This window comes from Lithobates pipiens, unplaced genomic scaffold (assembly GCF_037356315.1).
Source record: "Lithobates pipiens isolate NorthernLeopardFrog02 unplaced genomic scaffold, aLitPip1_a1.2 Scaffold_27, whole genome shotgun sequence".
Lineage (NCBI taxonomy): Eukaryota > Metazoa > Chordata > Amphibia > Anura > Ranidae > Lithobates > Lithobates pipiens.
In genome coordinates, this window is record NW_027507788.1 from 175,631,560 (window position 1) to 175,703,648 (window position 72,089).

Here is a 72,089-nt window from a genome sequence, read left to right on the forward strand (position 1 = left end):
CAACCAATGAGCATAATCTTTTATTGTTCTAACAACTGTATTGCCCTGTACACACAATCGGATTTTCCGACAACAAATGTTGGATGTGAGCTTGTTGTTGGAAAGTCCGATCATGTGTATGCTCCATAGAACATTTGTTGTTGGAATTTCCGCCAACAAATGTTTGAGAGCAGGTTCTCAAATTTTCCGACAAAAAATGTTCTATGGAGCACACACAGGGAATTGTCGAAAATTTCCAAGCGTGTGTATATAAGTCCGACGCACAAGGTGCCACGCATGCTCAGAATCAAGCAGAAGAGCCGCACTGGCTATTGAACTTAAAGCGGGGTTCCACCCTAAAGTGGAACCTCCGCTAATTGGAACCCTCCCCCCCCTCCGGTGTCACAATTGGCACCTTACAGGGGGGAGGGGGGTGGAGATACCTGTCAAAGACAGGTATTTACACCCACTTCCGGGCATAGACTCCGATGGGACTACATTCAGGCTAGTAGCCAATAGCTTTGATGTAGGAATTTGATCTGAGCATGCGTGGCACTTGGTCCGATCAAAATTCTCTACACATGATCGGAGTATGTCCGATCGGCCCAGTTGGTCGGGAAATATTTCCAACATGTTGGAAAATTGGGTCCGACGGATATTCCGACGGAATCAGTCTGATGCATACCTCACACAGTCGGATTATCCGACAACACGGTCCGATAGGACACATTCCGACGGATTCTTCAACCGTGTGTACAAGGGCTTAGGATTTGGTTGGCAATTAGACTCGGTTAGGATGTTAAAGCCTCACTCCAGCAAAACCCTTTTTTTGTAGTTTTGGAAATGTTAAAACTTCTGTTAGTTGTTGCAGTTTGTTCCCCATTTGAGAGATTTCTCCTAACTTCCTGCCTACTCAACAGGCTTCTGATAGGATTTTTCCTCTGTTCTAGTTCTATCAAGAGGTACATAAGTTGCTATACAAGGGATTTTTTGAATAGCGCTTTCCAAGCTGAAATCCTTGCAGCTGTAACAGTCACGATGAGCTTGTGGTGGTGAAAACCAACACACCAGATCAACAGGAGTCTCCTTCCAAGCCCTTCATCATGACTATAGTTCAAAAAGTGTGACGTATTTCAAGCAACACAATCCATGTTTGTAGCTTCAGGAATTATGTCCCATACTTAGCCTTTGGAGAAGGAGGGGGACCTTCTTTTGCCACAATCCAGAAAACCTCTAGGGGAACATCTGGCAATGGCTCATCCCTCGCTCACATGTAAATAGTACCTAACTTTATAACCTATGCCCTTGTACGGTGTCTGAGGTGCTACTTTGCAAGATTCTCTTTCAGATGTTGAATTATCAGCATTTCTATTTTGTTGGCTCTACTTCAAGACACCCAAATACCAGCCAGGGCCCGTGAAGTCACCTCAGACCCCTAAAAATCACATGTCTGTGATGACACCTCAGACCCCTAAAAATCACATGTCTGTGATGAGGACCTGTCACCCCCTTTAGAGGTGGAGTAGCAGGTGTATCTGACTTTTGACTTTTGACCCAGTATGGTCAATTATCACACATCTGAACTGGTCATATCTGTCAGATCTACCAATTGCCATAGATGGCCGTGTCGGTTGCAGATCAGCATTTCTCACATCCTGCTGCTGAGAGCTTTATGAGTAACTTTTATTCGGGACAAATGAAAACCTCACTGTAGTTCTATTTAGTCTGGATTTTAATATTCACACACTCAGTAAGAAAAGTGGCTTCTTTGTTCATGCTAAGAGTCTTCTCAGAGGGTCATTTGTAATCTAATTTACCATAAAAGTCAAATATAAGTGGAGAAGAGACACTTGACTTCAATTTAGTGTGGCAAAGGCAAACATTTTATCATATTTTTCTAAAAGTTTATCACTTGAACATAATAGCGAACCTATGTCCGTGCAGATGTAGCATTAACCACTGAAGCACCGAGCCTCTTTCTGAGAATTGTTTACAAGTTAAAAACATTTTTTTTTGCTAGAAAATTACATAGAACCCCCAAATATTATAATTTTTTTTCTAACACCCTAGAGAATAAAATGGTGGTCATTGCAATACTTTCTGTCACACCTTATTTGTGCAGCGGTCTTACAAGCGCACTTTTAAAAAAAAAACTTTTTGAATTAAAAAATAAGACAACAGTAAAGTTAGCCCAATTTGTTTATATTTTGTGAAAGATAATGTTACGCCAAGTAAATTGATACCCAACACGTCACGCTTGTGGAATGGAGACAAACTTTTACCCCTAAAAATCCCCATAGGCGACGTTTAAAAAATTATACAGGTTGCATGTTTTGAGCTACAGAGGAGGTATAAGGCTAGAATTATTGCTCTTGCTCTACTGATCACGGCGATACCTCACATGTGGGGTTTGAACGCAGTTTTTTATATGTGGGCGATACTCACGTGTGCGTTCGCTTCTGCACGGAGCTTGTTAGGACGGGGCGCATTTCAAGCATTTTTTTTTATTATTTATTTTACCTTTTATTTTTTATTTTTACACTGTTCTTTAAAAAAAAATGGTGTCACTTTTATTCCTATTACAAGGAATGTAACATCCCTTGTAATAGAAAAAAAAGCATGACAGGACCTCTTCAATATGAGATCTGGGGTCAAAAAGACCTCCGATCTCATATTTACACTAAAATGCAATAAAAATGAATACATAAATAAAAATGTTGACATTTAAAAAAAAAAAATGGCCCTTTAAGAGTTATGGGTGGAAGTGACGATTTGACGTCGCCTCCGCCCTGCAATGATATGGAGATGGATGGGGGCCATCTTCCCCTCACTCGTCTCCATGTCACACAAGAGAGAAAGATCAGATCGCGGCGGAGGGCACCAGGGTGTGGAGGAGGGGATGGGCCCTGTCCCACCACCGATAAAACTGATCTTGCAGTGAATCCACCGCAGAGACCACTTTTATTTTGAAGCGGACCGCCCGCTGAAGAAGAGGATACTGGGGTTATGGTAGCTAGCTGCTGCCATAAGAACGATATTCCTCTTCAATGTACCGACGTATAACGATGGTGGGCGGTCCAGAAGTGGTTAAAATAAAATGTTTTATATTGATGCTGCAATTCGCATTCCTTTAGCAATCTGGTCATATATACATATCTTTGAAAATTAACTTGGCACAGAAGAAAACTAGAGACTTATGATTATCTTTATGTAGCAAAGTCCCTGGACTATTTAGGCCTAATAGTGACCTCCAAAGTTAAGAGGGAGAGCTGCCATCCTTCTGTGTAGAGTGGGTTACAAGGCATGGTGGGTGTAATGCAAGATGAACAGACACTTTTTGAATGCAAAGATATTTATTGTCTCTTAAACAGAACTGAGGGAGAGAGGGTTAGGGCCAGGACGCCCTTAGGTAGATGCAATGATAATTAGCAGACTCAGAGACTTCTATAGGTAGACAGATATACAGATATACAAGTGAAGACATCCAGCCAGACACTGATTCTATATAGGTAGGACCACTGCCTCGTATGGCAACAATCTGGCAGCTATTACTAATGGTAATTGTATTCAACTATTTGCAACACTGTGAGTCTTCTGGGGATGGTGGAGGGGGTGGAGCTGCTGACCAAGATGGCCGCACATTGAGTGGCTTTGCCACAGGAGTATGCAGTTGGACCGCTGAACATCTGAAACAGATGAGCTACAGGCATCTGCCCATGCTCTGATTGTCTCTGGATCACATATCATTATTATAACTGGTTCACTCAGGTAGACAGGTTTGGTTTGTGCTTCTTCCAAAGGGACAGTCGGTTCTTCGTTTCTTCACGACAGCCGTGAGATTGACAATTGATGTTACTTTTCTACTGTAAATAAAATGCTGATTAATTCCCAAGCAGATCGTCAATGGACAACTTACTTACAAATACGAATGAATGCCCCTGCCTTAGTGCCCCTACTATATATAGTCCTTTGTGGGACAGTCACATAGACACTTGACAAATGTAGCCTCTTGTCTGTATGTGAATACTTAACACATAACTTGTCACAACATCTTTCCAGTGAAAGCACGGACGGCAACAAAAACCAGACAGAAGTTTGCACCTATCCCCAGTCTACTTTAAAAAAATGTTTTATTACTGTCTGTTCCCCAGTTGCAGAGGTTTAGCTCAATTCCTGTCAAGGTAACCACATAGAATGTAAGGGAAGTTACAGATATAGCAACAAAATATGTCTAAACTTCTAAACCTTCTCAATTCTGTTTAAAATTTAAAAAGAGTCAGGGTTGGAGTTGGGATTTAAATGTCCTCTTCACCATATCTGGCGCATGGGGTCATCAAGCGAGATTTAGGGCTTCCCGATGTAGCATTGACCCCCGATGGAGCTGCTGGTTTTATTTGGACTTAACGTTACCTCACCTGCTCACTTCTCCGTCTCAGGGGTCCCGTTGGAAAATAGCCCAAAGAATGTTAAATCCGACACTTAGTCCTTTTTCACAGATTTATTTGGGATAAGCACAAAGTCCTTCAATAGAGGGTCAAAGGGTTAAGGGGAGTTCAGGCACCTGATAATTGCGGGTTAGCGGTATTGATCAGATCCAGAGGACAAACAGCTCCACAGACTGGATCCAGCAACCACCGGATACGCCATGCTCACTTGACCTAGCAGCCGGTGGGGTGCTCAAACAAAATCTCTGCCACAAACGTGTACATTGAACTAAAATATTCTTGAAAGATTCTGAACAAATTTAAAGAACTGCCATACAGTATTTCCTTATACTGTATGGGTATTGATCCGGGTTGCTTCATCCAACTGAGTTTCCAGGCTCCTCCAGAGATACCAGCCTTGTGCTCGGTCCTCTCCTAGAAAAGTCCTCCCCTGGGTCCTCCAGTTTTCTTGGCCTCTCCTCGCAGGTGAGACAGCACAGGACCACCCCTGGATCAGTAGGCCCCAAGACTCCTGGGCCTACTCTCTCAGTTGCAAAGCCTCGGGGCAGCCGGCCCCGAGGCGCAGGATCATGCGACACACACCCCAGGCCAGGAGGGCCATGAGGTCAGGATGGTGAACCCCGGAAAGAGATTCCACAAAATGGCGACAGTATCTTAAATACCCTCTCCCAGAATGCACAGCAGAGAAACCACTCCCACTGAGCTATTTCCGAGCAAGAGGTGGTATTCAATACATCCAGCTTGTTGCATTTCTACACCTACCGGCGTTGACAGCGACACCCACGGTCAAGTGAAAATTAGTACAACCCAGCTGAACTGATACAGAAACTAGAACTTTTTGGAATAATTGGTCTGAGCCCAACTACATCTTCAGACAAATTATATTTGAAAAACAATAGCGTCTGCTCATTAGGAGCAGGGCGCTACACCTATAAATGTCCTTGTTTACATATAGTAGTATTGGAAATACATACTGTACCTCCAAACTTTCTGAGATGGGAAAGACGGACAACCTTTAGCATAAGGTATGTATGCGAAGGACACAATTCCGACACTCCCTCGGTTATGCAGATCATAAAAAATGAATATGCAGAAAATAATTGGGTAAACTCAAGTTCTTTTTAATTCTCCTTCATACTGGCTGGTCAAAACTACAAATGTAAGAATTCAGAGGATGGATGAAAGGTTTAGCATTGTATAACTATAACGGTATAATAGTTCTGGTACTTACATTAAACATTATTCAATGGGATCTTTACCTCTAGACCATAAAATAACAATTGAGGAGGAGAGAGGGACAATCCCTCGAATTGAGGAACAGTTGGAAGCTATAGGAAATGCAAAAGGCTGATCTCCATGTTTCCTATTTTCAGTTTGAGGGACAGGGTCTAATTACTATGATTATTAATAGTCAAATACAATTTTCATGGCAAGGAAATGAGAGCCGGAGGAATTAGTTGAACTCCCAAAGCAAATTTTCTAATTTACACATTTAAGCTTCTGTCGTGAGTAACTTCAGACTAATTGACATGAAATAATCCTCTCCTAATATTGCCTATTTCTGATTGGGATACAAATAAAGACTTAATAATACCAAAATGAGTTTTAGGAAATGCATAAATTCTAACACAAGCATTAAGCTAATCATAATCAATTTAATCAAATATTTGATCACTAATATCAAAGAGGTACATGACCGGCATACAAGGATCTACAAAACAAACAAGAAGGTGCTGGTTCATATTCATGAACAATTTGCATGATATTTTTCTTCCTAAAGGTTTATTGTGAGAGCTTTTTGGTAGCTGGTTGTATTTGAGATAGAAAATCAACTATTATACAATTCACACAGATTTCTTTAAAGCTCTAGGTAGATGTAAATAACACTGATATTTATTTATGTATTTATTATGAAAGCATTAATGTCTTTTAAATGTAGTAAGTGTAAATTCCAAATTTTGACCTGATTTCAGCCTCTTCTTATCCTGTACAGCATCACTTAAAATGGGAGAAGGTGGGGAAGCACCAGGGGCCAATCAGGAGTCCTTCACATGTTGTATTGAAAAGGAACATACTGATAGGTGGAAAGATGAATATGATGACCTCATTAGTCTGCTGCTGCTCCCTCACTGCCCAATCCAAGGCTGGGGGCGGAGAGGTGACCAGGTTGAGTTGTTTAACTACAGTAGGAAATTTCAGGTCAGCAAGGTGGTTGTGCTGTCTTTTAGGGCTGTGCAAATCTCAGGATTGGTTGGCCAAGAATACAAATCATTTGGCAAGTAAAACAGCTCCCTTATTAGTATTTAATCTGTATATTTAACTGTTCGCCCAGAATTCAGCTTTAAAGAGTAAGGCCTCTTTCACACTGACGTCCCGTTCAGGCCCGCCTGTCAGTTTTTCAGGCGGACCTGAACGGGTGCTCCATAGAGCTCTATGGAGCGTCGGATGTCAGCAGTGACATGTCCGCTGACATCCGACCCGCTCCGATCCGTGTAAAAGTGTAACGGAGGAAAAAGCTATTTTTTCATCCGTCTGCGGATCGGATCGGGTGACGACGGGCACTGCGGTCCGTCGTCATCCGATCTCCCATAGGGGAGAGCGGCGCTGTGACAGGTCCGTCCCTGCGCAGTTTGCAGAGACGGAGCTGTCATCTCCCTGCTCAGCGGGGATCGGCGGAGTGATCCCCGCTGAGCAAACGGACATCCACGGGGCGGATCAGAACTGATCCGCCCCGTGTGAAAGGACCCTTATACATTAGTAGAATTACAAACAGATTTACAAACAAAAATGAATACAAAAATTCTTACTACAGTCCTTCTGAAAATGCTCAGTACATTTCAAATGTTGTTCAAAAGTCCACAAATTCATTCTTAACTAATGCATTTTTTTCACACTAGCCGAAAACTTTTTTTTTTTACAGTACTCTGTGCATATATATATATATATATATATATATATATATATATATATATATATATATATATATATATATATATATATATATATATTAAATTCTACCTATATTTTAATTTTCAAATAAGGATTTAGGTGAGTTTTTGTCACAAATTGATTCTAACAAATTAACCATTTTGGAGAAATGCATTTTAGTTGATTAAGAAGGCAAAATTAAGGTAATTTTGGTGGTTTTTAGATTTTAAGGCTTTAAATGGCTTCTGAAGTTATAGAAGCGGCCTGAACCTATTCTTCATCCAAAATAAAATGGCCCATAATAAGCCTCAATACCTTATTTTTTTACACAGAAGGCAAAAAAACTGTCAGAAAAATAAAAATAATAATTAAAGAAACAATACAAAAATAACAATAATAACAATAAAATACACCAAAAAACGAATGAAAGAATGCTAAATTAAATACTAAACTGCCATAAATTCTCCACTCAGAAAACACACATACTCTAAATATATAAAAAAGATGATCACCATTTTTTCAATCAAATTAGTGCTTCATTATTGAATTTGAGAGCTTCTGCTTTGGCAAGAGTTTGCTGACAGCGAAATTAATAATTTTGCCTGAAGATCAATTTTTCCTAAATCAATCTGCTCATCCCCATATGAAAATAGGCAGTTTTGTACCCAGACACAGGTATGATCAGATCAGATTATCATTTGACTTTTCTTTTTATCCATATACACAGGTATAGAGACTTTCATCAAAAATATAAAAAGTGCTCACTTAAACTTAAGCGGTGGCTATTGCACTGATATGAGTTTTCCTCTCATTTCTACCCTTAACATGAACGTTCATGCAATTAGCGGATCTCCAGCTGTTGCAAAACTACAAGTCCCATCATGCTTCTGCCTCTGGGTGTCATGCTTGTGGCTGTCAGAGTCTTGCTATGCCTCATGGGAGTTGTAGTTCTGCAACAGCTAGAGGTCCGCTAATTGCATATCCCTGACATAAACCATTCCCTGCACTAGGCTGGAAGAACAAAAGAAATACAATTATGGTCCAGTCCCCCTGATAACTCTGAGCTGATATTTGCACAGATATACAAAGTTAAGGAGTCACCCAAAATAATCATAACAGTCCATATTGAATGAATTTTCATACTTGCATATAGGGTCCATTGTTCAAAAGACATCAACACAAGAATCACACCACGTGATTGGTTGTCATCTCACAGAATAACATTCAAATAATCCTGGAAAGTTGGAAATTAATTCCGTCACCTCCTCATTTTCCTTACGGATCTCTTGGCCACCACTCAACACAAGCAAGACTGCAACGCTCTAATTTATTTCACCTCTGGAAAGCTAGAGACCCATAATAATAGACTTTGTTTCTGAAAATGTGAAATTGGCAAAGAAAAACTAGACTAATCTGGCGAGGGTAGTGGCAGGTCCCAAGTCAGCTTTTAGTCCTGGGCAATGATTGAGGGGATGTTGGCATTGCCAGTTCTCTGAGCTTATGCTTGCCGTACTATTTTTAAGGTCTCCAAGTCATGCCGGATGTGACTTGCATTTTACAAAGTGATTTGTGCTTTAATTAGCATGGTAATGGGGTGGAAATTATATGCTGGATTCTAGAGGACACGGCTGGGCATATTTACAGGGGGGCCACATGTGACAGAGTGAGTGTCATGTTGTATACAATCAGGAGGAAAGGAAAAGTATCTAAGCCGCAGATGAGAACCAGATTCAAGCTGGTATTTTCCAGTTCCGGATGAAAAGGTTTGTGATTTGTTGCTGCAGGTAACATGGACATTCTTTCTGTCATCTCTAGATTGTATGATATGACCCACTAATTCTTATTCAGTAAAGCTGGCCATACACTAGTAGAATTTCATTCATACAGAGTTTAGAAAAATAGTTTTTCAGAGCATTCTATTTTACCACCATTAAGTCAATACATTTAGCTTGAAAGCCCTTAAAATGTCATCAAGATCTGCTTCTTTAATGGACTCCCTCTACATATTATACAGGTTTCTTTAAAAGTATGAAAAAAAACCCAACTTTATCAGTTCCTAAAAATGTTCCATACCCCCTTCTACCTATCCTACCTAACCTGCATAAAAAAAAAGATCTATATCCATACCTACACTATATTACCAAAAGTATTGGGACACCTGCCTTTACACGCACAATAACTTTAACCACTTCAATACCGGGCACTTATACACCTTCCTGTCCAGACCAATTTTGAGCTTTCAGCGCTGTCGCACTTTGAATGACAATTGCGCGGTCATGCTACACTGTACCCAAATGAAATTTTTATAATTTTGTTCCCACAAATAGAGCTTTCTTTTGGTGGTATTTGATCGCCTCTGGGATTTTTATTTTCTGCTGAACAAATAAAAAAAGACCGAAAATCTTGAATAAAAATTTTTTTTTTTGTTTCAGTTACAAAACTTTGTAAATAAGTAAGTTTTCTCCTTCACTGATGGGCACTGACGGGGCTGTAGTGACAGGCACTGATGGGCACCGATGAGGTGGCACCAATGAAGTGGCACTGATAGGCGGCACTGATAGGTGGCACTAATATGCGACACAGATAGACACTGATAGGTGGCACAAATAGGCACTGATAGGTGGCATGGATAGGTGGCATGGATTGGCATGGATGGGGGGCATGGATAGGTGGCACCAATGGGCATGGATAGGTGGCACAGATGGGCATGGATAGGTGGCACAGATGGGCATGGATGGGCGGCATGGATGGGCATGGATAGGCGGCATGGATGGGCACTGATAGGCGGCTAGGATGGGCACTGATAGGCGGCATTGTAATTTAAAGTATTGTGGGGATGGATGCCAGTCAGTGCCAAACAATAATGCATGCCAATCAGTGATGCCCATTGTGGGCACTGATTGGCATTCATTATAGGCACTGGCTGGCATCCCTGGTGGTCTAGGGGGTATACCTGGTTCTGGGCATTCCCTGGTGGTCCAGTGTAGGCATCCTCGGGGGGGGGGGGCTGTGCTGATAATTGAGCAGCCGATCGGCTCTCCTCTACTCGTGTCTGACAGACGCAAGTGAGGAAAAGTCGATCACCGGCTCTTCCTATTTACACTGTGATCAGCCGTGATTGGACACGGCTGATCACGTGGTAAAGAGTCTCTGTCAGAGACTCTTTACCGAGATCGTAGTTGGCGGGTGTCAGACTGACACCCCGCAACAACGATCGGCGCGATGCGCGCCCCCGGGGCACCGCAGCGGCTTAATATCCTAATCACGTCATATGACGTCCGGTCAGGATATTAAAACCACTATGCCACCGTGCTTTTGTTATAGGGCGGGCGGCAAGTGGTTAATGGCATCCGCAGGGTTCAATATTGAGTTGGCCCACCCTTTGCAGCTATAACAGCTTCACCTCTTCTGGGAAGGCTGTCCACAAGGTTTAGGAGTGTGTATATGGGAATGTTGGACCATTCAGTAGATCTGGAGATACACTATATTGTCAAAAGTATTGGGATGGCGGCCTTTACCCGCACATGAACTTTAATGGCATCCAATCTTAATCCGTAGGGTTCAATATTGAGTTGGCCCACCCTTTACCGCTATAACAGCTTCAACTCTTCTGGGAAGGTTGTCCACAAGGTTTAGGAGTGTGTCTATTCGAATGTTTGACCATTCTTCCAGAAGCGCATTTGTGAGGTCAGGCACTGATGTCCATGAGAAGGCCTGGCTTGTAGTCTCCACTCTAATTCATCGCAAAGGTGTTCTATCGGGTTGAGGTCAGGACTCTGTGCAGACCAGTCAAGTTCTTCCACCCCAAACTCACTCATCCATGTCTTTATGGTCCTTGCTTTGTGCACGACTGGACTGGAATAAAAATAGGTAAGTATGCAGATCTTTTTATATAGGTTAGGCAGGATAGGAAGGAGGAGGTTGGAAATTTTTTTTTTAAGAACAGACATAGCTAGGCTTTTCTTTCACTTTAAGCCTAGAACATGTGCATTACAATATGTAGGATTTTCCTGAACAAAAATGTTCTGATCTACTCCTTTTTCCATCACTACACTCGATTTGGTTTCACGAACCATTAAACGATCACCAAATATTCATAAGATGAAATTGTTTAAACTAAATTCTACTAGTGTATGGCCAACTTAAAGTAAAGTAAAGTCTTGCTTATTTGTTATCAGAAGGGCACCACAAGACATGTGCGTTCTCCAAGGCCTAGGATCATAGCCAGCCGTTTGCATGTTTAAGAAAGCATGCCTGCTCATTTCTAGCATCGGTACCAGTAGGCCTGTTTAAGGGGCAGAGCTGAAGAAGAATTTGCTGAATGATCTTTAGCTATTACCCTGTGTCCCAAACCTGATCCTGTTCCATGGCTACCAATCGTTGACCTGGCTTGCCTTTGGACCTGCTACTTTTCTGTTTACTCATTGCTGTCCCGGCTTAACTTTGGACCTGCTTTTACTCTACCTATTTGTTGCTGACCCAGCCTTTGGACCTGCCTGTACTTGTCTACCTGTTGCTGACCCAGCTAGCAAGGCTCTACCTTACCTTTTTTGTAGCTGTCTTAGCTAGTTCCTGACTATGCCTTGCCTTCTCTAACTTTACAGTGTAACCTCAGCCTTTCTCCTGACCACCACTTTGCCTGTATTGCTAATACAAACCGCAGGATGAATATAAGGGCCGCTTGCTCCATCCATAAAGTGCTTTTTATTGCAGGAAGTGATAGTACAGCTTTTATGAATAGGTGAGGCGGATGGAAGGGAAGAGTAAAATTGTCACTTTTGACAAGTGCCTGAAACAGGTCCAGTGGCTAATATTAACCCAATAGCACTGAAAGATTGCAGCTGGCAGAGTATTGAGGGGGACAGAAGAATGACGATTTCACTGACGAGAGCAGCCACCAGCACAAGTGACAGTTTTAATGCAATATAAGTGCTGTCCCTTGTGCTGATTTAAAAAAAAAAATAACTACACCTAAGCTTTAATGGTAGCATACACACTTCGATTTATTTATCTAATCCATCTGAGAGTCAATCAAAATGATTGAATCTCCAAAAAATCTAATAGCCATAACTTCCCTTCCAATTGATTTAGACTCAACTGTTATGTTCAAAAGGGTATGTGTAAAAAGAACAGAATTCTCAAGGAGCTATAATGATAACAAAATGTTATAAAAATACCCACATTTTATTATAGTATTATAGTATTAAAAACAACAATTTCGTTAAAACCACCACAGAATATCCATGCAGCCACAATACATGTGCAGTAACTTCAGCTCGACATGTTTCGGCAGTCACTCGCTTCCTCAGGAGACTTTTAGAGTACTGCATAAAATGCTACCAGGGTGCTCAGGAATATTTGATAGGTAACACACAAAAGAGAAAAATAGATCATGCACTAATAGGATCAGTAAGTCATAGGAAGAATATAGCCCAAGCAAGCATCAGCTACTTATATCAAGATGATAAAGGGGACAAATATGAAAAGTTCACCAGAACCTAAAGTGATTGTAAAGTCTTGTTTTTTTTTCAATTAAAATAACAAACATGTTATACTTACCTCCTCTGTGCAGTGGATTTTCACAGAGCAACCCAGATCCTCCTCTTCTCGGGTCCCTCTTCTGTGCTCCTGGCCCCTCCCTCCTGGTGAGTGCCCCCACAGCAAGCAGCTTGCTATGGAGGGCACCCAAGCAGAGCTGCAGCTCCCTGTGTCCATTCAGACACAGAGCTGTGGTTCTGCCCCACCCCCTCTCTTTTTTGATTGGCTGACTGATTTAGATTGACTGTAGCTAATGGAGCCGTTGCTGCATCTTAGCCAATCAGGAGAGAGAGAGTCCCAGATGGCTGAGGCACTTGTTGACATCGCTGGACAGACAGGGGGATGCAGGTAAGTATTAGGGGGGCTGGGGGGAGGCTGCTGCGCACAGAAGGTTTTTTATTTAATGCATAGAATGCATTAAGATAAAAAAAACTTCTGACATTGCAACCCCTTTAATTTCCAAGCCTTTCTGCCCATATTAAATGGGTTGTAAAGGTTTGTTTTAAAAAAAATAACAAACATGTCATACTTACCTCCTCTGTGCAAAACTCTTGGCCCCGATCTTCCTCTTCTGCCACCCCCCCCCCCCCCCCCCACCCACCCCGTGGCTCTCCTGGCTCCCCCTCTACTTAAGTGCCCCCATGGAGACCCGCATTCCCATGGGTGCACTCGTGCTGCCCTGGCTCCTGTGTCACTGGTTTTTATTGACAGCTGCGGGAGCCATTGCTCCCACTGCTATCAACCCAGCTATTGAGAACCAGAGCTGCTCTGCTCGTCCCCGTCGCTGGAACGATCGCTTTCAGGTAAGAATGCATTAAGGTGAAAAATCTTGAGGGTTTACAAACCCTTTAAGGATGAGGCACGACTTCCAGGTTCATGAAGCATATGTTTTTCCAAGAGGAAGAACAACCAACTTAAAGTGATGCTAAAGTCTCAGTTTTTTTGCTTAAAAATAACAAACATGTTATACTTATCTGCCCTGTGCAGTTGGTTTTGCACAGAGCACCCCCGATTCTCCTCTTTTAGGGTCCCTTGCCGGCGCTCCTGGCCCCTCCCTCCTGCTGAGTGCCCCTACAGCAAGCAGCTTTCTATAGGGGCACCTGAACTGAGCTGCAGCTCCTTGTGTCCATTTAGACACAGAGCCTTGGTTCGGCCCTGCCCCCACTCTCCTTATTGGCTCGCAGACTTTGATTGACAGCAGCAGGAGCTAATGGTGTCACAGTACCATTTTAGCCAATGAGAAGGGAGACTACTGGGGCAACATCGCTGGATAGAGATGTGCTCAGGTAAGTATTAGCGGGACTGCTGCACACAGAAGATTTTTTTTATCTTAATGCATACAATGTATTAAAGCGATTGTATACCGCTGGACGTTTTTTTTTTTTTCCCCCTGCAAGGTAAAGTGAAACTTACCGCAAAACTAAGCTGTTCCAGCACCACAATGTCAGCGCTGCAGGGGCTCCCATCTTCACCCATCTTGGTTCTGGGTTCATGGGCTCTGGCTCTGTGACTGCCAGAGCCGCAATTACATCACTCCCACGCATGCGCGTGGGAGCCATCGTGCACGGTACAGGGCTCAAAGGGAACGGCACAGGTGACCGTTCCTTCAGAGTGCATGCGCCAGCGATGTCACTGGCTGCATGTGATGTAAATATCTCTGGTGCATGTTTAGAAGATATTTACACTACCTATAGGTAAGCCTTATTATAGGCTTACCTATAGGTAAGTGCCAGTAAAGGAAGTTTACTTCCTCTTTAAGGTAAAAAACCTTTATGACTTTACAACCACTTTAACCGCTTGCCGACCAGTGCAAGACAATATACATCGGCACAATGGCATGCTGTGCAAATGGGCATACAGGTACGTCCCCTTTAGGACACTGCATTGTGGGCATGCATGGACTCAATGCCCGCTGGTGTACCGCGATCATGTCATGGAGCATCAGCAGGGGAGGACTGACTACTCATGGGGCCCCGAGCAATAGGAGATTATGGGGCCCCCAGGCAATCCAAGATTATGGGGCCACACAGTATACACACACACAGTATACAATCACACAGTACACATACATGTACACACAGTATACACAGAGATGTTTCTATTGGCTGAGAAGGTACTGGAGAGGTGGGGCAGCTATAATCTTGGGATTTTTAGACCAAAAGGATGTCGGTAAGGGACATTTCAGAGACAGATGTAAAAAAAACACAGATTTTTACATACTGTCCCTGGTTTTACTGAGGCTGGCAACCCTGATGGGGCCCCCTAGTGGCTCAGGGCCCTCGGGCAGTGCCCGAGTGGCCAATGGTCAGTCCGCCCCTAAGCATCAGAACGGGGAGATGCAATGTAAACAAAGCATTTCCCTGTTTTGCCTAGTGACAGGACAGAGATCTACAGCTCCCTGTCATGGGAGCAGTGATCGTTGTAGCCCCCCCCCACAGTTAGAATCACTCCTTAGGACACACTTAACCCCTTGATCGCCCCCTAGTGTTTAACCCCTTCACTGCCAGTGTCATTCACACAGTAATCAGTGCATTTTTATAGTACTGATAAATGACAGTGGTCCCAAAATAGTGTCAAAAGTGTCCGATGTGTCTGCCATAATGTCGCAGTCATGATAAAAATCGAACATCACCACCATTACTAATAAAAAAAAAATTTATAATAAAAATGCCATAAATCTTTCCCCTATTTTGTAGATGCTATAACCTTTGCGCAAACCAATCAATATACGATTATTGCATTTTTTTTTTACCAAAAATATTTAGAAGAATGCGTATCGGCCTCAACTGAGGAAAAAAAAAGTTTTTTATATATTTTTTGGGGAAATTTTATTATAGCAAAAAGTAAAAAAATACTGCTTTTTTTCAAAATTGTTGGTCTTTTTTTGTTTATAGCGCAAAAAATAAAAACTGCAGAGGTGATCAAATACCATCAAAATAAAGCTCTATTTGTGGGAAAAGAAGGACGTAAATTTTGTTTGGGTGCAATTGTCAGTTAAAGTGAAGCAGTGGCGAAACGCAAAAAGTGCTCTGGTCAGGAAGGGGGTAAATTCTTCCAGGGCTAAAGTGGTTAAGTAGGAAAAAATACATCAATAAGTAAAGGATGTGGGTTGCTTACACAGCGTCGCTTGCCCAGGGCAGAAAATGTTCAATCATTTTGCATCGATCTGCAGCACTGAGATACTTTGTTAAACAGAATTGTATTTTGATTGATCAGATTATTAGGCTACATGGTAGAGATAGAGATATGATCGATAGCTTACGATCGGAAGTTATGATCTTAACTTAACTTTTGATTACAATTTACTTCCCTTGTGTGGCATATCGATTGAATAGGTTGTTTACTATAGATTGATTATTCTAATCACAGGAGGTCGATCGGAAAATAAATTGATCATTTATTAAAGCGTGCATGGCCATCGTTAGAGTGATTAAGATGAAAGGATACATTTAATGCTAGGTCCACTTTAAAATCAACTCCGGTATAAAACCCCAAAAATTCTCATTGTTCTAGAGGGAATGATTTTCTAAAAACCATCTCTGATTTATTTGAGTTATTAAATGATCATCTAGAAATAAAAATCACAGCATTCCAAATCCTAATGATTTATAGGTTTTATTAAATGGAAAACATTACAGACACAGCAAAACATTTTTAAATGCAACGTTCAGTGCATGTTCAATATATACAAATAAAAAAATAAAAAAACACAGTAAAGGGCATAGTGATGTTTCAGTTTTGTGTGGTTATGAGGAAATTGAATTAGTATAAAAAAAATGGTGTGTCATTGCCCTAGTGCCCACCGCCCAGCCCAGCAACTGGCATCCTCTGAAGACTACTTTGCAAGGATGGCCTCTACGTTTCTCCTGGTACAGGTCTTGTTTTATGACTCTGGATGGAAGAATGTTGCATTTATTATGGGATTGTTAGCGGCACAAACTACTTCCAGGAAATCTTATCATTGGAATAAAAAGCCAGACGATGACTAAACACTAGTGCCCCCCCCCCCCCCCATCAAAACTTAAATATCATATTAACATGAACATGGTCTTTTATCCTTCCATGAACCAGGGCAGTTCAAAATGGAGCATATGATGAAGAAAGGAATAAGAAGCAATTATCTTCAGTGTAAATTATATGGCAGAGTAATCAGTTGATCTGGAGATACACTATCAAAAGTATTGGGACACCGGGCCTTTACCCGCACATGAACTTTAATGGCATCCAATCTTAATCCGTAGGGTTCAATATTGAATTGGCCCACCCTTTACCGCTATAACAGCTTCAACTCTTCTGGGAAGGCTGTCCACAAGGTTTAGGAGTGTGTCTATGGGAATGTTTGACCATTCTTCCAGAAGTGGATTTGTGAGGTCAGGCACTGATGTTGAATGAGGAGGCCTGGCTCGCAGTCTCCACTCTAATTCATCCCAAAGGTATTCTATCGGGTTGAGGTCAGGACTCTGTGAAGACCAGTCAAGTGCATTCACCCCAAACTCGCTCATCTATGTCTTTATGGACCTTGCTTTGTTCACTGGTGCGCAGTAGGGAAGCCACCTCATCCCTTTAAACCCAAACACATATGAATTACACAGGTTCTGAGGCTAATTTAATGCATATAAGGCACCAAGTGAGTTTAATGACCACCTTAATCTGCCACAGAACCTGTGTAATTATTATGTGTTCGGTTTTAAAGGGATGAGGTGGCAACCCTAGTGCACAGTCATGCTGGAACAGGAAGGGGCCATCCCCAAGCTGTTCCCACAAAGTTGGGAGCATGAAATTGTCCAAAATTTCTTGGTATGCTGACGTCTTAAGAGTTCTCTTCACTGGAACTAAGGGGCCAAGCCCAAGCCCTGAAAAACCACCCTGCACCATAATCCACCCTCCACCAGCTGATTTGGACCAGTGCACAAAGCAAGGTACATAAAGATATGGGTGACGGAGTTCGGGTGGGGGAACTTGATTGGCCTGCACAGTGTCTTGACCTCAACCCGATAGAATACCTTTGGGATGAATGAGAGCAGAGACTGAGAGCCAGGCCTCCTCATCCAATATTAGTGCCTGGCCTCACAAATGCGCTTCTGGAAGAATGGTCAAACATTCCCATAGACACACTGCTAAACCTTGAGGACAGCCTTCCCAGAAGAGGTGAACCAGTTATAGCTGTAAAGGGTGGGCCAACTCATTATTGAATCCTATGGACTAAGACTGGGATGCCATTAAAGTTCATGTGTGTGTAAAGGCAGGCGTCCCAAAACTATTGGTAACATAGCGTATAGGCAGCTGAAGCTATATACAAATCATGACTTTTTCCTTCAAGTTGAGCTTGACCCACCTCTTTAATTTCCCTATTAGCCTATAAGGTTACTTTTCACTCTATAGAACCAATAGTGAGTTTCAGGAGACAGGAGGGGATGGACCAAGTTCAGCTGTTACAAAATCTGCACATAACTTCTGCTGTCTGTTTTTCTGGATAAACGAATGCCGCGTACACACAACCGGACTTTCCGGCAGACTAGGTCCGACGGAATCAGTCCGTCGGACAATCCGATCGTGTGTGGGCTAATCCAAACCTTTTTCATTTTAAAAATCCGATGGACCTAGAAATAGAACATGTTTCAAATCTGTCGTCGGAATCAATTCCTATCGGAAAAACTGTTCGTCTGTGTGCTGGTCCGACGGACCAAATACGACGCAAGGGAAGCTATTGGCTACTGGCTATTGAACTTCCTTTTTAAGTCCCTTCTTACGTCAACACATTCAGAACTAAGGGACTTAGTCCGTTCATGTGTGGCCAAGTCCGTTCGTTCGGATGTCCGTTGGAACTCCGCTGAAAAGTCCATCGGGAAGACCGTCGGACCTAGTCTGCCAGAAAGTCCGGTCGCATAATAGTTTTGACAACTGCAGATTTCACTGAAGATAACCACCATATATGTTTTTTAAAATAACCTGGGTTCTTAATAGCTTTGCTTTAAGGTTAGACTATTCATTTCTAAATGTTTGTTGGAGAAACTGATCCCCCAAAAAAGTTTGGTTATCCAACTAAATTAAGAATTAGGGACTGTGAATTGTACTTAGTATGTTAAAAATAAGGTTATATTATTCACAGACAAATGTCTATTTAATAAAATGACTAAAATGGCTAAATATATGGCATATACAATATAGTTTGAATGAAAAGTGGGACCCTAATACTGCAAATCCAGTAACTTGGATTTTAATTTATTGTTGCAATATTATTGAACATTCTAATTGGTTGTTAAATGTTCCGTACTTTGTACGCTGTCATTGCTCTTTTAACTGCTTTATTAAAGTGGTTGTAAACCGCAGCTAAAAAAAAAACAACAAATGAAAAAACACCTGTAAGGCAATTGTATAATGTTCTAGTATGCATTGCATGGAATACTTGACTAAGAACAAAACCCTCCCATGGTGCGCTGTCACCGATGAGAGAGCTGACATCTTCCCCAGTCTTTCTTCTGGGTTTGCGCACTCCAGCTGTGTGATTGGCTGGAGCCGCGATGACATCACTCTCGCGCGTGCGTGCAGGAACCCTTGGTTCCATCACAAAGCTCTGAAGTTCCGTAAAGGAAAAATATATATAAACAATAATTTTAAAACGACACTCCCCATATGCCGCTATTTACTTTCAGTTTGTTTACCCTTTCCTTTTCTTTAAAACTGAAGTACACAGAAAATACAAAACTGTAGTGCAAAACTGCAAGAATTGAATGCTCATTTTTGTTTAGAGTACCGTTTTACCTCATTTCTCGCTGCTGCAGACTTCTTCCTCTCTGTGCAACTAGTCCTCTGAAGCTGCTTCTCCACAATGTTTCATCAAGTACAGTGCAGGACCTGCAGTCCTCCATTGTAGGTGAGAACACCAAGGGCCACCAACAACCCAGAGCATTGGAGAGAAGAGGAGCGAGTGAGGGATAAGGTAAGTTAGACTGCTTTGTAATGGTAACCGAGACAAAAATTAGCATAGTTTTAAGGTTTCCTCATCCAGTTTTAATAGGCATTAGAATATACATATATATTTCCAAAATTGTCAAGCACATACCATGTGTTGATTCTTCTATGTTTATAGGCCAAGATCATAGGCTACAGTCATTCATCCTAAGCATACATGTGAATGGAGTATAAACTACCGCTAATAGATAAAGATAAATATAAAAGTCTATGACCACCTTATGCCTGAGAAAGTGTAAACAACAGAACAAATGTGTCCGGGGTGTAAATTATGGGTCAGGATGGTTAATTTTCATATTGGATGGGGTAGGGAATAATTAAAACCTCTGTGAGCTTTCTTGCCATCTGAGTCCATTAATGAGATATCCCCTCACTTCCTGTCCTGTATACACAACAAGAAGTAAAAGGAGATCCCTCCAAAGTAAGGAAAATCCCCTCTTAGCCCTTGTACACACAGTCGGATATTCCGATGGAAAATGTCCGATCAGACCGTGTTGTCGGATAATCCGACCGTGTGTGGGCTTCATCAGACTTTTTCTGTCGGAATGTTCGACCAACAAAGTTTGAGAGCTGGATATAAAAATTTTCCAACAACATGATCCGATCGGACAAAGTTTATAGAGAATTCCAATCGGACAAAGTGCCACGCATGCTCAGATCAAATTCCTAGACCAAAGCTATTGGCTACTAGCCTGAACGTAGTCCCGTCGTAACTAAATTATGTCATCACGTTACGAACGATCGGATTTTCCGACAACTTTGTCCGACCGTGTGTATGCAACACCAGTTTCGGACAAAATCCTTCAGACAAAATCCAACGGATTTTGTTGTCGGAATGTCCAACCGTGTGTACAAGGGCTTAGACAGTTGCCACTGGAAATAGTGTACCCATTGGAAGATTTTTCTGTTCTGATGAAGAATTCAAATTTTATTTTTTTATTTTGTTTTCAGTCCTATGGGAACACAGAGAAGAATAAAACCTGGTAGAGGTTCTAATCATCCAAAAAGAGTTTTGGCTTTAGATACATTTCAAATATTGATTTAGGAATGACTGACTCTAAGCATTTTAATTTTTGTGTTAATGATTGTTACAATTAACACCTATTAAGAATAAAGCACTGGGTGGATTATTGCGTTTAGTTGTAAAATGGTGGCAGCTATTACAGTGTAATTATTCATTGGATTAAAACATTTGTTAGACACAAAATTACCTTAGATTTATACAGCAAGAAAATAACAATGAAATTGAAATTGTCCTTAGGGACAATGGGAATGAATTTTAACAATTGGTGCGTAGGAAAGTGGAGATGTTGTTTGTAGCAACTAATCAGGGATCAACTGTATTCAAGCTTATAGTCCAACTCCAACCAAAGTGATATTTCAGTTTCGTATGGTTGTTTATAAGGTGATAGATGTCTGTTTACTCTATTCATATTCGTTCAGCTTCGGCTGGAACAGGGACATTGGTAGACCATGGCTATGCAATGTATGTCATCATAGTCGCTTGAAGCCTTCACTGGGAGTGCTTGTGACAGGGTGAGAATGCAGGAGAAAAATTCGGAGACAGTTGTCAGCCCATAACAAGAAGTTCCTGAACTTGGACCTTTATGGCAGTATCACCAGGTATTATTTAAACAAAAACTGCAGATGGGAATGACTTTTGAAGTTATGTCAACATGTTATAGATTATTTGAGATTTTACTGATTGGGTTTACATCTACTTTAATACTTTAATAAGAGATTCTAGTACAAATACGGTGTATCATCACCAGAATCCACAACTCCTATCTGTTATAGCTATCACAAAGCCAAAGGATAGTGTTGCATTTCTTTGTGGATTCGTTGAGGGCTTCATTATGGTCTCTTGACAAAACTATTTCTAGTAATTGTTGCCTTGAGGTCGAAAAGGAATCCAGCACTAGAAGCCTTCCCATACATGAAATGTCAGCTTGGGGCAGAGTTGGCTTTTTATGAGAACAAGCATCTGATTGGTTGCTATAGACAACACCTACATTTTCCTGTTTAGCAGGGTTTAATACACCAGTCCTTGTGAAGTTGACAGCTGGCCAGTTAGACATCATCTGGGTCCTTCAGTCCAAGAAAGAATCAGTTCCTTATTGTTATATCCTGTAGACTAATCAGGTCCATCACAACGTTCCTCAAAAATGTCTCTTTCTCGATACTCCAGAATTCTTCCCAGAGCCTTAGTCATCAGTAATGCATCACTTGATGACTTCTGATATTAACTTGTCTCTTCTTTCTTCTTTATAGGTATTTTTGTGGTTCTAGATAAAACAAGGATCACAAAACACAACTCTGGATTATGTCTCACAGTGTTTCTGTGTAGTCATATTTTATACTGTTACAGATATAGAATTCCTTGTCCAGAGCACTCAAAACCTCTGGATGAAAGTTTACATCAGTGGTTAAAGAGGAGGGATGAAGGTCCCAGAAAAAGCAGTGAAAAAATGGGAGCAGTGAATAAGAGCATGGATCTGTAGGTGTTAGAGAAGGGCACTCTAGTAGGAAAGTGTGCCACACAGTGCAATATGCTTTACATACTTTGACTCTATGACAAGGGTCCACCCTTATAGTGCATGTTCCCCTTTAAAGGGTATGTATATCCAAAACAACTTGTTTCATTTTGAATATAGTATAGGAGCATTAAATCCATCATATGGTTATTTTTTGATGTCTGTGTACCGTTGGGGATATTTTTTCTTTACTCCCAGTTCTAGAAACACAACAGAAATTTTGTGAAAATCCCCCAAAGTGAAGCAAATTTCCTCTAATGCCATGTACACACGGACAGACTTTTTGACAGCAAAGGTCCGACGGAACAAATCCATCAGACAATTCGACTGTGTGTGGGCTTCATCGGACCTTTACTGTCGAAAAATAAGACGGACTTTAGATTTACAACATGTTTCAAATCTTTCAGACGGACTCGAGTCTGGTCAGAAAATCCGTTCATCTTATGGACGAAAACCGACACTAGGGCAGCTATTGGCTACTAGCTATGAACTTCTTATTCTAGTCCGGTTGTACGTCATCACGTTCGAATCCATCGGACTTTGGTGTGATTGTGTGTGTGGCCAAGTCCGTTCGTTTGGAAAGTACGTCGGAACTCCGCTGAAAAGTCAGTCGGGAAGACCGTCGGACCTAGTCTGCCGGAAAGTCTGGTTGTGTGTACACGGCATTAGACAGTTGTCAATGGAACATTTGTCCCAATGGGAAGATTTTCACATATTTCTTGTTCCCCTCACTTTTTGTCTTGGTGACAATGGTCAGTATAAATAGAGGGGTGAATCTCCCCAACAGATACACAGAGGGCAATTAAAATATGACAGGAGGCATAACCATTCTCCACTCTATCCAAAACTTAAAACGTTTGTCTTTACATACACTTTATATGTTGCCCATAGTGAACACTGTCTCATTTCCCATTTATCTGGGTCATGGTATAGCTAGTAGTGGTTAGTCAAATCTAGCTGGGCTTGTTTTGTAATGTTGAAGATGTTTCATAGCTTCTTGAAGCAACATTTACATGGGAAGAGGGACAGAAAAACATTTGAATCTTTTTATACTGTGTCTTACATATAGGGAATGACTTGAGCATTGAGGTTTACAGAAAAACCTATCTATACAGACCAGTATCTGTTTTTGAGAGCCACCACCCACTAAAAACAAAAACTAGGTGTCTCCAGAACTCTACAAAACTGAGCTGAGGTGGTAGCAACAAACAAGTGCCTAAAAACAAAGAGCATGGACATCTCAGCGGTGCATTTGAAAGTTTGTGGATACCCAAACTGGGGCTTTGTTAAAACATCCACAAGGACAAGGAAGCTTATAGAGCCACACGGAGTGATATAGCCATGTCGTATGTAGCTAGAGTGATGGAAACACTCAGAAGGACTTTTAGCAAATATCACACCCATGTGTCCATCAGGTACATACGTTGCGACAGAAACTTATAAATCCTAAAGATCCAACACCCAATCTCTACCAAAGTAACTTGGTATATGAAATGCAGTGTAGTGGGGAATGAAAAGACAAAACAACCTCTTAACAAATGAATGGCCCAAAATTGCTGTGAAATTGCCAGGGTAGAGGTGCTAAAATGGCATATATGAAAGACAGATGGTTTCAAAAACCACCACCCCGTTCAGAGATGGTTGTTGCGCTTTGACATAGATGGCCTCTTTCACGCCTCTTGTCCTCTGTCCAAAATGTGCACCTTACTGTTTTTGAAAGAATGCCCCTTTTTCCTAAAGTGTAGGAAGACTGGTGAGTCTTGGCCAGTAGAATGTTTCCTTCTATGTCAAAGCGGAACAACCATCTCTGAACGGGGTGGTGGTTTTTGAAACCATCTATCTTTCATATATGCCATTTACCCTGGCAATTTCACAGCAATTTTCACTTTTAGCCACGTAAATTGAGGAATTAAAACCTAGTTAGGTTTCCTGACACCAAGGAAGGGATTATGTAACAAGAACAGGGTAGATCCAAGACTTTCACACCTTCCATCCTGTTCTTGGCCATTCAATATGTACACATTCCATGGTGATTGGATTGAGGAGTGCTACGTGTGTGAATATAAATCCTGACACTCATTAAAACTTAAAAAGGAACTCAACTCACCCCTATTTTTACCTCTTACCTGTATAGATGGGTTGTTTCCCAAAAGCATACTCATAAGCCTAGCAATTCAGCAATGTTCTGTCGGAATCTGCCTCTTCGCCACTGCACACCTGGTCCATGCTACCATCTTTTTCTGATAACATGCGCCATATGTCATCAGGTGGGTGATTATAAAAAAAATTGAATATACAGCTGCCCCCCTGATGATGTGAAGCATGCCCCATAGTATACCCACAGTCTCATGGGACCTGTGATGTGGGTATCCTAGGAGGCTGTGACGTGGGTATCCTAGGAATCCCCCAAAAAAGATGCTTCTGCCCCCCCACCTCCAAAAAAATTACAATTCTGTTAGAAATGGTGGGAGAAAAATGTAAAGTTGCTAGGGAGGGTAACGTTCTGGCTTAGCCACTAAACATCTTCAAAATTACAGGAAAAATCCAGCTAAATGTGACCAACTACTACTAGCTGAACACTATGCTATCTTCTAAAATGTGGGCAATGCAACAAAAAAAGGGTGCCAGATCAGCAGAAGTACAAATATATAACTTCCACAGTGCAGGGTGGGTGTGGAGAACAGGGTGAGCAGACAGCAGCCTGGATGGAATGGTAAAGCCACAAACCACGGAGCTGGGGCCCGCAGTCGAGGATGGAAGCTGGTGGCGTCTCTGGCACACACACACACGCACCTATGTCAGGACCGGGGAACAGACGGGGGAGGTCCCAACGCGTTTCTGAGGCCCCATCTCCTTCATCAGGCAAAAAAAAATTATCCAGGCTGCTGTCTGTTCTCCTTGTCCTCCACACCCACCCTGCACACTGGACACTTGAAGTTTTATATGTAAGTGATTTTGGTATAAATCCAGCTAACTTTTTACTCCTGCAGATCTGGCACCCTTCTTATCTTGTTGCATGTCCATGAGGTATCCCTAACCTATAGAGGAGCTGCTGGAGAGTGCTGTCTATATACACCAAGTGAATCCACACCACTACTGCGCAGGTCACCCCAGATAACACCGATTCATAGACTTATTCATTACTTCCAGCTAATTGCTATCTGCGCGTGAGTTGAGTGCTGAATCTCATTGGTTGAGCTCAGCCTGTGTGTTAAAATGCAGGGAAAATGGCAAAAATTTCAGTTTGAGCAATAAACAAATTCCCATGGCTCATTTCTCCCATGCTAGTACTGGTTTATATGTTTCCCTTTCCTCCCTTTTGCACTTAGTTGCACCAGCATATTAAACCAATTCTTTTACATTTATAACATTTTATTACCTTTTTATTATTTAAAAATTGCTTGTTTGACTTTAAAATGTCTCTCATGGAATATAATAACTATTATAATAGTTATTATATTCCATAAGAGAAATGTAAAAGTCAAACAAGCAATTATTAAATAATAAAAAAAAGTTAATAAAATGTTATAAATGTAAAAGCATTGGTTTAATATGCTGGTGTATTATTTGTGTTCTGCTTACCTATAGACATTTTCCCTTGTCCAATGTGAAAGAAATATGTAGGCAGCCAACCTCTCCTTCTGAAAATGATGGCTGCCTGGCTGTGAAGCTGATCCCATGGTACCGACTCGGGGGTGGTTCACACCACAAAAACACACTCCAGATCCGTCCCGGATGCGTTTCTGCATGCACGTTTTTAACACATTCTGGTGCGTTTTTGATATTCTTTCTTATTTTTTGCTCTTTTTTTCAATATACTAGGGCCCAGTGCATTTTTGATGCGTTCTAGTGCATCCCAGTGCATTTTTGATGCATTTTACTGCATTCCAGTACAGTCCAGTGCAGGAAAAATGCAGTATGTTCTAATTTGTTTCTGGAACTGGAAAGTCCTGGAGAACTGACCGCACTGGTGTGAACTATGTCATTGGAAACCATATAACCTACTTTCCATGCATTTTTTTATGCAGAAAAAAAAACACACTGGACTTCATCTGGTGTGAACTGGCCATCAGAGGGAGCATGCAAGTCAAGAGTTCTGACTTTTACTAGCTGCATGCTTGTTCTGGGTCAGTGATTGATAAAATAATGAAGGCAGGAACAACCAGGGAACTGTCATTTTTCGAAGGAGGTCATCAATGGTAGAATCCATAGTGCCCCCAGTATTGGAAGTGGAGGAGTTAACATTGTAGAGGAAGTCTTCTGGAAGGGCTGGCCCAGACCTCATACAACACCTGACCTAAGTACACATCTGATTGGACCTGGTCAACTCAAACACCACAAATGTAAGTGCAATTTAAATGTCCACTGACAATTTATTTGCAACTTTGTTTTTTTATGCACTTTTAATCTGTGGGGTAGTATTGTTATAACATGTTTGGGTGGAGGTTAAAGTAACACTCCACTTATAATATATTTTTTATATCTAGTGATTAATTTACTGATATTGAGCTCAGACTGCCTGCAGTGGTCGGTATGGTTCACTGTAATGTTAAAATATGTCAACTTCTGATAGTGGAAGATTCTCATACACAGTAGTAAATGTAACTAGCCACCCCCTCATACAATGTGCAAGGGTTGAACAGAAAGTTATAACCTAGCAATTGTAACCTCTGCCTCTTATTATTATATAGCTAATGGATAATTAAACCCAAGAACAAAATGTAATTAGATGTGGTGGCTTCCTTAGTTTTCATTTTTTGGCTAAGAACTTTTTTCAGCAAATGCCAGAAAAAAATGTTGATCCTGTCAGAAATGTGATGTCCTTGTGAGTTGGACAGCATGCAAAACAATCTTTCTTATATAAACTACTAATCTCATCATCCCTTAATGGAGTTAAACAAAGGCAGACCTGATTGAAGTCCGCCCAACCAGTTCTGGTGCACTGGAGGGCAGGTGCATTTGTTTACACTGTGTGTGTATATGTATTGGGGGGGTTCAGTGGTGTATGCATAGGGGTACATTCAATGTAAAGGCTATAGCTGGGTTTCTGTGCTCATTGCTCAAGGATGTTTTGAGATATCAGTGGACTCCAATCCTATCTTGTCAAAACAAACTTGTCTTGGAAGTAAAAGTAGGATGCCACTGCCGATGTCTCATCCTAAAAAGCCTAGCTTCCTGTTGTGGTTTTATTGTATAAAATTTTATGTATCTAGTTTGGGGTGTCATGGCCCTTTAAGCAAAGGCTCCATACTAAAGGCCCATACACACGATCAGACTTTTTTTTACAACAAACATTTGGAGCAACATCCGACCGTGTGTACGCTCCATCGGACGAACTTTTTCGGTTTTCATCTGACTTTTGTTGACTGTGCGAACGGACAAACTTTCTGGCAACAAAAGTCTGATGGAGCAAAGTCTGATCGTGTGTACAGAAAACCATAGGACTTTTGTACAAAGTACAAACAGGCATGCTCAGAACAAATGCAAAAGATCAGACAACAATACAGAAGTTCACCAAAGGTGGCGGTATAGAGCAGAGAAACCACGTGATTTGGTGAAAGTTGGCTGAAAAAGTCCTGCCGTGTGTATGCAATACAAGTTCTCAGCTGACGCCCTTTGTACAAAAATCCACGGGAAAGTTTATACAAAGTCTGATCATGTGTATGAGGCTTTAGAGAGATTTAGGGCTCAAGCACACCGCATCTCAAAGAAGCAGCTCCTACAGGCTTTTGATCTTTCTTTTTTCTTTTTCTTTTCTTTTCTTTTCTTTTCTTTTCTTTTCTTTTCTTTTCCTTTCTTTTCCTTTCTTTTCCTTTCTTTTCCTTTCTTTTCCTTTCTTTTCCTTTCTTTTCCTTTCTTTTCCTTTCTTTTCCTTTCTTTTCCTTTCTTTTCCTTTCTTTTCCTTTCTTTTCCTTTCTTTTCCTTTCTTTTCCTTTCCTTTCCTTTCCTTTCCTTTCCCCCTTCTTCTGCCTGGAATCTCCCTATGTTCTCATGTGTTTCTCTGCCTTTTAAGCTTGAAGAAGCTTGTGCTTTTTTGTTTTTATTGAGCTTTTTTGAGCATTTTTTTTCACAAACCCTCCCCTTAGCTTATTTTATCTTCTCTTTTTGTCTTCCCTTTATTTTTATTTTTTTTGTACAATTTTGAGCATATAGGAGTGGAGTTTCCAGGGGAAAAAAAGAGAGCTCAAAAAAGTGCAAAAGCCTGTAGGAGCTGCTTCTTTAAGATGCAGTGTGCATGAGCCCTAAGTGCCCAAAAAGCATGAAACAGCTCAAAGAAGCTCAAAATGCACATAAAAGGTTTTGAAAAAAAAAGAAGTTTTTTTGGGGGAAAAAAAACGCATATGCTCACAAAAGCTCAATAAAAACATGCAAAAGAGCACAAAGCTTCTTCAAGCTTTTAGGCAGCGCAATAAAAGCTCAAATGCCTGTAAAAACAGTTTCCTTTTTTTTTTTTCTTGAGCTGCAGTGTGCATGAGCCCTTAAGCTGGATTCACACTTATGCATTTTTTGTGCTTTTTGCAGATTTGCACTACAGAACGTGTTCCATGGGAAACCATGGACTGTAGTGCAAATCTGCAAAATGGACAAAAAAAATGCATAGGTGTGAATCCAGCCTTAGAACCCATCCTTGTCTGTGTCATCAATTTATTATGCTTTTAATTAAACACTGGGTAGATTTATTACATTTGGAGGGCCACTTTATACTAAATACTAATTTAGGCTTGGTTCACATTGCCGCATGGAGCGGCTCGCAACAGGGGTCCGGGGCATCCCTGTTCACCATTTCAGGCTGAATTCAGACCAGAAGACGCACAGAACTCCGATGCAATTCGCTCCGGAGATGCGCGAACCGCCTCCATAGAGAGCCGGTCAATGCCAACTGGAGGCGGAGAAAACCACATCCGATTCGCAATAGTAGGAACCCAGCCTTTTTGTTTGTGTTTCAACATATAACCATAAAACACTTTTTGCATCATGTTACACAATGTATTTCCACCCGCATTAGTAACAAAGAGTTTTTCTGCATTGATTGAAGTAATAAAAATTTGATTTGTTATTCTCTTGGTATTTATTTATAAAATAATAGAAAAGTAAAAAAGGATACACGATATTAGGGGAACAGACATAAATGAGGACACCTGGGGATGTAGCTGGTTAGGAGGGTTGGGATGGGCTGGGATTTAGACGTACTCTCTGGTAGTAGCTGAAGGCTGGGATTGTCGGTAGTATTGCTGTCCTCTGGTATCTAAGTTGGGACATGAACAGCACAGGAAGGATCCTCCAAGCATGGTGAGGCTGGAAGCTGCCCAGCCTACAAATAACGCTGATCCAAACTCATACCTAGAACACAGGAAAAGAAAATCAGTACTCAGACAGGAATATTTACTAAGACATCTTTTTTTGCCCCCCCCCCCCTTTTTTTTTTAAATTGTATAAACGTACAGTTAAAATACATGCAGAGAAACAGTGGTGATACAATGTAGCAATGAAAATATTGCACAATACCAAATACTCAAATGAAATATATACTCTTTGTGCGTGATATGTGTGTATATAATATATTATATATATATATATATATATATATATATATATATATAATAGCTTTTTTTCAGGGGGAACTTGGTGAAACTCAGTTCCACCACGTCTGGCTCAGACCCTTTGGTGCCTGCTCATCACAATCACTTGTAAACACAGAAGTCCGGTTTCTGTGTTTACAAGTGACGGCTCTGAACTCTGTATGTAATGCAATCCTGATATTTAATGCCCCTTTAAGACCCTTCTACTGTTTGTGAAATATGACCACACTCACTATTTAATGTGATTTGGAGGGTGTGTATAGGGGAGGGGTTTTGGGGGTTCGTGGTTGAGTTCCAGCACCTATTGTTTGAGAAAAAAAATCCTGTGTGTGTATATATGTGTGTGTGTATGTATGTGTGTGTATATATATATATATATATATATATATATATATATATATATATAATAATCTCACACACACAAAACAGATTTGTATTTCTTTCCATCCAGTCCTGAGCTTTGCACAGCTGTCTAAACAGGGCAGACGTGATTTTTCTCTACTGCACTTAAAGTGGAACTAAAGGCTGAAAGTTTCCTTTTCCATTTTGAATAGAGTAAGGGGAGGGGTAAAAAAAAAAAAAAAAAAAGGGGAAGATTTACCTTCACTTCCTGTGCCAAAACAGGAAGTGAGAAGAACTCCCTACAAATGAAGGGAATCAATTGCCTCCTTCCCCAACTCACCAGAACAAGTGTCCCCATTGGAAGATTTCCACTCTATTACTGTTCTGGGGACAGCCCAACACTTTTTTTCTTTTCATTTCAATTATCATTGATAATGGTAAAAGGGACAAATAGAGAGGGGCAAATCTCCCTAATGGGTGCACAGACAGTAATAAAAACCTGACAGGGGTGTTAACTCCTCTCCACTCTGTCCAAAATGAAAAATAAAATTTTATATATTGCCTTTAGTTAAACTTAAAGTAACACTTAGAGCTTGTTTATGCTTTGTGGGCTTGTACACATGTGCAGTGCCCTCTGAAGAGTGATCCACATTGGATTAATCTTCAGAGGGCATTTTGCAGGCAGTGCAGAGACGTTATGTATCCTGCCCACCCTGTAAATGGCGCACTACTGTGCCACAATCGTGTGTATTGACTTGCATTGATTGCACTCAGCAGCGGTAATGCCCACCGATTTTCAGCATGTATACAGCATTGAATGGCTGCATGCCACTGGGGGGGTAAAATGGCTTCTGGTTTGAATGCCTACTAGCCACATGTGTGAATGTAGCATTATAGTGGTAGACGCTGGAGCAACCAACACTTTCTTATATCTTTTGGTGAAGTTCCTTTTTATATTCATTCAAACAGAACTCTTCCAGGTAGACAAGTAAAGAGTGTGAGTTTATGGCAGGGAGATCTTATTGCTGGAGTATCCAAGACCTGTGAATAGGGCTGACTCTGCCAACTAGGCTCCTTCTCTATCTAAAATATTGCTTTTGGATGGACTGACCCTTTCGAAGCAATGAATACATTTTCACTTACCGGGCATTGATTGGTGTATTTGGGTTGAAAAAGTCATGAGAAACTTGCGTGGCATACCACGAAACTGCAATTAATGTGCAGAGACCTAAAGGAGAGAATAAAAGAAGGGTGCACACATGAAACCATAGCAAATCTAGATACCTATCGTAAATGATAAAACAACTGATGGTCTCCAGCCCAAGATATGGATACCGTAGGCCTCAATCAAAGATCAGATCCTCCCACCAAACTTCAAAGCGCTCTCAATAACTTCCCTTTGGGATCAATAAAGTATTCTGAATCCCAGACTGCTGAGCGTCAGGGATCTGGCACATTAGGCTGATGGTCCGGACAGGAGCACTGCTTGGTTCCTGTTCAGACCGCGGTCCACCATTTAATGCCGGCTGCCCTGCACCATCATGACCTTGATTATGGCAGTGACATGGTATTTGACAAATGGGTACTTCACACTAAAGCCTGTTGGCCAGAAGCCAGTTAACTACTAGTATTGTGGTTTTGGGAAGATGCCAAAATACAATAAGAAAATCCATCAAATAGAAGAATAGATGAACTTTATACAGATGGCTTACCTGGTAATAATTTTACACAGGACTCCATGGCCACTCCCAGGACACTGTGTACTGTATAGTGGCTGTATATATTTTTTACTGTCACATAAATCGGTCACAGTAGTATCCAGTGGCGGTCTGTCCATTAGGGGTGCACCGGCACCGTCACCCCATCCATGCGTCTAGCCCCCTAATCTACATTCAGTGCGCCAGATGCATGGATTCCATTTTTTTGGGGGGTATTTTTTTAGCACGATTAGAGCCAGAGGCTCTAAAAGGCTTAAAAAAAAAGGGTGGGCTTGGGTTGCAGAGCACTGCGCTCCAAGTCCACTTAGTTGTGTGATAATAGCGAATAAATAATAAATATCCTCCCTGTTTCCCGATTCTGGCCAAAATGACAAACGACCCTTTTGGACCACGTTGAGGAGGGAGATGACCTGGAGGCCCACCAGAGGAGACGCAGGGGACAAAGCCACTGCCCAGAGGGAAGCGCTGCCTGGGAGTAAGTGAGGGGCTCATCAACCAACCGATGGTTGTGTGTGGATCCGACCCACCCACAGGCGTGAGGGTAACCCGATCAGGGGGACAGCTGTGGGTACATTGTTTGCTATGCCCCCCCCCGCAAAATATACAACAGAAAAAGAACAGAAGGGTTGATTTAGTAAAGATAAATTAATGTCACTTTGCAAGGGAATTTATCCCAGGAGCTTGAAGTGGTTATAAACCCTTACATATACCCAGTGAAGCGAATGGCCTCAGGTGATATCCAGAGATGAAACAAATCCGCCCTCCATAAGTTCTACCCGTTTATCTGCAGCCCTCTCTTTTCTACATCCGTTCAAAGTCCAGAACTTATAAAGTTTGTCTAAGCTATCACAAAGCAGGGGACAGAGAGCTAAAGTTACACTCTGCAGAGTTCAGTGAGGACAGCTCTGAGAAATGGTCTACACAAAAGAACATAGCTGAGGCTGTCAATCACAGGCTGTGTGCTGGAGCTCCCTCACCTGTCATCTTTTTATCTCTTGGTGTCAGGGAAATTTGCCAAGTACACACTATAGAGGGATATTCTTTGTTCATATTTCATGTCAGAGGTTTACAACCACTTTAAAGAGGTCGTAAACCTCTGAAAAAAAACAAACGCTGCAAGACAAAGGCATAATGAGCTAGTATGCATCGCATACTATTACTGAGTGCCCAATTTAGTGCTAGCAGTGCATCATCATGTTGAATTATAGCATACAATGACGACACATCTGCCGTAACTAGATGTGTTTCCTTCTTCGTTGATAACTTTACTTGTCTGATTTTTTTGTATAAAGGCTGTAGTGTCTTTCAAATACGCTTTGGTGGTCTTGACACTAGTTTGTAAGAAAACATCCAGATATTCTCCAACCTTGCTATAACCGATTCAATGCCGTTTACTATAGGTCTAGCTGGCGGTCTCAAGGCATCTTTGTGTATTTTGGGGACTGTGTAAATGGTAGGTATCCTATTGAAACTGGGGTATAAATATTGGGTTAATTTTTATACCCCAGTTTTTTGGCCAATAAATGATATTGGCCAAAAAATGCAGGATTATTGCTTGCAACCAACTAATAAACAAACGGATACCACTTATGAATGGGGATTTATATCTCAACGTTACAAACAATATAAAGATATAGAGGCTATTATCTCTAAACATTGGCATATACTCCAAATGGACAGGGTAATAGGAAAGACCTTACCACAAAAACCACCATTCATATACAAAAAAAATGCCACCTTTGGTGACCAAGTGGTCAAAAAGGTCTTGGACCTCCCTAAAAGGCTAAAAATGTTTTGGGAACAAACAGGTTTCCATGCATGTAGAAGATGCAAAACATGCAGACAAGTGTCCACACACCTAAGAGGCCTGACCACATTTACATCTACAGCCAATGGAAAAGAATTTCAAATTTAAAGAGTGTATTACTTGTAGATCCACACATGTGGTATACGCATTAGAATGTCCATGTGGCCTAATGTACATAGGCCGCACTAAACGTATGCTTACCACACGTGTGGCGGAACATATTTACAATATAAGCATAGGATATAAAGAACACAGTGTCTCATTGCATTTCAGGAACAAACATCAGAAAGAGCCAAAGGGATTAAAATTCTGGGGAAAATTCTTTTTTTAGCGGACACTCTTAGTCCTAAGGGCCTTAATATCGAATTAGATGTAAATAGTCATATCAGTAATTATTAATTAGAGGGGGGTGAGCCAGAAAGTACAGATGGGACAATATTCAGATAGAGATTCTTTTAATATAGTCAGTATAATAGAAAGTATAGAGAAAGGTAGCCAGAAAGTAATATCAGTACCAATAACTCAGTGGGTATAATGACCAGTAGGAAAAGTTCGGGTCCAGTGCAATTTTGTAATTAACACACATTTATTATTATTATGAAGTAAGAAGCATTCCACCCAGTCATAAGATATATTGATAATAAAAAGAAAAAAACATAGCATGGAGTCATTAGAACTTGAGGTCCAATGCAAATAAGATAAATATAAACAAGATGAGTACCTAAAATATGTATGGGGTATTAACCAAAAAAAACAGGGAAAAAAAACGGTAAAGAAATCTGTTGGAATGATGTATAACAAACTATTAATGATTAGTTCAATAGGTGTAATTCATTTTTTATAACTGTTTGAGTGGTTTAGCGAAACTACCATATCCAATAGGAATACAGAAGATTAGCATGGAAAAGTATGCTCGACATGTTCAATGTTTAATATGAATAACAACCACACAAGTTTCTCCACAACGTCCGCGTGGTGCCAATGTATGGTGTACTGCGGGAGGGATGGTAATACACTCGAGCGGATCGCTGTCTGTTTTTCAACATCTGGGCACACCATCCGCAATACGGAAGTAAAAAAACCCGAAGGACATAGGTTGCGGACAGCGTCCCGTACGGGTGGGAGGAGAAGAGGGAGGAGAGACGGGCGGCGCCGTAAAGGATATGACGCTGCTCTGCCTCCATTGATCCCAGTATAAATTACTACAGCGTACACTGCGTGGCCACGCCCTCTGAGGACGTAATCACGAAACGCGTCAGACCACGCGAGTAGTGAGGTTGGACAGGAGCAGACGAACACCCGGGATTCTTCTGACAGGCAGGGACGAGAGAGGATATCAGCCTGACGGTGAGAACGTTCGATCTGAAGTACTGACAACCCATGTATATGCTTTTAATATATGGATTTTAAGTAAGCGCAATTTGTAAGGGGGGAGAGGGTTTTTACAATAAAGGGGATCCACACTGCGGTGCAAACGGTGAAGGTGTAGGATAAACCCTGCTAAACATCTACAACACGGGATGATTTCCTCTACCCTGCATGCACCCTTCATATAGATCGATTGGAAATATCTAGAGCTGATTCTTGTTGGACTTGATTTATTTATTTTACTTTTCCTCTGTTTTGGATACTGGTTGTTGATAATCACTGAATTGTCGCTCTTTTTTTTGTTTATAGAGCAAAAAATAAAAACTGCAGAGGTGATCAACTACCACCAAAAGAAAGCTCTATTTGTGGGGAAAAAAGGAAGTTGAATTTTGTTTGGGTGCAACGTTGCACGGCCGTGCAATTGTCAGTTAAAGTGACACAGTGCAGAATTGCAAAAATTGTTCTGGTCAGGAAGGGGGTAAAATCTTCTGGGGCTGAAGCGGTTAAAGAGCGCACATTGCTGGATAAATTCACGGATGCTGATACCCTGCAGAACAGACGTTTAGGGTATCCAAGCAGTTCAGGTTATCCAAGCCATTTATCATGGAGCTTTATATGCAACTTATAGGGTACCTTGAGCTCTCAACCCAGAGAAGCCATGCCATACCAGCCATGACTAAATTGCTGCCTACCTTGCACTTGTTTTGGAAAAGCATCATATCAGTTTCTTCGTGAATTACACGGATTATTTTTTTCAGAACTCTGTGCGGTACTTTACCGCATACTCTTATGCAGTAAAATATTGCGTAGTGAATTGTGCCCAATATGGCAACTTGGATGTTTTCTGTACACCGTTGAGTTATAGAACACCTCTAGAATTATCGATTTGGGCTTGTATGATTGGCTCACTGATTTTCCCAGAAGTCTGCAACTAAGAAATTTCAGTTTTGGGGAGTGAGATGCTTCACTGGGGTTAATTACTTCTAAAAGGATGGAGACCATTTACCTTTCCTCATTAGAACACTGAGGGTGCACCAATTGATTATAATGAACCAGACCCTTTTATTCACAAAATTCTTCAGAACAACAAAAGGTAGGGATCTGCTACAAAGTTTAGTAAAATCCCTGGAATGCACATCGATCACCCAGAGGGGAATGTTTTTCTTCTCCCCCAAAAAAATGGAGGTACTCTTTCATTACATTACCTGCCAAAATGAAAAGGGCTCCTCCAGATACAGCAATTCTGTCCTTGGCGATGGGATTATTGTCACCCACTTTGGTACATTTCATGCCCACAACACTGATGATTATTCCGATGAAGCCCAGAAGCATAGCAATCACCATCAGAGCCCGGATTGTCTGGATATGAACTGCAGAGGGGAGAGGGAAAATTAAAGTCAGTGATTGGTAAGACAGAAGACATGAGAGCTTTCCTATAAGAACCACAGAGAGTGTAGACAAATACAGGAAGGAAGCTACCACTGCACCATGTGAAAAGAGCACCTGCCCACAATGTTTTTTTAAATTAAAATAATTTTTTTTTTGCTACTATACTTTTTTCTATTTGTTTTCCCCTGTGACTAAATTTTAAATAAGAAGCAACCATTCCAACATAAAAGTTAAGGCTAAAGCAAGGAAAAGCAAATATTGTCTAAATACATTTGTCATTAACCAAGTCTTCCTTGAATCTTGGTTTGCTTTATGTATTTTTTCCAGATCTGTACAGTATTCCAATATTCCAATATGAGACTTTCCCTCTGTGCAGGAGCTTCCTGTAATAAAGACCGCTCACTGCTGCTCTCTCTCCTTGTGCAGGATGACTGGTCTTGTCTCCGCCCCTTCCTGTAGTTTCCTGTAGTGGATTGTGTCTGCTGGCCGCCTCCCACAGCTCTGCTCTCTGTACAGGCTATGCTCGATATAACAATGATGTCACTGTTATTTCTGTAATAGGGTGACTACACTCTGTCCCTATATCCCAAATGTTCTTGTGCATTGTCAAGCTGTCACATGAGCTTCCAATGCCATCCACAAGTGGCCATTTCAGTACATATTATTATTATTATTATTATTATTATTATAATAATACAGAATTTATATAGCGCCAACAGTTTGCACAGTGTTTTAAAATATGAAGGGAGACAATACAGCAACAATACAATTCAATACAAGCGGGTTAGGAGCAATGGCGGCTTGTGGTTTTGAGGTGCCCTCTCCCGTTCACTGTCTGCTGATCGGTCCACTTACCCCATCTAGGCGGCAGGGATCAGGCAGTGGTGGACACCAAGGAACGATGGGGATCGGGCAGTGGCGGACATCAAGGAGCGATGGGGATCGGGCAGTGGCGGACATCAAGGAGTGGCAGGGATCGGGCATCGGCGGACATCCATCTGCATCGGGTAGCGGATCCCGTGTTCTCTTCTCCTCCCCACTTCCACCGTGCGTTTCACCCCTCCTCCTAGGCATCCAATAGGATCGCCTGTCCTTTCAGCCAATCGGGTGATTGGTATCAGACCCACTTCCTGATTGGCCGGGAGAGGGATCAGAGTTGCAACAGCGAATATTCATTCACTGTCGTAACACCTGGGAGGGTTCGTAGCGCAATGCTCTGTGCCACAAGCCCACCCCATTTTGAAGCCTGTTAGAGCCTATGGCTCTAATCAGGTGCTTCAAAAAAACATCCCGCCACTGTAATTCAGGTGCCCAGCATCCTGAAAGAGGCCAGACGCATGAATAGAGGATGGGAGAGGCTCTGGAGAAGTCCTGAAGAGCAACATTACACAGGCATGGTCCAATAATGTCACCATCAGGAAACTTTCCTTGAGAAATGTCATGCAACCATCACTAGAGCACATGTAAAAGAAAGACGCCGCTCTCTAAGCCCTGCTGGCGCCTTCTTCCACAGAATGGGTTGTTCTGACTCCCACACACTATGTCCACAGAAGACTGCACTCCAGTGAAGAAAGGATTTATTCAGCAAGTGGTGTACACATAACATACCACGTCAGGGGCCAGTGACGAAGGTCTTGACTGCACAAGACCTGCGTTTTTATATGCAGTCACATGACCGTAAAGCTTTGGCTCTAATGCTAGCCACATGCTAGTTTTCTTCAAAATTTTTAATTTTAAGAATGTTCATTCATTATTTTCCGATCATCGTTTGGGTCAAATTAATGTTTTCTTCTGACCACAGTGACAAAGTTCGAAGGAGCAGGATGGAAGACTTTTCTCCAATGAACAAATTTCTGAAAGTGTATGCCGTATTCATTTATTTTTAACACCGAATGTTGAAAGCAAATGAAATTTTTAAGTACTTTTGAATTTTTGTATGAATGTTCAGTCAAAAACCTGCTAGTGTGTGGCCAACTTAACTCGTTCTGGTATAGCTGGTGGTCAGGAACTCTCTCCTGGCCAAAAACGGCTTATAAGGAATAAGCAATAAGGGTAAATTTAGCCTAGGTTCACATTGCTACAGGTTAGAAATGGTGCAAGTGTAGCTGAACTTGCACGAGTTCAACCCGGCAATTCAGTCTGACTTCTTGGACGATTTGACACAGATGTCTATACAAATCGCCCCCCGAAGTCACCAAAAGTAGTACAGGAAATACTTTTTGGACGGTGCCATACAATAGCTGCCGATTTGGCATGCAATTTGACATGTCAAATAAGACCAATGTGAACCTTGGCTTACACCTGCAAGGAATCCAGCAGGGGTCCCCGCGATTAGATGTGGGAGGCAACCCCACTAAAAGCAATGGGAGGCTGCCGGTCCCCACAGCTAATCATGGACACTTGCATTTAATCTCTCATGCAGCAATCACAGTGATCGGCCCTGGACACAGCTGGTTGTGGGAGCCACCGCTGGGGTTCTCGCATGTAATCATATTGTGACATCATCTACCCGATTCTCCACCTCAACCAGTCACAGGAAGCCTTGTATTCAGTAATAAAATACAAAGCTTCCTGCAAATAGCTGAACAGCATTTATCTTGACTTGATTTTGTTCCAGGAATGGGACCAGAAGTCCCGGGCCACTGCCAGAACATACCGATGTACACTATTTTACCAATAGTATTGGGACACCTGCCTTTTATATACACACGCAATAAATGGTGTGTCACTTCTGCCATTGTTTTGGAGTGCAGGTGGAACGCAGCTTGGTGTACTGGCACCGTTTTTATGTGCTCTTTTATTGGAATGATTTTTTACGAATAAATGGCTACAAGTTACTCTATGAGTTTTTTCCTTTACTTAATAAATACCGTCTGGCTAGTGGCTGCATTGCTGGTGAGAGGCGTCTACATTGGTGGATACATCTTGACATATCTTTCTGCTTATCTGACAGCTGTCATGGGTGTCCGATCAATCTGGTGAGTTGGATGTTTGCCTAAAACTGGTGGAAGACGGCACTTTCTATTCCGGTCACTGAATTCATTCATCACTGTGCACTTGATTGAAGAATCGTCGGTGGTGGCTTATGGACTTTATTATTGAAAATTTATATTTATATTTGAACACTATTTGATTACACCATTTTTTTTTTTTTATATTCATTTGGGCGAGGTATGAAATAAATTAATTCTCATTTTACTAAATGCTGTTCAGCCGTTCGCAGGAAGCTTTGTATTTTATTACTGAATAAAAAGCTTCCTGTGATTGGTTGAGGTGGAGAATCAGCTGATATCACAATATGCTTATAGCATGGATTACTGAAGGAAATAGTCAATTTGGACCACCTTGGTCCAAACAAACTAAAGTTAAATGAAACCTGGAATCGGGCTTTAATTATCTCATTTGCTATTTCGAAAAGCCATTTGAAAGAAAAAGCATTGTTGGGGGGGGGGTTAAAACAATTCTGGTTTTAAGCATTTTTGACATAAAAATTCTGAATGGTCTTCATATCTGGGGGCATGGAAAGAGTACATCCATTTCCTAAATAAACTCTGTTAGAGGCAGTTTCTCTTTCTAATTTCATAAAGCAAGGACGTAAGCTTTTTTTTCACTGTATATCTGACATTTAGTTTGCGTTCCTGTCCACTTGAGAGTATGGGGTACTCCTGCCCTCTTTTTGTGTAGATAGGGCATGTTCTATTCATCAAAAAAATTGTATCATGTGTAGCGCCGGCTCCTGAAGAGCATGCGCTATGTGCAGGCATGTACTGGCCATAGGGACTATAGGGAGTTTCCCGGTGGGCCGATGGCTCAGTGGGCCGGTTTCAGTGACAGCCAGTGGCATCGCTGGGGGGGGGACTTTTGGGGCTATAGCCCCGATTCTGGGGCCCATAGCCCAGATTCAGTCCAGGAGTCCCCAACCACAGGGTCCCGGCCCACTACCTGCCCTCTTTCTGGTGACCCTGATGTAAGGGGGGGCTCTCTGTGGACCCGGATGTAAGGGGGGGCTCTGTGGGGACCCGGATGTAAGGGGGGGGCTCTGTGGGGACCTGGATGTAAGGGGTTGGCTCTCTAGGGACCCTGATGTAAGGCGGATGATCTCTGAGGACTCTGATGTAAGAGGGGCTCTCTGGGGACCCTGATGTAAGGGGAAGGCTATATGGGGACCCTGATGTAAGGGGAAGGCTATATGGGGACCCTGATGTAAGGGGAGGCTCTCTGGGGACCCTGATGTAAGGGGAAGGCTATATGGGGACCCTGATGTAAGGGGAGGCTCTCTGGGGAACCTGATGTAAGGGGAAGGCTATATGGGGACCCTGATGTAAGGGGGAGGCTCTCTGGGGACCCTGATGTAAGGGGGGCTCTCTGGGGGCTTTTTTGCGCAATTGCATACAGTTTATATACTGTTTTTTGCGTGTTTGCAAAATTAAAGTGGGCCAGTCTGGATGAAGTCCAGTGCCAAATTTTTGTCCCAGTCCAGCCCTGGCTATGTGTTTTGTCATTTAACTTTACCCTTGAACCGCAGTTTGGCTTTGGGTTTATTTACTCAAAATTTTGACCTCAGCACCAGTCTGACTGGACTGCATGGTGTTCTGCCTGACCATAGGTGGTGCTGTCATCCCTGGCAGGGTGTAGAACGCAGTCTAGTTGGTCGCATTGAGTTTTATTCTCTCTCAGAACCAGCCCAGTGGGAGTGTCACTCTTGCTGTGTATTCTGGGAGAGGGTACTTAAGGTGTGGATGTCACGTGTTTAGGGGTTCCGGTCCAGAAGTGCTTTCTGACTGTTGGACCTGGTCCTCCTGACCAGCCCCTGGGGCTCTCATGGCCTTGGGTGCGGATCCACCCGACTACAAGTCTCGGGGCTAGCTAGCCCGAGGCAATGAAACTGAAAGAAGGATTCAGAGGTGGTCTGGTGCCGTCTCGGTTAGTGGAGAGGCCCAGCAACTGTGAAGGTATCCAGGAGAGGACTCTTCGGGAGAAGGCCATGCAAAGGTTGGTTTCTCAACAAGAGCCTGGATAAGTTGAAAGACCCCAAGTGAATATGATCTCGTGTGGTATCGCCGGACCGGCTGCAAGACACTGGTACCATACGAGAGTTCTCCGAGTTGTCTACAAACTTTCAGTTTTACTCAAGTGTTCTACAACAAGTCTGTGGCAGAGACTTTTACTCACGTGTTCTACAACAAGTCTGTGGCAGATTTGTGCGCCCTGTTGGCTGCTAGGCCTGGTGAGAGAAGGACTATCCAATAAGGGTGAGGATCCAGCTGTGAATGGCTATTCTCTGGATTTTATAATGTGAGAGACTTTTCCTGAATTGACTTGGCACTAAGAGTAACAGACTTTCTTATCTAAACCCTCTAACCCTACGTTGAGAGACAGTGTTCGTTAACTATTTTTGCACTTAAAAATCCTTTTAAGTGGATCTGGCGTCAGTCTCTGCAGTTCTTGGGCCATCTACCTCGGGAAACGCCTAGACACATACGAGGTCAAGAAGGTAACTGTAAGCCCAAATAATTCAGCCGTTCCTTCGGGGGTCAGTGCTACACATAAAAGGCTGGAATCCTCATAATGGTCAAAGTAAGTGTGCAGACCTGGTAACTTATAAAGTCCCAGAAAGAAACAATACATTGTCAGTGTATTTAACTCTGGAGTAGGCACATCAAAAACTAAAACATTTTAGGGTGGACTGATCCTTTAAGAGAATGGTTCATCATACATGATCCAACTGTCCTTGGGGCATGGCCCCAATAGAGTATTGTTGAATGCTCTATCATGCAAATGTAGCACCCCCCTATATAGGTGCTAGGTTAGGTCAATTTAGTTCTGGGCTCATTGTAATCAGTGAGCTGTGTGTGATTATTTTGGTCTGTTCTGTGTTTCACTGGCTGCATGGTTGACTGCTTCCCCCTGTCTGTCTGGAAATGTTCTGGATGATAGTGGCAAGGAGAGTCAAATAAATCAACCCCTTCATATTGATGCAGCCCTGGCCAATCTCTGGACAGAGGTGCCAAGGTGATGGCTGGGAGTGTGTATAAATACTATGAGACCTGGAACAGAAGTCTCTCCTCCCTGAGGAGGAGATCCCGGCCTGGGGGGATGTTTTCCTCCTGAGCTAACATGCTATGTATCTGCTGTTTATGGAGGTCCCAGCTGGGTTAACTCGGGGGTTTGTCCTGTTGAAAGTTGTTGGAGCTTACTGAGGCATTTATAGTCTGAGGATCTAGATTGGTATCACTGGAATAGAGATATTGGAAGGAGGCAACCAACTATTCAAGGACATTAGTAAATACAGGAGATCCCTGAGACTGTGTGCTACTGCCATCACTCTTGTGCTAGATTCAGTTTTATCCACATGGGCTATTGTGTATGGTGTTCTGATGAGCTCAGTCCATTAACTGCTTGTGCAAGGACCCTGCTCAGATCCTTAAGAGAAAGTTTAACATTTTCAAGTGTTACTGAAAAAGTTCAGACCGCTATTTGCTGCAAGCAAGGATTTTTGTTTGCCTTACTGCTGCTGCTTTTGCAATTTAGTTAGTTGTACCTAAAGGGAATTCACTAAAGTGTTTCTGAAAAACGTGGTCCAATATTTATTTGCAAGCAAGAACCCTTACTCCCCTTACTAGGTGAAGGCTTTGTGTCCTCAAGTTCATTACTAAAAGTTAGTGGAGTATCCCACAGTTACCCTGAACCTGTTCAAATTCTATAACAGATTTTCTCAATCTTTTCAACACAAAGGAACCCTTCAAATTTTTTATTCTCGGGGAACCCCTATAAAAATTACTATTACTATGGAAAAGAATGCTCCCTACACTTTGTGGTTACTGGGAAGAATTACCCCCTTACAGATAGCTAAAAAAAAAAAATGGTGTCAATCAGGGCCGTCTTTAATATTGATTGGACCCTGGGCAAACATTTTCTTGGACCCCCCCCCCCCCCCCAATGCAATTTCACTCTCCACCTGCTCTGAGGAATACAATAAATAGCAGCTAGACTTAAAATTAGTTCACTGTATCAGATCAGGCAGCAATTGCGATTGGTTGCCAGCAGTTACAGCATATCGTTACTGCTTACTGACTGGTTGCTAGAGGTTACAGCACACATTACAGCTCTTTGATTAGTTGCTAGAGGTTACAGCACATGATTTCTGCTTGTTAATTGGTTGCTAGAGATTACTGTACAGTAATATTGCTCACTGGTTGCTAGAGATTACTGTACAGTAATATTGCTCACTGGTTGCTAGAGGTTACAGCACATCATCTCCTCACTGCAGGGGAACATGATATACATATGAATGCTGCCTTTATTTACATATCAAAGCCGCAGCTATTTACTTATGAATGCCGCCACTATTTACATATGGATGCCGGTTATTTACATGTAAACACAGGGCCTGCAGGTGAGACATCTGTACACAACAACAGGGCAGAGCTGAGCAGCATTAGTACCAGCACTTAACGCTGAGATATCAGGACACAGCAGACTAAAACTTCAACGGACAATGGAATTATAACTGGTATAGTTGGCAAGTATGAGGCAGCTGCTTTGGGCCCCACAACGACAGGGCCCAGGGCAGCTGCCCCTTTTGCCCTGCCTTAAAGACGGCCCTGGTGTCAATGGGAACCTAAATGAGAGTCAGAAATTGCTCATGGAACCCCTAGCAATCTCTGGAGGGACCCTAGGGTTCCATGAAACCTGCTCTACAATAAAGCATCAGAAAAAGCATACCCCTGGATTGTTCATTGAGCCAAAAGAGCAACTGTGACTATGTGCCTGGCTGCAGGCAAATACTGGGAAAGTTGCCCTGGGAATCTATTCAGCGGCTCCTGCTGGAGTAGTACTACATAAGCCCAGCTGAGCTCCTTTAAACAACTAAATGATATGCAGGTCTCTGTAAATTCTGGAAAAAAATAACTAAATGCTAAGCTTTCTGGTCAGTTCCAAGATTGCCATTTGGGGACTAATTAAAATAAAAGCTCCCAAGAGGGCCTCCTGAGACTGTGGGCCATTCCTTTGATGTTAAGGCTTGGCTACACTCCTATTCATGCTACAACAGTAATAACCAGCATCATTATATGTTACTTAAAGAATAAAAGAGCCCTAGGAACTCTAGTATGGTTCCTTCTATCTGATGTCACATGCTCCTATTACCCCGGTCCTGTGAATTCTACGCGATATCGCCTCCTTACAAAACATTCCAGGAATTTGCCCATTTTTTTTTTCAGATATAATTAAATTGTGGCTAATTATGCGTCCCTTGTCAACATCACAGCAGAGTATTATACTGGAACTATTTGTGCCATTTTGGAAGAAATACATTCTTCTGTCTCACATGTGAAATAATCTCTTTGTTTTTTCTAATTCCTCCCTTTCAGAATTGCCTGAACTTTCATAGCGGAATTACAATTTTTAAGTAAATGCCAAAACGGATCTGAGATCTGGTGAACCTGATAGTGAAAGGGGACGCTGGCACAGGGGCTAGGGGTTGACCCAAAATGCATTGTGCAGTATGGGAAAGTCATTAGCTAATATTACAGGATTTGTCTACAGAAGTTGGATTGTTGGCAGTTTAATTAGATTTTATGTGGGGCCTTTCTTTTTTAAGACGGGAATGGGGAAAAAGAAGGGAAATTAACAGTATGCTTTCTAAATAGTAGCATTTTTAATGTCCATGCTCACTAAAGATTCTAATCAGGTCTAAACCTCATTAATAATGCGGCTTTTAATAATATATTTTATTTATCTATTACAGGTATTTGTGTAGCACCGGCAATTTATGGAGTGCTTGTACATTCACATCAGTCCCTGCCCTTGAAGTGCTTACAATATAAGGTCTCTAGCTCACATGCATACATACACATGTTAAGGCCAGTTTAGCTAGGACCAAACATTTTTTTTTGGTGCGGGAGGAAACCCACACAAGCTCAGGGAAACCATGCAATCTCCACGTAGTGTCCTGACAATGACTTAAATTGGGCACCCTAGTGCTGCAAGGAAGAAGTTGAACAGAAGGAGGATGGCTATACATTACAGCGGGACACTTTACAATAGTAAAGAGTTTATTCCAAACAAAATCGGCAAGACAATACGGGAGATGTTGACGCGTTTCACACAACAAAGTGCATAAATTAAGCACCTTGTTGTGTGAAACACGTCAACATCTCCTTATCTTGTGCTGCGTCTTGCCGATATTGTTTGGGATAAACTCCTTGCTATTGGAAAGTGTTCCACTGTGGTATGCAGCCATCCTCCTTCTTTAAAATGTCCGTGATAATGAGACGGGCAGGCACCTACAAGTGAGAACTGTAAACCCGTCGCTCACCTGGAGTGTTGCTTTTCCCCATTTGCAAGGAAAAAATGCTGACCATTAAGCCTGTGCTGCCCATCTATGGCACACCATGGCAAGGCAGGATTTCTCTTAAAGTGTTTACCGGTCAACACACCTTTTAGGCAGGCTCCTTGGATATTCTCAAGAACTCTTGGGCCACTGCTCCACAGACAGACAGCATTCCACTCATCTATTTCTACCTGTATGGTCCTCCTGCCCTTTGCTGCTATTTTATTTGTAGTCCTGCCCACCTCTACAAGTGAAGATATTCCCATTGCTCCAGCAAAGGTTCTCTTAAGGTGTGTAGGAATGATCATGGGTGCTATGCAGGGCTCTTGCAGACTCTGTGTGTAAGCTGTGTGCTCATACCTTGTATGAGTGCTCAGTTACACACTGACAGGAACTAGACATGTGCAATTTGTTTTGGTCTGAATACAAATTCGGACAAATTTTTGGTTAATCTGAGATTGATGTATCCATCTTCAAATGAAATGGTTGAAATCCATTAAAATTGATTTTGTTTATATTCTAATGAATTACAAATTTTCTGAACGATTAGAATTTGGATCGGTCAAAAAATTATCGACTCATTTGAATTCTGTGTGAAGAATAGCTGATTGTTGAGCAGCGGGCTGGGAAGCATACCACCATGTCCTTAACAACTGATGACTCGTCATCGGGGAAGCCAATGAGGAAATGTAAACAAAACAATGTGAGCAATACAAAAATATAAAAATAAATTTAAAAAAAACAGCGTGGGGGCCCTTTGGGTCTGGTATGAATTTTAAGGGGAACCCCATGCCAAAATGTATAAAAAAAACAGCGTGGGAACCCCACTTAAAGTGAAAGATTAAAAATTACTTTAAATGTTGTGCTGGGGGTCCCCTTAGTCTGCCTGAAAAGTGATGCATCTATACTGTGTATAGAACCTGCTGCAGCAAAAACTGAAAATTTCTATGCAATACTGTAATTTTCCTTTCCTGATGGAGTCTATGGCAGCCAAAATGTGAGTTAATCCCGCCCCCTCATACCACATAGGCCCCTTCTCCCATAAATCTTTGCTCCAAGCCAGAGGCCGTGTTCCATAATTTAGCCTACTCCAGCCACTGGGAGGGAACTCCTGCTGCCATGGAGTCCATCAGGAAAGGAAAATTACGGTAAGTATTTGATAGAAATTTTCCATATTCCTGACAGACTCCATGGCAGCCTATGTGTGGGAAATAACTAGCCATGCACACCCAGGTAAGTAAAGTGCTGGGGAAAAGAAAAAAGGTTTAATTGGCACCATCAACAAGATCTGTAAACCAAATTTAACAAAAGACAACAAGGCTGGCTCTACGCAGTAGTGCGCCATGAACGTGTTAATAGAACATCATGAGGCCGCCTTGCAAATAACTTCTGAAGCCACGTGACATGAAGCCACCCATGATGTAGACACGCTTCTAGTTGAGTGAGCAGCCACCACTTCTGGGGGGCCAAGCCCTTGGCTTTGTAGGCCCACTGAATGACCTGAACAATCCATGCTGCGATAGATCTGGAAGAGGCATGCATTCCCCTATTCTTCCCATGGAAAAGAGCGAACGGGTGGTCGGACTGACGCAACGGAGCTGCAGCTTCTAGATACTGACAGTTAGTGGATAAACACTGGAATCTTTGGTAGATCTGAACGTTGGAAGAGAAATCGCCTGATTGTTGTGAAAAACAGATGGCACTTTGAGGTTTAAACCCAACATAGGAATCAAAACTACCCACAGAGGGGGAAAAAAGGTTAGAAATTGCTCCTTGCATCCCAGAGAGCTGATTTCGATGACCCTCTTGGCTGATGTTATAGCCACCAGGAAGGCATCTTTCAATGTGAATCTTGGCTTTTTCTGAGGTCTGTGCCTCACTGCTCCTCTGAAGAACTGTTGCATAAGAGGGTGTCTAGCCCAGGAAATTCCCATAAAGGCAGAAATTGCAGAGACTTGGACCTGCAGCAAGCTGACTGACAAGGAGAGATCCAAGCCTGATTGTAGGTAGCCCAAGGATATCATGTATCTTTGTTTATTGCAAGACCCTGTAGTGGAAGAGGTGTAGTCTGCAAATGTTGTCCAAATCCTCAGGTAGACCCTGTTGGTGCCTGCTCTTCTGGCATTCAATAATGTGGAGATGGCCCTAGTTGGACAGCCTAGGGCAGTGATGGCAAACCTTGGCACCCCAGATGTTTTGGAACTACATTTCCCATGATGCTCTAGCACTCTGCAGTGTAGTGGAGCATCATAGGAAATGTAGTTCCAAAACATCTGGGGTGCCAAGGTTCGCCATCACTGGCCTAGGGCCTCCAGCCTTCCCCTCTCAGGAACCAGACCATCAGATGTAGATGGGCTGGGCATGGATGTAGAGTTACCCCTTGTGATAGGAGATCTGGTCTAGAGGGCACAGAAACTGGATCCCAGAAGCTGAGTTGCATCAGCAGGGGAAACCATGGCCTGTTTGGTGAGTACGGGACTATTGCCACTATCTCTGCTTCTTCCATCCTGAGCCTCGACAGAAAGCCTAGGGACAACGAGACCTCATATAGTACTTCTCTAGTCTGAAGTGTGCATGGGGAGGCGAACAAGTCTTCTTCCGGAATTATTCCCATGGGCAGGACCCACTTGAACACTTTGGGGTGGAGAGTCCACTCGTTGTCTAGAGAAACTTGACAGAAAATCTGCCTGATAGACAGCTGTCAGGTTGGCCAGGTTCTTCTGGGCCCAGGTCATGATGGGCTCTACTGACTTCAACAGGGAGAGACTGTGAGTACCCCCTTGTCTGTTGATGTATAAGACTGCCATTGTGTTGTCCAGTCTTAGGAGAACTGAGGCCCCTGCTATTAAGGGGTGAAGCATCTACGTTGTCCGTCTAGACTTCCATTGCTTTAGAAAGAGCTGTGAGAACTAGAGCTGGTTTGCAGATCATACCTTCTGTAATGTAGAACCACTTGAGATCAGTATAAATTTTCCTCTCCAGGCCATCCCTAAAAGATAGTGTCTGCCAGTGGGAGTGTGACATGCCTCACTAATCTCATTAGGGCTGCGTCAATGAGAGGAGCCGACTCCAAATGTTTCACATCCTCACTTTTAAATGGGTACATCTTTGATACCTGTGTTAACAGGGAATTCTTCCTTTCAACACCACCCCATTCATTGGTAATTATTATGCCAAGTTCACCCAAAAAGGGGAAATTAGGGCATTCTTTTTTGAGGTGTTTAAAGCGGGAGTCCGCTGTTTGGTTTTTTTTTTTTTTAAAAGCCAGCAGCTACAAATACTGCAGCTGCTGACTTTTAAAATAATGACACTTACCCGCCCAGCGCGCCCGCGATGTCGGCACCCGAAGCCGATCTCTCGATCGTCTCTCAGGTGCTGCCGCCGCCATCTTGGGTAAGGGAATCAGGAAATGGAGCCTTGCGCTTCATTTCCCGGTTCCCTACTGCGCATGCGCGAGTCACGCTGCGCAATAAGGATAGTCCCCGCTGTCTCTGGGATCCGTGTGTTTCCCAGCAGGCAGCGGGGGAACCTTCGGGAAGGGGCGTAGATTCTGCGGAAAGGGGCGTACCTTCTGCAGAATCTATGCCGGAAGTGGGTGCAGATACCTGTACTGTACAGGTACCTGCACCCCCCTCCCCCCTGAAAGGTGCCAATTGTGGCCCCGGAGGGGGGGAGGGTTCCAATGACCGGAAGCTCCACTTTAGGGTGGACCTCCGCTTTAAAATATTTTCTCTGTTTGGAGGGTGCCTCCACTGGCTCTTCCCATCTCAAAGCTTCTTTGACAGCTTTGACCAGCTGTGGTACTAAGGCAAATTTAAAACCTGCACCAGGGTCATCTATCTCTGCCTCACTGTCTGATGGTGCCTCGATCTGGAGGGAGATCTATGATGTCTGGAGCTTGAAGAGGAGTGACAATGTTGAGACCTAGGACAGTCTTTACCTTTTGCGCGCTGTGTTTTGGTGTTCAGACCTAGAAGGGCTGAGTGGAAAAAAAGTTAAGAGCTCCCAAATGAATGAACCCAAACATCACAGGAAGAAAATAATTCAATCCTACCTGCAGCACAAGGGTTGGCCACGGGTGGGTGGTGACAGATCCATAGCAAGGCAGCTTGAAACTGAAATGCACCATTAAAGCCTTATGAGAAACAGGAGTGACAATGGGCATGAGAGAGCACATAACAAACCTAGCCAGCAGCCAGCACCCAGGGAGCCTGCAGCAAGCTATTTACCTTGTAAATTGGAGACCAGTTCCTGGGGAAACCGCTGCATAAGCCCAAGGAATAGCTGCTTTGACAGCTATTTAAATCTGCTGCCGTTGATGACAGCACCGTGCCCCGCAGCACGCCTGCACTGGAAATCGTTGCCACCCGGCAGCCGTGTGCATGAGTGACCACATTCATTTTGGCGGAACCACGCCAGCTGAGGCTTGGTTCGTGGCTTGCAGATACGCAGACGGGTCCCGGAGACTTCCTGAAATGGCGAGCTGCAACACAGCTGCGCTCCAGCCACCATGGTTAATCACTGGAGCTTGATAGCAAACAAGGAGACACACAAAATGCAGCGATACGGCTGCTATAAGAAAATTAATATCTTTGTACGTTACCACCACCGCGGCATGATCCGCACCAGACCTGGGACTGGGGTGGTGTCACTTGACCCACCACATGACCTTTTACAAGGCCTCCTGCTAAAGCTGGGACATTTGGTCATATTGCCGCTTGCCTGCCAATAGCCAGGCTAGTAAGCTCTTTATGGCATTGCATCCTATGGCCCATGTCCACCTGCTAATAGCTAGGATTGCTGGACTTCAGAGAGGATCACCGCTAACCACCAACGTATCGCCATGCACACCAGCAGGCCTGGATTATGGAAAAATTCATGAAAAGGTAAGACCTCATCTTGATCCTAGGAGGAGGACAAAAAGGAACCACAGACTCTGGCCCGGAGCAAAGATTTATGGGATAAGGGTCCTATGAGGTATGAGGGACGGGGTTAACCCACACGTAGGCTGCCATGGAGCCTGTCAGGAAGATGACATAACTAAAGGAAAAAAAAACCCATACCAGGCCACGTGCCCTCAACATGGGGGGTGGGTGCTTTGGAAGGGGGGGGGGGGGTACACAAAATGAAAAGAAAACTATGCCTTACACTTTAATGTATAGGGGAGAATGTAACAAATCTAACAAATACCGCACACTCGTAACAATCTGATAGCATGTAATGGAAACCTTCTCTAGCGCATCTGTTTTTCTTAGTATAATCGCATATTTATGATCATACTGCATATCGTTTTCAAAAGTTATTTTTCACGAGAATGAGTTTCTGGTGTGGCTGTCACCGACCCTCATAAATTCAGATTTAGGTGGGGACCGATCTGCCTTTTGGCATTCATGCTCATTTCCTTTCTAACATTACACAATGCTCAACATTTCTCATGTACAAGAACCGCCTGGATGAATTATTATTGGATTAATGCTAAAATGGTTTGCCAATTTAAATGTTATTGTAATCGTACAGTTTGGATATGGAGTGGATCCCTGTGTGCTCAAGATAAGGTGAGGAGACAAAACCTTACAAATCTTTTCTTGCCTCTATTTAGTAATAGAGATTAGGTAGGGTGAAGAAGGGTGGGTGCTGTAAAATGAGCCACACTCAGGAAGCCAAAATATCCCTAAACACCAATGGTTGCATTAGGCCTAGTGAGAGGGAAGAAGGCACATTTAGGTCTAGTGAGAGGGGAGAGGAGGGCACTTTAGGTCTAGTTTTTTTTTTTTTTTTTTGAAAAGCCAGTGGCGTGTTAAACACACCCAAAAACTCCAACCGGTGGCAAAAAAAAGCACAAGCACATAAAGAGTGACGTAAAATGTGCAACGGGTGTTACACTAGTCCTCCACTAGGGAAGGACCTTACCCTGATCCCCCAGGGCGTTGGGCTCCAAACGGGGACAGAGGTACTTCACTTGGTCCATCTGGCCAAAACCAGATGGACCCCTTTCTCTGGAGGGTCTGCCGAAACAGACCCACCCAAGTACTAGGTGGGGCTCCCCCGAAGGGAGACCCCATGAGAGAAGGTGAACCAAGTCAAAAGGCCATGTCCACCCCCTCCCAAGACTTTCAGGGTAATACTTGAGGTCCCACACCCTACTCATCACACAGTGACAAACATGTAACACATTAACAAAAAAGTACAAAAAAGTGACAACACGGGTAAAATAAATAGGAAAGTGGGAGAAGGAAGTGGGAGAGTGAAAACTGTGCAATACAATGGCCAGGCCCTCCGGCCAGGAATAAAAATTTCCTGTGGTCCTAGCCAAAAGTCTCGACCCTAGAGGCAGGCGTAAAAACAAAAGTGCGTATGGTGAAGTGGCCATGGTGCCTTAAATCAATGTGACCCTCACTCAGTGATTGTACGGCACCCCTCAACTGCCACTTCAGGGGCACATTGACTAACCCAGACCACAGCAGCCCCCACTCCAGCCAGGAAGGCCTCAAGTTCCGGAAGCTTGGTGAGAGCCCTTTGCCATCAGGCCCCACCGTCGCTCCCATCACTCCTACCTAATTACATTTGGGAAATACTAACCTCCCCCTCCAGCAAGACAAGAGCCAGTGTTCTCTCCCGAAAAACTGACTCAAGCTAGAGCTACCCCAATCAAGGCCAGAAGGCCAGGGACCCGACCCTCTGGGTCAGACCGCATGCAGCACCCATCCCCATCAGGAGCACCCTTCCAGACGGCTCGGACGCCAGCATTGGCGCCCATACACCGGCACCGCCAAACCACCCTTCCAGGTCCAATGACACCATTGGATTTGCATGTGTCCTGTGTTACTCTCACACTCAGGAGTAGAACAGCGCCTCCTCTGGATACTTATAAGAACAGATCGTACACTTGATCTTAGCCAAAATGCCGAGAAGCGAGGGCACATTAGGTCTAGCGAGAGGGGAGAGGAGGGCACATTAGGTCTAGTGAGAGGGAAGATGAAGGCGAGGCTGCAGACCATCCAGTTCATCAGGGGAGTACAGTTGTGATTGGAAAAGATTACCAATTGCTTGAGTAGAAGTCCCCCCCCTTCTGCCCAATTATTGGCCCTGACCAGTGGTTTCTGGGATGGGTATCAGAGTGTTGTATCTGCCAGCTCCTTAGATCTCTTGTATACCAGATTTTCTAGTGGTGGCTTGCCTGCAACATCCCCAATAATGAAGATTTTGTTCTTTCACAGTTGTACCGCTCAATTACTTTTTTTGTTCAACCCATGGAGACATAGTGACACCCAGGGCTTGAGCCCTGCAGGAACGCATGGGAACGTTGTTCCTGTACTTTTTCTACAGCAGGAATGACGTTCCCTTTGCGCTGGGTCTGAAGGGGGCCGACTCTGGGAGGCTCAGGTGCAGAGTCCTCCCCTCCCCCCTCCTCTTGTGTAAAATATGATGTCCTTGTCAGTGGCGGAGTGTGTAGTACTACAGTAAGGGTTAATAGATCGTTGGGCACTCGCCGAGCTGTTCACCGCTAGATTGTTGGGCTCGGACTGACTGACATGGTTCTACACCGCCAGGCAGCATTAAACACAGCAGGAGCGCTGCCTGTAGTCTCGCCCACCCTGTCAGGCAGCACTGAGCACACTAGGGTAGGAGGGTGGGAGGCTTGGATTTTTTTTTATTTTTTATCACGAGATGAGGAAATAAAATGTATAGATACATACAAAAATATCAGATAAACCAATTCCTCCTACCCACAATCCCTTTTTCTCAGAACAGAAGGTATATCTCAACCAGATATCATTCTTTACTGATCTGACCATAAAAAAACCTACCGTAAATCTGTTTGCTATGAGCTACTGTGCCATTTCCCCACTGAGAATATAAATAAGTCTGTATTTTTGGTTTGGGAATTAAAAATTGCATTTTAGGTCAGCTGATTTTTCTACCATGAAATCCTTGTCTTGTTATCCAGACAGCCCAGCCAGATTGGTGACCTCACTTACATCCATTGCAGTACAGCTGGGTCCCCTAACTGAATAATTCACATTGCTGTACCTACCTTTCCCAGTCCGAATCCTAGGCTGTTATAAACTGAGAGTTCAGTTATTTGTACTATCTGTTTGAGTAAATAAGTGGATTTATAATTATCTGAACTAAGCTTTGGCAATAAAACCTGGAAGCTGATTGGTTGCTGTGCAGAGCTGCACCAGATTCTATTTGCTCCAATTTTAGTAAATCACCCCCCATTGTTGGTATATATCAAGGCTTCTTAAAGAGGAAGTAATCCCTGATGGATTTACTTCCTCTTTGTCTCCCTGCAAAGGTAAAGCATAATGGACTACTATGCATAGCATAGTAGCCCATTATGTGTCAATAACCTGACACAGGAGCCAGCGATGTCACCGCTGTCCCCTGTAGTCCGGGCATCCATCTTCTGCCGGGTATCGCTGCTCCGGCCACTCACAGCGCCGGAGCAGCGATGACGTCACTCCCGCGCATGCGCATGGGAGCCGGCACTAATGGCATATCGCCGTTAGCAGCGGCATGCTGCTAACGGCGATAGTGCGCCTGCGTGCCGCTGTCTACGGCGCATTCGCCGTAGACAGCTGTCACTGTCTTTTAGTAAACAAGCTAGATATTTCTTGGACCTACAGGTAAGCCTTAATCTAGGCTTACCTGTAGGTCAAAGTGGTTTGTAAGGGCTGCGATGATCTGCAAAACACACTAACCCATAAAGACCAATCAGAAATCTGCTTTTGCTGGCTTGATTGCAGTACCCAATGTCTTGTAAGCTGGTCTGGACTATTGGCTCTTTGCATATGACCAACATTCATGGAAAAACGAAAAACAATTTAAGTATTACAACTGGATAGTGTATAGAGGGCACTCATGAGCAATAATGAACATTTATAAGCATATAACACACTTATCAACATTTTGAATACATTTTTCAGCATGCTGGAAATACCCACTATCATTAATCGGCAGTCAAATATTGGCTACAGTTGGCCAAAAACTCTGCATCGTGGCAATTCTGTGATCTCTTAAGGGCTCATGCACATGGGTGTAAAAAAAATTGTTCCGATCGTACTGTATACAGATTTTTATAAACTTCATTGCAGCAATATTGTTTATTATGGGCCAATGCACACAGCTGCACACTCGGTGATTTTATACAAAGAGTAAAATCAAAATTTTAAATTCTACATCCGCGGTCAGTATTATTGTGTAAATTTACATTTTTAAATGCACATAAATGTTGGGACTGAAACAAAAGAATAATTTTATGGTTACGAAGGTTTTTAAGAACATTTAAGCGTCTAAACGTGGGTAAATGGGAGCAAATTACTGACAAGTTCCCCAAACTCGCTCATCCATGTCTTTATGGACCTTGCTTTGTGCGCTGGTCCAAATCATCTGTTGGATGGGGGATTATGGTGTGGGGTTGTTTTTCAGTGGTTGGGCTTGGGCCCCTTACAGTGCACAAAACAAGGTCCATAAAGACATGGATGAGCGAGTTTAAGGTGCAGGAACTTGACTGGCCTGCACAGAATCCTGATCTCGACCAGATGAATTCAAGCGGAGACTGCGAGCCAGCCTAACATCGTTGCCTGACTCCACATATGCGTTTCTGGAAGAATGATCAAACATTCCCATAGACACACTCCTAAACCTTGTGGACAGCCTACCCAGAAGAGTTGAAGCTGTTATAGCTGTAAAGGGTGGGCCAACTCAATATTGAACCCTTCGGACCCAGACTGAGATGTAATTAAAGATCGTGTGTGTGTGTGTGTGTGTGTGTGTGTGTGTGTGTGTAAAGGCAGGCATCCCAATACTTTTGGTAATATAGTGTGTGTGTGTGTGTGTGTGTGTATATAATATATATATTATATTATTGTGTGTGTCCGTCCATGCATCAATGCACCCATGTAACTGAAATTGTTGGTAGAAAAAAAGGAATAGAAGAATTATTTTATGGATTTTTACCCATAAGGACATTTACATGTTTATATTTGTGTATACAGAATTACATTACAGATCATTGTATGCGTTTCTTTACCTTCTGCCAGTAAATATCAATACATTTCTAATGCCCGTGTGCATGAGCCCAAATCTGCCATTATTTTACCTGTAAAAATGTGAATGGTTAAGCGGTTCCTGAGGACCGGATTGGCATACCCAAGATTCCAGGATTGCCCCCATTTTCTACGTACCCTCCAGTGATAGCAGGGAGTCGAAGACTTTGCACTGCACCTGGCCCGTGCTCTGTGAGGCACATGACATCCACAGTCCCTCGTACAGTCCCACCGCTGTGATAATGGCATCCCCTGCGTACGACGACTGCTTCCATTGAGGTAACGCTGTGGTAGAAATGATCCCTATCCATCCCCCCAAAGCCAGAAAATAGCCAAGGAGCTGAATTCCTGAATTGGCCATAATGTCTGAGTTTAAACAACAGTTTTTAGTCTTTTTTGAGTTTTGAGTATCCGGTTGAACTGCAGCTTGCGGTCCTGTCTCTCGTTGGTTAATGCGGTCCTCTCCACCTGTGGTCTGTCCCAACGGGCTGGTGGTGACACCAGGATGAGCTGCAGCTTAGTAGAAATACATGAAGATGTTCTCCCAGGCAGAGGTGTGAAGGGGACAGTTAGGTGCTGAGAACTTCATGTTTACACTCCACTAAGCCTCTAGGACACCCAGGGGACAAAGTGGCAATAAAAGGGAAAAAAAAAGACACACACTAATGTCTGTATGTGCAAGCAGTTTGGAGAATGCCAGGGGGCAGGTCCTTGGGATTAACGAAATTCAGAGGAACACCCACACAGGAAAAGGCACATGGAATTCAGAATTAACTCGGTCTGTACTGCTGAGCCAAATTCTACCCCCCTGGATCACACAAGTGGCTCTGATGTTTGAGGAATATTCTATGGAGTGTTGAAGGGGCCATTTACACCATATGCTGGGCTAGGTAGCCTTGCCCAATGCAGTCCCAGCTCATAGATAAGACATGGGGCAAACTGCCATATCAGCTCAGATGTGTGCTGAAAAAAAGTAGGACATGTATGTTTTGTAACACACTACATTGTCACACACTACATCACAACCCACTGCAGTAAATAAAATTGGCTCATCTGTAACTTGACATTTCAATAAAGTTGAAAAAAAAAAAGTATTACGCATTGGGATTTATTTACTAAAAGGCAAATCCACTTTGCACTTGAAAGTGCAGTCACTGCAGATCTGAGGGGGACATGCAAGAAAAATAAAAAACAGCATTTTTGCTTGTACATGATTGGATGATAAAATCAGCAGAGCTTCCACTCATTTCAAATATTCCTCTCAGATATACAGTGACTACACTTCCAAGTGCACTTGTAATGCAGAGTGAATTTTCCTTTAGTAAAGAAACCCCATTGAGGTTGATTTACTAAAGGCAAATAAAATATGCCCTTTGCAAAGTGCAGTTGGGCACTGCAAGATCAGTTGCTCCAGAGCTTAGTAAATGAGCAGAAGCTTTGCTGACTTGGATCATCCAATCATGTTCAAGCAACAATGCTTTTTATTTTATTTTTTTAATTTCCAATTTGCAAAGTGCACAGTCTATTTGCATTTAGTAAATCAACCCCATTGGCACTACACCCTTCACAACACACATCTGGTATAAACGAGCCCTTAGTGCATGTTTAAAACCACACCAAAACGTATCTCCCCATTGAAATGTATTGAAAAAAGCACCCACAGTTGCTTTTTTTTTTAATCGCATGTCCTTTTTTCACAGATGCAGGCTGATGTCAGGCGACCAGAAATAATATTAGAAGGCTTCTCCTGACTGATTGGCCATTGTGTCCAATATATGAAAGGGTTAACTTCAAGCCTGAGAGATATCAAGAACTTTTATGACAATTACAAGTAAAACATTTACTTGGCTCATCCACCCATGATACCCTGCTTATATTGATCCGCTTTATCCCACCTTGATTAGTTCAGTTGGTCACTTCAGGAAGATGGATTCCTTTTTTCCTTCCCCTGTTCAGGGTGTATCGGAGAATTTTATGCCTTCAATACATTCAATTGTGGATGGACTAAATCGACTCCAAGTTTTGTTGTGTGTTGTGTCACCCCATATCTGGTTTTCAAGGTCTAGCAGCACCTACCCAGTTTGTCATGAGGAAGCAATTTAAGATTGTGAAATGCGTTGACAAGCTAGCATGTAGGAGATCATGGATTTAATTTGTTAATACATATAGACCATTCATGTAAATTACGGATCTACTATCACTTTGCAAGGATCCATGCCTCCACGTTTTTGCTCTATTGGGTATCTGTTGACCTAGTCAAGCTAAGGGTGTTGTTTGTTTGGTATTGTATGTGGTTTTAAAATTTTGTAAAAAAGATAAACATTTTTATATATTACTGCCTCGTTTTATGCCCACAAATTCCACACATTTTTGAGAGTTTCTTACTCTTTTTCAACCTTTTATATAGGCACAGGTCTTAATATTTGGTATTTTGCGTATTAATTTGTGTTTTGCGTTTTAAGGCAGCTAATTAATTTTGAATGGTTTGCCAATTCACCACAGCATGCTCTAATGGACATGCGCCACTGGTTCTTTTTTTCTTTTTTTTTATAAATTCTTTATTTTCACAGAAATTGTGTTAAAATTTACAGAAGAAAACCTCTCCCCAATATAACTTCACCTCTATTATAATGCCTGCCAGTCTTATGGCCAGTAAAAATTACTATTACAATTATTGACAGGCTATATTATCTTATGCAATATAATAAATCATCAGCTTTTCTTTGTAAATAGAAAGTAACATCACTTCTTGTGCGAGAGAGAGAAGAAAAAAAAAAAAATTAATTGAACCGCCATCGCAACCAACCCTACCTTTGTCCATTCTCCATTGTACAGTATAACCTCATTACAGAACCGGTTAGTGGATCACCTACTGCTGAGAAGTTGGGAAAATCTGTTCCCTATAAGTAAGATAAGGGGCCCAGACTTTCCGATATTGCTCTTTCAACATCATCGTAAGATTGTCCATTTGTTGGATTTCTGTAATTCTGACAAACCAGTGTGATCTAGTTAGAGGGGTAGTACTCTTCCACCACACCAGGATACACTCCTTCACTGCGGTGAGCAAGTGTTTTAACAGTGAGGTTTTTATATTTTTTAATAGCTGAGATCATGAAGTAGGAAGGCTGCCGGTTTTTCTCCAAGAGACACCCCTGTAATTGTTTTAACCATTTCAGAAACCATCATCCAGAACTTTGAGCCCTGAGCATTCCCAAAATATGTGTAACATAGTGCCCTCCGACTCCTGGCATCACCAACAGACATTCGATACCTGTGGAAATATCAGATGCAACACTGCCGGTGTTCTGTACCATCTGGTAAGGAGTTTATATTTTCCTCCTTGATACCTACTCGCCAAGGACGCCTTGTGAGCAAACGGTAAAATCCTATCCTTCTGAACATCCATGCATGTACTGCAGTAAGTGTTATTGACATCGATCAGAGAAAGACACTAAGTTGTGTCTGCCAAAGAAAATCTAGATCTGATGCAAAATCACGTTCGATCTCCCTGCTTGTCATCAGGCGATTGCCGACCGAAAAATGTAAGAGCCTACTATTACCCCACCGCAGCAGAGTACTAAAGCATGGATCTGTTAGGCCTGGATGGAAAGCCGGTGTACACAAATTTGGAATCATAGGGCTCAGATGTGACGACATGACTATATTTTTAAAGATCTTTTCAGTACATCGTAAGGTGGCACCCACCGTTGGATGCCTCCTCAAGGCCTGTGGGATGTCTGCATCCTAAAGCCATACAAGCCCCTCCAAGGGTGTATCAATTGTCGCTTGATCCATGTGAACCCATGGCTTCTTCTTTTGAAGCACACACCAGTCCACTACCCGTGCCAAATGCGAGGCCTCATGATATTCAACTGGGTCGGGAAATCCAATCCCTCCTCTTTCCTTAGGGAGTGTCAGGATTGCCCTGTGTACCCTCACTGGTTTCCCGGCCCAGATAAACCAGATAAGAAAAGAACAGCTGGCAATAGAAAAAAAAAGTGTGGGCCCCTCTCTCCAATCCATACCAAGCCCTTATCTTGTCAATGAGACTCGGGTGATCACAGATTGGAGTAATTGGTCGATCCTGACCCCTTACCATGTGATCAGCATATCGGTAATCTTTTTTTTTTTTTTTTTTTCTTCTCAGAAAAAAAAACTGACTCCTGGCTTCTGTTGAAGGGACATCGGTCCCAAAGAGGAAGAGGCGAAGCTGCCTCATGTGCCCAGCAGTACCGCTTGCCAGTGCCACGAATCGGTGCCCACCAATCAGTGCCCATCAGTACATAAGTCAAAGCAATCGGTGCCTCCTATCAATGCCCACCAGTGGTGCTAATCAGTGCCACCTAGCAGTACTGCCTATCAGTGTTGATGACCAGTGCCCATCACTGCCGCCCTTCAGTGCCCACCAATACCACTTCTCAGTGCCCACCAGTGCCACCTTATCAGTGCAGCCTATCAGTGTAGATCAATGAAGGAGAAAATTTACATGTTTGCAAAATGTATTAAGAAAATATAAAACGGGTTTTGTATTTTATTTTTTTTTTGAGTTTTACACTGTTTTATTTGTTTATTTACATTTTTAGTAATGTTTATACAACGTGGTAAATATTTACATAAATCAAATTTTATGGGGGGGGCTACCTATTTCCGAACACTAGCTCTGACTTCAATTTGATATATTCACTACATGAGAACCACATTAGTTTGTTATTTATGTTCATTTATATTTTCCACATATGTATATTGCAGTGTGGATATATAGTTATTATCATATTTATAGGAACTTATGCTCCATTAGTTTATCGACATTCCCTAATAGGTATGTCATTGTTGGGCTAAGTTTTATTAGTATTAGTGTTTTATCCATCTCTATCTTCTTTATTTTATTTAAGATCGCTGTGTGGAAGGTTTGATCACTTCCTGTATTATCATCTCAGACTGAGGCTTGACACACACACTGTGGTTATGACAGGAAGTGACCTGTGAAACATTTGGTTTAACTTCCTGCTATCCAAAGAGAGGCTTGAGACGCACACGGCGATGCCATCTTGCCAGAAACCAGAAGCGAATTCCGGAAATGTCCCAATCGAGCATCAGTGCTGTGTTCCATTACGGGTGGCCCTCATCTCTATATATAGACGGTAATAAGCGGGGATCAGCATCCCAGATAATGCTTGTTGAAGCGAAACGCGTCGGTTGCTCACGCTGTTCCCCTTATTACCGTTGGTTTGTTTTGAAGCGCTTATCTTGTTTGGAGTATGTAACTGTAACTCTTATACTATTTTTTTATAAATATTCCTTACGGAATTACGCTATGTGCCCCTCTCTCCTTCTTCCATATTCTCCTGGTTGGGCTCATTCACCTATGTATCATTAACCTGTTACATCTAATGTCCATGAGAGGAAGTGTTTGCAGATCTAATCCATCCAGAGAGTCTGTATCCCTTGGGTCATCGTTAAAGCTTGTTTGACTCACCAGGTGTATACCTGTGCGAGTCCATTCTTTCCGGTAAGCGGCTAGTGCTTCTGGTGGTGGATTCTTCTTGCTACACACTCTTTGTTTGGACATTCACTCAAGATTTTCCATGATTATTATTCACGTCCTATTGGATTTCACTATTTGGACTATTTGTTATTTACCATTGGTGTACATTTCATTGAATTTATAGACCCCTCCTTTGGTTATTGTGGACTTTACATTATTATCACTCAATATATGTCACTATATATGTTCATGTTTTTGTCACCTATTTGTTTTACATATCAATTTCACGTTTGGTATTGTTTGTTTAGTTAGCGCTGTGATTCTTACACAAACTTGTTTATTAATTTACACTTTTTGTGCTGGCTGCTAACATCTAGACAGCGCGGTATATTTACTTACTTTGACTCTCAGTGTGTCTGTACATGCAGCCATACTGTTTCATTACATATGCAGGTTCTTTTACCTGCTCAGTAGTGCTGTGCAGTGATTGGATTTCACTGTTCTTATCTCTTAGTGCAAGTCTATGGACCAGGTCCAACAAAACGCCATCAGACCAGGCCCTGATGTTGCTCCTTACAGTGGGCCAGGGTAGGCAGGACGGTGTTTGGAACGCTGGTGGACTGCTGAGGTTTTCTGCACCCAGCTCTTGTCTGTATGAGCCCTTGGGACCCCAATGTGTGTTAGATGGGTACTCTTATTCTTTTACAGTCTAAGCATAATCGGAGGGCTTATAAATAAGTCTCGGCAGTGGGTGCAATGATTGCTACACCACCAGCGTGACCCTTGGTTGTGTAACGTAGAGACGGCCTTTGTTTTCTCCGGCTCAGTGGGTTCATGACAGTGTTTGTGTGGGTCTGAGCTCAATCACGTCAGGGACCCTCAACAAAGCCCTCATTGAGGAAGATTTATTCTTGATTTATTATACAGTGTATGCATTTGCAAAATGAAATCACAACAAAAGAATTACATGCTTGTGCTTAAGAGAAACAAAGTGTGACCAAACCAGGGATGTAATGTGTGTGCCATTGTGTCACAGGGAAAGGCACAACTGGCATCCTTTCCAGTCTTTATGTAATGCTTTAAAAAACTTAAAAGCTTTCAAATTACTTCTGTCTTTCTCCATATTTTACAAATTGGGTGCAGTGAGGCAGGGCAGTAAATTGTGAACGATCAACTAAATGCAGTGCTGAATTATATATGGTAAATTATTTACCTACCAGAGGGTTTGAAAATCCTTCCAGTCGGTCTTATGTTGAGGTACCTCTAGACCAGTGATAGCAAACAATGGCACCCCAGATGTTTTGAAACTACATTTCCCATGATGCTCATGCACTCTGCAGTGTAGATGAGCATCATGGGAAATGTAGTTCCAAAACATCTGGGGTGTTAAGGTTCGCCATCACTGCTCTAGACCAATGTTTCTCAAATCCAGTCCTCAAGTACCCCCATCAGGTCATGTTTTCAGGCTTTCTATTATTTTGCATAGGTGATCTGATCAGTTTCACTGCCTTAGTAATTACCACAGCCGTTTCATCTGAGGGAAATTCTGAAAACATGACCTGTTGGGGGTACTTGAGGACTGGAATTGAGAAATCTTGAAATCTTGCTTTAGACGACCCTTGTAGACAGTTCAGACAGATCCTTTTATTTATATATATATATATATATATATATATATATATATATATATATAATCTATACAGTGGGTAAAATAAGTATTGAACATGTCACCATTTTTCTAGGTAAATAAATTTCCAAAGGTTGTATTGACATGAAATTTTCACCACATGTTGGTAACGACCCATGCAACCCATACATACATAGAAACCAAAACAAATAAGTTCAGAAATTAAATTGGTACACATAACATAAACTGGAATGACAGGGACAAGGTATTGAACACACGAACTGAAACATATTTAATATTTGTTACATAATCCTTTGTTGGTAATTTTCAAGATGCCGCCTGTATGGAGAAACTAGTCATCTGCATTGCTCAGGTGTGATTTTGGCCCATTCTTCCACACAGTCTTCAAATTTTCAAATCTTTTCATAGATTTTCGATTGGATTAAAGTCTGGGGATTGGCTGGGCCATTCTAGCAGCTTTATTTTCTTTCTTTGAAACCAACTGAGAGTTTCCTTGGCTTTGTGTGTTGGGATCATTGCCTTGCTGAAATGCCCACCCTCGTTTCATCTTCTTCATCCTGGTAGCAGATGTTTATCAAGAATGTCTTGGTTCATTTTTCCATTCATCCTTCCTTGAATGAATGAATGAATGAAATACTTATATAGCGCACAATGCGAACTGAATCGCCTCTAGGCGCTGTGGCGAGCTTTGATCATCTGCTAAAAGAGGAAGGTCTTGAGTTTTTTCCTAAAAGCCAGGTGATTTTCTTCCAGGCGGATGTTTATTGGTAGAGCATTCCATAGCCGAGGCCCTTGGACAGCGAATCTCCGATCCCCCTTGGATTTATACCGGGCTTTGGGCACGAGGAGGAGGTTTTTGTTGGCTGATCGAAGACTGCGGTTTGGTGTGTAATGATTTATTTTCTCCATTAGGTATTGCGGAGCTTCTCTATGCACGCATTTGTGGGTGAGGCAAAGGGTCTTGAACGTGATCCGATTTTTTACGGTTAGCCAATGTAAGCTCCTCAGTGAAGGAGAAATGGATTCCCAGGGTTTTTTTCCTGTTATCAGCCTTGCCGCCGTGTTTTGGATCAGTTGTAATCGCGCAAGTTGAAATTGTGGTAATCCTATGTAAAGCGAGTTTGCGTAGTCCAGTCGTGAATTAATGATTGTTCCAACTACCACTGCTTTGTCATTCTTTGGGATAAAAGGGATGAGTCTGCGAAGCATGCGCAGCAGATGGTGAGATCCACTGACTACTGCTCCTATTTGCGCATCCATTGACATTTGTGCGTCTAAAATAACCCCGAGACTCTTCGCTTTGGTCTTTGGGGAGATAGTCTGCCCAAAGACGGTTGGTGGAAACCAGGAGGTTTTGGTTGCGGGCTTATGATTTGGGTGTAAGATAAGAAGCTCTGTCTTTGATTGGTTCAGCTGGAGGGAGTTGGTGGTCATCCAGTCCTCTATTGATTTGAGGCAGTTTTCAAGTTGTTGTTGGTGATCTTTTTTTCCATTGATCCGGAAATAAAGTTGCGTGTCGTCAGCGTAAGAGTGGAAGCAGAGATCTGAGCATCTGATGATTTGAAGGAGTGGGCGAATGTAAATGTTGAAGAGAACGGGTGACAATGGAGAGCCTTGAGGGACTCCACAGGTGACTGCCCGAGTTTCGGAGAGGAATTTTCCTAGTTTCACTGTCTGTGACCGATTTCCTAGGAAGGACGCGAACCAATGGAGATCTATGTCTTGGACTCCGGCTACTTCTGTGAGGCGGACGAGTAGAGTATTGTGTAGAGTATATGTAATGAAGTTTGCCAGTATCATATGGTGAAAAACTGCCCCACACCATGATGTTCTCACCTCCAAACTTCACTGTTGGTATGAGGGGGTTGTTTTTGGAGTCATGTGCAGTGCCATTTAACCTCCAAACACTGTGTGTATTATGGCATCCAAAGCGTTCAGTTTTGGTCTCCTCTGACCAGACTATATTCTCCCCATATTTCACAGGCTTGTCTAAATGTTGTGCAACAAACTTTAAACAAGCTTCAACATGCTCTATCTTCCGCAATGGAGTCTTGCGTGGTGAGCGTGCATACAGGCCATGGCGGTTGAGTGCATTAATTATTGTTTTCTTGAAACAATTGTACCTGCTAATTCCAGGTCTTTCTGAAGCTCTCCACAATCAGTACTTGGTTCTTGGACAACTCTTCTGATAATTCTTTTCACTCAATCTTGCAAAGAGCACTTGGTCGTGGCCAGTTCATAGCGAAATTATGGATTATGGCCCCAACAGTGCTCACTGGAAGATTCTGAAGTTTAGAATTATCATTCTGTAACCAATACCATCAGTATGTTTTACTACAATAAGGTTGCAAAGGTCTCGAGAGAGCTCTTTGCTTTCACCCATCATGAGATGTTTCTCGTGTGACACCTTGGTAATGAGACACATTTTTTATAGGCCATCAGTTGAGATTGAGCCGGCTGATAATTTTGCACTGACAAGGGACAGGACTTCTTTCTAATTACTGATAGGTTTTAGCTGGTGTCTTGGCTTTCCATGCCTTTTTTTGCACCTCCATGTCTTCATGTGGTCAATATTTTTTCCCTGTGTCATTCAATTTTATTACATATAACTTCATTTCTAAACTTATCTGTTATGGTTTCTCTGTATGTATGGGTTGTTAGTGACGTGGTGAAAATAAATTTCATGTCAATAGCACCTTTACAAATATATTTACCTAGAAAAATGGTGATGTGGGTTCAATATTTATTTTACCTGCTGTATATACCCTTTTAATATTTTTAATATTTTCTTGAAGTAAAAAGAAAAAAAAAACTATCTTTGGCTGCAAAATTCACTTTCAATTCTCAGCTGTGCCTGCACTGCTGTTCCTCTTATTCATTGCAATATACTCTTTCCAAATTGAATGGCAATATCACTCAAGCCAGAAGACTGAGGAAAACTGTGGCTGAAGAATGTCTTGACCCCACCCTCTGAACACAGCTCTATAGATTTACAGTGTAATGATACAGAGAGTGGCACTGAGTCACCAGGATGGCTTGCCATGGATGAACATTGAGGATCAGGGCCGGCGCTACCACTAGGTGGACTAGGCAGCCGCCTAGGGCGCAGCCATGGCCTGTCACCTACTCATCCCCGCTGGATGTAACCTATGGATCCGCTGTCCCCGTGTGGTGGGTCTGCAGGAGTGTGTCTGGAGGTCCGGAGGAGGAGAGGGAATGTCTGTTGCCAGGGATGGTGCAGGGGCGCGGGGAGGGAACTATCACATGTATTACACTGACAGATCCCTCCTTCGGCTCCCTCGGCTCCCCCAGCTGCAGAGCTGTTCGGCGGCTCAGGGCTCTGATTGATACCGAGGAGTTGGCCCACCTCCTTCATTGTCACTGGTCGACTTGTGAGGGGGTGTGGCCAGCAAAGGGATGATCCCACATATCACTGGGGGACGGGGGACAGGGGGCGGAGCAGCCAGCCTCAGGGATGATTGCAGGTCCTTCTGGGCAGAGCATCATGGAGGTAAAAAAAGGCTCTAAAAATTCTGTTTGTTTGTTTATGCAGCCACTGGACTGGGAGAAATTGGGTTGAAAACTGCTCTGCCCGATATCTCAGTCAAGACACTGCTACAGGAAAGAGCAGATATCATCTTGGTCTTTTGTCAACTTTATTATTTCTATCTTTAGACTTTTAAACATAAGTAAAAAAGTGACAAAGATCAAGATGATATCTGATTTTTCCTGTAGCAGTGTCTTGACTGAGATATTAGGCAGAGCAGTTTTCAACCCAATTTCACCCAGTCCTCTGCCCTGCTGTCACCCAGCCCCCTGCAGACACCCAGCCCCCTGCTGTCACCCAGCCCTGCTGTCACCCACTCCTCTGCCCTGCTGTCACCCAGCCCTGCTGTCACCCAGTCCTCTGCCCTGCTATCACCCAGCCCTGCTGTCACCCAGTCCTCTGCCCTGCTGTCACCCAGTCCTCTGCCCTGCTGTCACCCAGCCCTCTGCCCTGCTGTCACCCAGCCCTCTGCCCTGCGTTCACCCAGTCCTCTGCTGTCACCCAGTTCCCTGTTGTCGCTCAGTCCTCTGCCCTGCATTCACCCTGTCCTCTAAACTGCTGTCACCTAGCCCTCTGCTGTCACCCAGTCCCCTGTTGTCTCCCATTCGTCTGCCTATCACCCAGTCCCCTGATCTGCTGTCAACCAGTCCTTGGCCCTGCTGTCACCCAGCCCTCTGCCCTGCTGTCACCCAGCCCTCTGCCCTGCTGTCACCCAGTCCTCTGCCCTGCTGTCACCCAGTCCTCTGCCCTGCTGTCACCCAGTCCTCTGCCCTGCTGTCACCCAGCCCCCTGTTGTCACCCAGCCCTCTGCCCTGCTGTCACCCAGCCCTCTGCCCTGCTGTCACCCAGCCCTCTGCCCTGCTGTCACCCAGCCCTCTGCCCTGCTGTCACCCAGTCCTCTGCTGTCACCCAGTTCCCTGTTGTCGCTCAGTCCTCTGCCCTGCGTTCACCCAGTCCTCTGCTGTCACCCAGTTCCCTGTTGTCGCTCAGTCCTCTGCCCTGCGTTCACCCTGTCCTCTGAACTGCTGTCACCTAGCCCTCTGCTTTCACCCAGTCCCCTGTTGTCACCCAGCCCTCTGCTGTCACCCAGCCCTCGGCCCTGCTGTCACCCAGCCCTGCTGTCACCCAGTCCTCTGCCCTGCTGTCACCCAGCCCTGCTGTCAGCCAGCCCTCTGCCCTGCTGTCACCCAGCCCTCTGCCCTGCTGTCACCCAGCCCTCTGCCCTGCTGTCACCCAGTCCTCTGCTGTCATTCAGTGCCCTTTTGTTGCCCAGTCCTCTGCCCTGCTGTCACCCAGCCCTCTGCTGTCGCCCATTTCTCAAAAAAAAACGAATTTTAAATGTTGTCAACTATGCTCGCTGTGTACAACAGTTCAATGGAGGGGGCAACAAACATCACAGGGGTGTATAGATAGGGCTGGTGCTAGACTATTTTGCGCCCATTCTATACCGTATAGAGGTATATAAATTATATTTTAGCGGTTCAGACGTTTTTTTTTTTTGGGGGGGGGGGCACAAGTAGCTGGTCTCGCCTAGGGCGCAAAATAGTCTAGCACCAGCCCTGTTTAGGATGTTAGTGTATTTTAAATCTGCTAGTCCATCCAATACTTCCCTCTCTCCAGACTGACAATTCTGCTGTCTAAATGTGCCCCCTGTACTCCTTCATCCAGAGTGGGGGCACTCTAATACAGAAGGTGCGTTACTGGCCAGATTACCAAGTGAAAACAGAGGCGAAAGGGCCTACAAAATAAAACTAATGCAGACACCACATCTAAGGATTGGTAAAGTGCAATATGGTAAACTTTGGGTTTGGGCTTTAAAACTATTTTAAATAACTTTACACTCATCTTTAGTCTTGTTTGTGCTTGATCCCCATGGTCTACCTAACTCTTCCCTTGAATCCTGCGCTTCCTTTAAAAAAAAAAAAAAAGTTATAGGTTTCTTTCTTCTTCTTGTCCTGTTCCTTGGTTGGAGGCCAAAATGAGGAGGGGTCTCCTCTTGAGGCTTTAGTCTTGTCGACCCTGAATATGGAAACATGCAGAAATCTGGTCAGAGGCAAGTGCAGTTAACTATCAGGATCAGAGGCATGGTCAGGAGGCAAGCCAAGGTCAGCAAGGGTGAACAGCAGAGAGAAAGTCAGTAGCCAGGTCAGGGTCATACATGTTGGAGAGAGAGGAATTGTGGTCAAGCAACATGCCAAGGTCAGGATCAGGAATTCAGCAGAGTGTGGTCAGAGACAAGCCAAGGATGGGATCGTGAGTTCAACAGAGCATGTTCAGACGCAAGCCATGTCAGAAACAGGTAATCAGAGAACAGGAACACAGGCCACAGGGGGAGCTGATCATCCAGTGATTGCCAGACATAGTCCTTTAAATAGGCCGCTTGGTGCCTTCCTTGAAACTGGATATTGGAGTATGTATGGGATTTTTAGGATGCATATACTAGGAAATAGATAAATAAAATGTTTTTCTTTTAATACCCTTTTTTTTATTTTAACATTCATTAAAAAATATCTAAAAAACAGTATCGCAGCAGGTGTGTATAGTACAATCCTTATGGATGCAGCAAGTTTGATGTAGTTCCCAACATGTTTCCCCCTCAATCTGGGCTTCCTCAGGGGATGCTGTCCACTTAGAGCATAAACCTTCCCAAAATCTAGGACAAATATATAAAAAAAGCTGCAATCAATGGAGATCAGTGGCAGCTGGTGAAGTTTAAGAATGGGGGCACTAGACCCCGTCCTTCCTTTTTGACCACTCCCACTAAGGGCGAAAATGGTTGTGGTTTCTGTGAAATAGTGGGTGTGGCTTAAAGGGTGTGGCTCTAAAGGTGTGTGGTTAATGTCTGAGATGAACGAGGGATGGAGGTGGAGGGAGAGAGGGTGAGACACAACAATAGAAATGTGTATTCTATTAAACTTTCTAATCAGCAGATATACTGCAAACACCTGGTGTTAGCGCTTCAATCATCCCGGCACCATGGTTGTTATGGTGTCAGGATGATTGAAGCACATTATTTCTATTATTACATTGTAATATCAAATGAAATCATTCAACTCACTATAATGCAAAATCAGTGAGAGCCCTGATCGTGTCACCTGCCATGTCTCCTGCCACCAGATGCCATCATGTGTCCCCATCAGGTTCCCCCAGCGGAGTCCGCCCTTACATCAGGTGATCCCAGCGGAGTCCGTCCTTACATTAGGTGCCCCCAGCGGAGCCCCTCCTTACATCTGTGTCCCCATCAGCGGAGCCCCATTAGGCGCCTGGGCACCCCCTAAAGATGGGCTGCCACTGATGGAGATTCAAGACTTCTACAAATGCCACAAGCCAAGGACTGCAGGTGACCATAGGAAGCATTTAAGGACCAAAAAATATGATTCCCTGTGGTTTTGGCTACCACAGGGACACGCACACATTCTACAGGACTTCAGTTCCTTATGTTAGTGGCTTGTCTTGGAAATCCTGTGTCCCTGATTGTTTCGTATCTCTGCTATTCATATTTTTTGGTCCTTTAAATGCCTCCTATGGTCACCTGCAGTCTTTTGACTTGTCGTGGCGTTTGTAGAATCCTTCAATCTCCATTGATTGCAGTTTCTATATATTTTCCCTAGATCTTGGGAAGGTTTGTGCTCTAAGTAGACAGCATCCCCTGAGGAAGCCCAGATTAAGGGCGAAACATGTTCGGAACTACATCAAACCTGCTCTGATACTGTTTTTAGATATTTTTTAACAAATGTTAAAATGTTTTTCTTTTAAACATTGATTTTTTTATTTTTGGATCTATTTCCTAGTATATGTAACCTAAAAATCTCATACACACTCCAATATCTTCTTAATCTAGGGATGGGGTGATAACTTCAGTGGTTTTGTCCATGGTTAAACTATTTTTAGTGTGTTTTCAGTTTTGAAGAAACACACTGCAGTCCATTTAACATGGTTTCCTATGGATGTAGTTCACATCCTGTGCATTTTATGGACAGGCCAGGGACTTTATTTTTTTCAGTTTTTTTGGTTCCATAGACTTCAATGGCTCAAAAGAGTGTATTGAAAAACACAAGATGCACCTGCAGAATGCAAACTGCCACCTGCATAGGTGTGAATCAGGCCTAATATAAACATTTGTACAAAAATATCTCAATATATAAAATGACTTGCAAAATGGAACAAAAGCACTTTAAAATGTTGTTTGCTTTAAACGTACAATTGTAAAATGTAAATGATTTTCTAAAAAAAAGTCACATACACTGTTAGAAATGAGTAAAAAATAAATAAATTTCTACCCAGTCTTCAAATTTTCTTGTCACTGTAGTCAAAAACAAATCTCGATTTGACCCACCACTAACTATATAAACTAACCTTCCTAAACTGAAAAATGTCTAACACAATTTATGGCCAGCATAACTTTAATTAAAAATTGTGATTTTGACACAGAACTGCATACCATTTTTTAAAAATTTTTGTTTGAGTGGGGGGCATCTGCTTTAGTATGTGTTTCTCGTCGTACAATATTTTTATATTTGTCATTACGTTTTCCATTAAGTTGGATTAATCCCACCATGGGGAACCCCATCCTCCAGCTCTCACATGTTGTCAGCGGGGGTCCAGGCACTTTTTGCTCCATCGGTTCTGCTATCGCGGATTACTGACCTCCGACTGGTGAACATGGGAGGGTTTACATTCCACTCCATTACTATGAGATAGGACCAGTCAAGCAAAAAGTCACCGGTTAATGCAATTAGGAAAGAAATTAGGAGTTGAACAAAAACACCATACAAAACACAAAATAGGAAATATGTCAAGGGGTCTACTATTTAGGCTTTTCCCTGATAAATAACGCCATCCCATTAATTAAAGCCACCTACTCCTCATGAGGCTGCCCAGCCACGTTCGGTAAAGTGTGGAACTTCTGGACGGAATGCCTTTCTACTAATGAAACCTAGGAAGTGTTCTTAACGAGTAGCACCCCATACTTGCATAATCTTAAACCCCAAGTTCTCTTTAGCGGAACCCTCCTTTATATACTTTTACTGAGTCAGAGGTTGTATTAGGGTCATATCCAGGTAATACTTTTTAATAGAAAGGTGGTTAAATGAGAGTGCTTACATCCCATGACAACCTCCTCTTCTCCTGTCTTTTAGTGGAACCGAGCGGGAGGACTTTGTTTTTTCTCTTTGTTTATGGTAATACTAAGATAGGTGTTCTATCTCAATGTTTTGTTCGAGCCGGGGAATGCCCAGAAGCTCTGTTTTGTTAAACCTAATCTTTTGATGAAGAATAAAAAGACTTTTCAAAAAACAAAAAAAATAATAGACTAAATGCTCATAGGCATTTTGTCCCACATGCGTCAAATTGTGGCATTTCAGGCATGTAGGAAGCACAGATGCAGCGTTCAGTCCGGCTACCAGCAGCCTGTTAAAATCTAT

General features: G+C 42.8%; 1 protein-coding gene across 2 annotated transcripts; it reads right to left on the bottom strand.

The window, feature by feature from the left end:
- Positions 1-16,489: 16,489 nt before the first annotated feature.
- On the bottom strand, positions 16,490-56,672 carry CLDN19 (claudin 19). 2 transcript variants are annotated; one of them, XM_077457928.1, is made up of 5 exons: positions 56,125-56,672; positions 36,417-36,581; positions 31,462-31,546; positions 29,536-29,737; positions 16,490-22,147 (listed from the first exon to the last, which is right to left on the bottom strand). In XM_077457928.1, the coding sequence occupies exons 1-4, from the start codon at positions 56,345-56,347 to the stop codon at positions 29,578-29,580; spliced, it is 633 nt and encodes a 210-aa protein (XP_077314054.1). In that variant the 5' UTR covers positions 56,348-56,672; the 3' UTR covers positions 16,490-22,147; positions 29,536-29,577. The 2 variants fall into 2 exon arrangements, with proteins under 2 accessions (XP_077314054.1, XP_077314053.1); XM_077457927.1 differs by having other exon boundaries at positions 29,588-29,737; positions 56,125-56,670.
- Between the last annotated feature and the right edge of the window lie 15,417 nt (positions 56,673-72,089).

Coding starts and splice junctions, on each gene's coding strand:
- CLDN19 (XM_077457927.1), bottom strand. CDS start 56,347: ATGGCCAATTCAGGAATTCAGCTCCTTGGCTATTTTCTGGCTTTGGGG. Junction 31,547..36,416: donor AGCCCTTTTCATTTTGGCAG/GTAATGTAATGA, acceptor TCTCTCCTTTAG/GTCTCTGCACATTAATTGCA. Junction 29,738..31,461: donor AATACACCAATCAATGCCCG/GTAAGTGAAAAT, acceptor CCTGTGTTCTAG/GTATGAGTTTGGATCAGCGT.